Source organism: Zingiber officinale, chromosome 10A, assembly GCF_018446385.1.
Source record: "Zingiber officinale cultivar Zhangliang chromosome 10A, Zo_v1.1, whole genome shotgun sequence".
NCBI lineage: Eukaryota > Viridiplantae > Streptophyta > Magnoliopsida > Zingiberales > Zingiberaceae > Zingiber > Zingiber officinale.
Genome location: NC_056004.1, coordinates 14,824,566 through 14,896,654, shown reverse-complemented (window position 1 = coordinate 14,896,654; position 72,089 = coordinate 14,824,566).

Genomic DNA, 72,089 nt, shown 5'->3' with positions numbered 1-72,089 from the left:
TTCGGATCATGCTTGCTATTGCAGCATACCACGATTATGAGATCTGGCAGATGGATGTCAAAACTTCATTTCTGAATGGAAACTTGCTCGAGGATGTGTACATGACACAACCTGAGGGTTTTGAAGATCCATAGCATACTGGCAGAGTATGCAAGCTTCATAAGTCCATTTATGGACAAAAACAAGTTTCTCAGAGATGGAATCTTCGATTCGATGATGCAATCAAATAGTTTAGTTTCATCAAGAATGAAGATGAGCCCTGTGTCTACAAGAAGGTTGTTGGGATCACAGTTGTCTTCCTTGTGTTGTATGTGGTTGACATACTACTCATTGGAAATGACATCCATTTATTGCAGTCTTTAAAGACTTGGCTGGAGAATTGTTTCTCAATAAAGGACTTAGGTTAAGCAGCCTGTATTCTAGGCATAAAGATCTATAGAGATTGATCTAAGAGATTGCTTGGCCTAAATCAGAGTACATATATTGACAAGGTATTACTACGGTTTGCCATGCAGAATTCCAAGAAAGGATTTCTGCCGATGTCACATAGTGTGAGTCTTTTGAAGACTCAAAGTCCCTCTTCTAGAGAGGAGAGAGACTGCATGGATAAGATCGCTTATGCCTCAGCCATAGGATCTATCATGTACGCCATGCTATGTACTCGTCCTGATGTTCCGTATGCTTTGAGCATGACGAAAAGATACCAGTCAGATCCAAGTGAAAGTCACTGGATAGCGGTCAAGAATATTCTTAAGTACTTGCGAAGGACTAAAGAATATTTCTTGATATTTGGTGGCGAGAGCGAGCTAGCTGTAAAAGGTTACAGTGATGCTAGCTTCCAAACTGACCAGGATGATTATAGATCGCAGTCTGGGTTTGTGTTTTGCTTGAATGGTGGTGCTGTGAGCTGGAAGAGTTCGAAGCAGGACACAGTTGTTGATTCTACAACAGAGGCCAAGTATATTGCTGCATCAGAAGCAGCAAAGGAGACAGTTTGGATCAGGAAGTTCATTACTGAGCTTGGGGTGGCTCCTAGCATAGCTGATCCTATAGAACTCTATTGTGACAATAATGGAGCAATTGCACAGGCTAAGGAACCTCGCTCACACTAGTGGACCAAACACAAACTACGGCGTTTCGATCTCATTCAAGAGATCATCGATAGAGGAGATGTGAAGATTTGTAGAGTACCCACAGAGGCTAACATCGCTGATCCCTTGACCAAGGCATTGCCACAGAGAAAGCATGATGGTCACACTAGGTCATTGGGCCTTAGAGCCTACACTGATTGGCACTAGTGCTAGTGGGAGATTGTTCGTCAAAGCCCTAGAGCCAATCATATGATGATTGTAGTATAGACTCGATGTATCATATTTCTATATATTTATAAAGGTATTTCTTTATGGTTATTATACTTACTTGTATTGGTGCCAAATAACTAAGTATAATAGCGTCCTTGAGTAGAAGGTTCTTATCTATATCAATCGATTGGTTGAATTGATAGTGAGATGATATAGAGAACACTATCCTTAATCATTCCTAGTCAAGTATTAACATTTAAGGACAATGTTATTGCGATGAGACTAGCATGTAGGTCAAGTCGATGACTTGATCTCATAAGTCATGGATATAGAGATATCAAGTTGACACATGGGTATGCATTGGAGAATCTATACTGAATGACCCGCTATGAGAAAGTATCATGGATCGTTATATGAGTGTCATATACTTTCTCATGTGACTCTTAGTATAACTATGAGTCCTTGGAACTGAAGTCACCATAGTTCCCTACATAAGGAGTTGCAAACTTTGGCTTCGTCAAATGTCACCCGTAACTGGGTGGACTATAAAGGCGATTACTGGGTATGTAACAAATTATGCGGAGGGATGTGAGTGATGTAGATGGGATCTATCCCTCCTATATGACGGGAGAGACATCATGATTCTTGATAGAGTGAGACCACTAAGTGCATGACCATGCCCAAATGAGTCAATATGGGATATTGAGCTCATTTGATTAGAGTGAGTCTACTTGGAGTTTAAGATATAAATTGATTAGAGGATGACACGGTCTATGCCTCATTTAATCAATTTAGATGTCAAGGATAGAAGGACATTGTGACTTATTGTGAGAGTCACAATTAGTAGTCACAAAGGTAATGTTGGATCTCAACATTCTTGTAACTTGGGTAGTAATGATGTGTTGCTAGATACCGCTCATTACTTATGTTTCTAAATGGGTTTAGGAACATTGCCAGCGTTACAAGAACCTATAGGGTCACACACAAAGGGTAATTAGATGGAGAATAGGTTCATATGATGGACTAAGAGGATTAGGTTCATCTGATGAATCAAATTGGATTAAGGGTAATCCAAATTAAACTAATTGAGTGAGACTCAATTTGATTCATGTGTCCAATGAGTCTAATTTAGATTATGATTCATTGAGTCAATTTAATTCTATGAATAGAGATTCATTAAATCAAAATTGACTTGAATCAAAGGTTGGATTTGATCAACCATGGGAGATAAGAGGTCAAGTTTGACTTGACTTGAGAGGGAAGATGAAGGGTCAAGTTTGACTTGACCATTTGCCACCTCATTGATGACATGGCATGGGGCCAGCCAATGATGGTGTTCCACATCATCAAGGGTAGTACAAGTGTGTGCCACCTCATGAGGAAAACCAAGAGCCATGACTCTTGGTATTCCATGAGTGGCCGACCACTTAAAGATGAGAGGAGTTACAAGTGTGAAAGTAATTTTTGTGTGCTCATTCAAGTGATCTTCTTCCTCCTCTCTTCTTCCCTCTCCCTCTCCCTCTCATCCTTGCCATGACTTCTAAGGGTGCTAGCACACTCTTAGTTGTTTTCTTCATCTCTTGCTTGTGTGGATACTTCTAGAGGTGTGTCCGCTTGAACACACTCGAGATCCGAAGAACCTTAGACGAGCGGGATTTTGCGAAGGGCTTCGCTTCCAAGGTATATCCCTTGTCATGTAGATCTAAAGTAGATCTAGAGTAGAAAAACTAAGTACATGAAAATTTTATCTTCGCACGGATCCAATGGCTAAAAACATCAGGGTTTCCGCAACGTAAAAAGCGGTTTTTGCGGCTCGAAAGTTCCAACAATGGTTGAACTGTTGGTTAATCCTAAGAAAATGTACCGGTTCCACTGTACAAAATTTTTTGTACAAGTGTCGAACCTTTCCTTAAATAACGTATTGTGTTCTTTAGAAGTTAAATTAGGAATCGTAGATGGAACTTAACATCATTGATTCCAAATTTAACTTATATGTTATTAATGGTTTAGATTTGAATCGCAAGCGGAACTTAACACTATTGATTCAAATCTACCTAAGTTATTAATTCCATAAATATTAATTTCTAAAATTGGCTTCCAGGATTGCATGGCGAGGCACATGGCCTTCTTGGATATGGGAGCAACCACCACCGCCTAGGCAAAGCCTTTTAAGGAAAGCTAATATTTATTTCCTTAAATAACTTTAGGTTAACCAAAAGGAACAATCGAATCATAAATTCGAAAAAAAAGAAAACACAAACTCGAAAAATAAATTCGATAAACTAGATATAATTGCCTCTTGTATTTAGAATTCTTACAAAGAAAATAACTAGTATGATGCGGAAGAAAATTACTAGTTATACCTTCTCTTTGTAAGCTAATGACCTCGAGATCTTCTGTTGTATTCCTCGCCTCGCCTTGGACGTTGTGTGGGCGACGATCCTCCAAGATGAACACCACCCAAAAGCCTCCTCCTCTTCTTCTAAAATCCGGCTACCACCACCACCAAGGAGAAGAGAGCAAAGGGAAAGGGAGAAGGGAGAGGGCCGGCCACCAAGAGATCTCCAAGCAAGAGAATAAGAGTTGTTATCTCATGAAGCCCCTCACCCCTTCTTTTATATTACTTGCCCAAGGCAAATAAGGAAAAATCTTTTACAAAAAATAAAATCATCCAAGAGTTTTTCCTTTTCCCTTTTTATTTTTCCTTTTCTTTCCTCTTGATTGAATCTATCACCAATCAATGGTTGTGATCAATTCTATTTGGTTTAGGATTGTGTTTTGGCCGGCCCCTTGCTTGGGCACCAAGCAAGGTGGCCGACCACCATATTTAGGAAAGAAAAATAATTTTTATAAAATTTTACAAGAAGAAAAAACTCTTATAAAATTTTACATGCTCTCTTTCCTAAAGTTAAAAAAGGAAAGTTCTAAAAATTAAAACCATGCTTTAAAATTTAAAACTTCTCTAACAAAATTTTCTTTTTTTAATATGATGATAGAAAATTTTAATTTTTAAAACTTATCTCCCTTTTTTCTTAAACCATGAGGATGGTTAAAAAAGGAAAGTTTTAAAACTTTTAAAACACTCTATTAAAACATGTGGCCAAATTCAAATAAGGAAAAATTTTAAAATTCAAATTTCTCTTTTAAAACTTATAGTTTTCTACAAAGAGAAGATTTAAAAATTCAAAACAACCCTCCTATTTGAATTATTCTTGGCCGACCCCTACAAGCTTGCTCACCAGGCAATAGGGTCGGCCCCTACAAGTGGATGTGGCTGGCCATTGCTTGGTCACCAAGCAATGGTCCGACCCCCTTCTTGGACACCAAGAAGAGCCTTACATTTGGATGAACTTGAGGCTATAATGAGGCTACGACAGGGACCTAGAGGAGAAATTGGTTTTGGCCTTCTGATGAGCTTGAGTATCCCGTGCTCGCCCCGAACACACAACTTAAGTTCATCGATAACAACTCATTCCACTAGAGAGTTATTACCGCACTACCGCACCAATCCCAAATTACATTATGTGCTCCTTCTTATCATGAATGTGTTAGTCTCCTTATGTTTAAGATAACAAATGTCCACTAATTAAGTAAGTTACTGACAACTCACTTAATTAATATATAGCTCCAAGAGTAGTACCACTCAACTTCATTGTCATGTCAGACTAAGTCCACCTGCAGGGTTTAACATGGCAATCCTTATGAGCTTCTCATGGGGACATTCTCAACCTAGATGACTAGGACACAGATTCCTTCTATAATCAACAACACGCACTATAAATAATATCATTTCCCAACTTATTGGGCATATTGATTTATCGAGCTAAACCTCACCCTTTGATAAGTCAAAGAAATGAATATTAAATATATGTGCTTGTTATTATATTAGGATTAAGAGCACACACTTCCATAATAACTAAGGTCTAGTTCTTTTACTAAGTCAGTAGAAAAAGAACTTACCTAAATGGTCCTACTCAATACACTTAAAGTGTATCAGTGTAATTTATTAGTCAAGATAAACTAATACTTAATTACACTATGACTATTCTGATGGTTTGTTCCTTTCCATCTTAGTCATGAGCAACTGTTTATAATTTATAGAGAACCGACAACATGATCTTCAAAGTGTGACACCACACTCCAGTTTATCTTCTATATAAATTAATCGAACAATTACATTTAACAAATAAATCCAGATATTGACCAATGTGATTCTTTTATTTCAAAAATAAATGTTTATAAAAGCTAGGCTTTTAGTATACACTCCAACAATCTCCCACTTATACTAAAAGTCTAAGCTGCCATATCTGTTCTCATACTTCTGATTCCCATCCCCTCCACATGCTAATCAAAAGCTTTCGCCGGAAGGGCCTTAGTGAAAGGATCTGCCAGGTTATCAGCTGATGTAATCTTGACGACGACAACTTCTCCTCGCTTGACGATGTCTCGTATCAGGTGGTACTTGCGCTCTATATGTTTACTTGCTTTATGAGCTCATGGTTCCTTCGAGTTTGCAACTGCACCGCTATTATCACAATAAATTGTGATGATCTTGGGCAAACCAGGAATCACATCTAAGTCCATTAGAAAGTTCCTGAGCCATACAGCTTCTTTGGCTACCTCAGAGGCTGCCACATACTCAGCTTCCATGGTTGAGTCCAAGACGCATTTCTACTTAACACTCCTCCATGCAATGGCTCCACCTCCTAGAGTAAACACATAGCCTGATGTAGACTAACTATTATCCCTATCTGATTGGAAGTCCGAATCCGTATAACCCATAGGGAGCAAATCGTCTGCTTGGTAGACTAACATATAATCTCTAGTCCTTCTCAGGTACTTTAATATATGCTTCACAGCAGTCCAATGTCCTTGTCCAGGGTTACTCTGATATCTGCTAACCATGCCCACGGTAAAACAGATATCAGGTCTCGTACACAGCATTGCATACATAAGGCTTCCTACAGCCGAAGCATAAGGAACTGCCTTCATGTCCTCTATCTCCTTTGATGTGTTCGGAGACATCTTTTTAGATAAGGCTACTCCATGCCTAAAAGGTAAGAAACCTTTCTTGGAGTTTTGCAGGCAAAAACGAGCAAGGATTGTATCTATATATAAAGTTTGGGATAAGCACAACATTCTTTTCTTGCGATCCCTTATAACTTTGATCCCAAGAATGTGTGCACATTCTCCTAAATCTTTCATATCAAATTGTTTGGACAACCATACCCTTACGTCCGATAATACCTTGACATTGTTGCCAATTAACAAAATATCATCTACGTATAGTACAAGAAATACCACCACGTTTACATTAACTTCTTGTATACACAAGACTCATCCGGACACTGAATAAATCCATATGATTGGATTACTTCATTAAACTGGATGTTCCAAGATCTTGAAGCTTGCTTTAGTCCATAAATGGACCGATTGAGCTTGCACACTAGATGTTCTTTGCCTTTTTCAATAAATCCCTCTGGTTGCTTCAAATGGATGTTTTTTTCAAGACTTCCATTAAGGAATGTTGTCTTGACATCTATTTGCAAAATCTCATAATCCATATGAGCGGCAATGGATAAGAGTATCCGGATGGACTTTAGCATGGCTACCGGCGAAAAAGTCTCCTTATAGTCGATTCCCTCTTTCTGAGTATACCCTTTCGCAACAAGCCTTGCTTTGAAGGTTTCTACCTTCTCATCTATCCCTCTTTTCCTTTAGTAGATCCACTTACATCCAATGGCATTTACACCATCAAGTGGTTCTACAAGCTCGTTGTTAGTTAGAGCCCAAGAGCCAATCATTTGATGATTGTTGTATGGACTCATTGTATCATATTCTTATATATAAAGGCATTTGGTTTTTTGGTTATTATGCTTACTTGTATTGGTGTCAAATAAACTAAGTATAATAGTGACCTTGAGTAGAGGGTTCTTACCTATATCAATCGGTTAGTTGAACCGATAGTGAGATGATATAGGGAACACTACTCTTAATCATTCCTAGTCGAGTATTAACATTCAAGGACAATGTTAATGCGACGAGACTAGCATGTAGGTCAACTCGATGACTTGATCTCACAAGTCATGGATATAGAGATATCAAGTTGACACATAGGTATGCATTGGAGAATGTATACTGAATGACCCGCCACGAGAAAGTATCATGTATCGTTATATGAGTGTCATATACTTTCTCATGTGGCTATTAGTATGACTACTAGTCCTTGGACCTGAAGTCACCATGGATCCCTACAAAAGGAGTTACGTACTTTGGCATCGTCAAACGTTACCCGTAACTGGGTGGACTATAAAGGTGATTACTGTGTATGTAACGAATTATGCAGAGGGATGTGAGTGATCTGGATGAGATCTATCCCTCCTATATGATGGGAGCGACATCGATATTCTTGATAGAGTGAGACCACGAAGTGCATGACCATGCCCAAATGAGTCAATATGAGATATTGAGCTCATTTGATCGAGTGAGTCTACTTGGAGTTCAAGATTTGGATTGATTAGAGGATGACATAGTCTATGCCTCACATTGATCAATCTAGATGTCTAGGATAGAAGGACACTTGTCATATATTGTGATGAGTCACAATTAGTAGTCACAAGGTGATGTTGGATCTCAACATTCTTATAACTTGGGTAGTAATGATGTGTTGCTAGATACCGCTCATTACTTATGCTTCTAAATGGGTTTAGGAGCATTGCCAACGTTAAAAGTGTTGGGTTCTTCGGGCCGCGAAAACCGCTTTTTCGCGTCGCGGAAACCCCGAGTCACCCAAAGCCATGGATCTCGTGCAAAGATTCGTAAATAAAATTATCGAAAAACCTTTTTCTTGTACGAGTTTGTAAAAACTTTAGATCTACACTAAAGTTAAGATCATTACCCTTGTAGCGAAGCCCTTCGCGTTCCCGCTTGTCCAAGATGTCGCCGGATCTCTAGTTGTCAAAGTAGACAACCTCTATATGTATCCACACGGACACAAGTAGAAGGAGATGACCAAAACACAAGGTGTGCTAGCACCAATGGAGTGTTCGGCCAAGGAATGGGAGAAGGAGAAGAGAGAGCACCCAAGGGAGAAGAAGAGTGAATGAAAAACAATAAGAGGAAATTCAAACAACCCCTTAGCCATCAAGTGGCCGGCCACTCTAGGAGGTGTAACCCCCACATTAATTCCAACTAATGTGGAGACCATTAAGAGTTGTAACCCCCATGAGGTGGCACTCTAGGATGATGTGGATCAACACTATTGGTCCACATCTTGCCACCTCACTAAATGACATGGCAACAAGTGTAACCTCCTCATTTAATGTGGGTCGACCACATTAAATGCTATGGAGGCTTGTAACCTCCATGAGGTGGCACACATTGATGATGTGGAGCAATCCTATTGGTCCACATCTTGCCAACTCACTAGTGATGTGGCAAAAAGTCAAGTCAAACATGACTTTTTCTCTTCCTCTCAAATCAAGTCAAACTTGATCAAATCTCTCTCATGGTTGATCTAATCCAACCATATGATTCAAGCCAACTTAATATAATGAATCTAATTCATTAAATTAAGTTGATTTAATGAGTCATAATCTAAATTAGACTCATTGAATACATGAATCAACTTGAGTCCAACTCAATTAGCCCAATTTGGATTACTCTTAATCCAATATGATTCATCAAATGAATCTAATCCTCTTAGTTCATCATATGAACCAAATCTCCATCTAATTGTCCTTAGTGTGTGACCCTATAGGTTCTTGTAATGTTGGCAATGCCCTAAACCCATTTAGGAGCATAAGTAATGAGCGGTATCTAGCAACACATCATTACTACCCAAGTTACAAGAATGTCGAGATCCGACATCACCTTGTGACTACCAATTGTGACTCCTCACAAAATATGTCATTGTCCTTCTATCCTAGACATCTAGATTGATCAATATGAGGCATAGACCGTGTCATCCTCTAATTAATCTAAATCTTGAACTCCAAGTAGACTCACTCGATCAAATGAGCTCAACATCTAATGTTGTCTCATTTGGGCATGGCCATGCACTTCGTGGTCTAACTCTATCAAGAATATTGATGTCGCTCACGTCATATGGGAGGAATAGATCCCATCTACATCACTCACATCCCTCTGCATAATTTGTTACATACCCAGTAATCGCCTGTATAGTCCACCCTTTTACGGGTGACGTTTGACAAAACCAAAGTACATAACTCCTTATGTAGGGATCCATGGTGACTTCAGGTCTAAGGACTAATAGTCATACTAATAGCCACATGAGAAAGTATATGACACTCATATAACGATCCATGATACTTTCTCATGGCGGGTCATTCAGTATACATTCTCCAATGTATACCCATGTGCCAGCTTGATATCTCTATATCCATGACTTGTGAGATCAAGTCATCGAGCTGACCTACATGTTAGTCTTATTGCATTAACATTGTCCCTGAATGTTAATACTCGATTAGGAATGATTTAGAGTAGTGTTCCCTATATCATCTCACTATCGATTCAACTAATCGATTGATATAGGTATGAACCTTCTACTCAAGGACGCTATTATACTTAGTCTATTTGGCACTAATACAAATAAGTATAATAACAAAACAAATGCCTTTATTAATATACAAGAATATGATATACATGAGTCCATACAATCATCAAATGATTGGCTCTAGGGCTCTAAATAACAATCTCCCACTAGCACTAGTGCCAATCAGTATAGTCTCTAAGGCCTAATGACCTAGTGTGGCCATCATGCTTTCTCTGTGCCAAAGCCTTGGTCAAGGGATCTGCGATGTTAGCCTCTGTAGGTACTCTGCAAATCTCCACATCTTCTCTATCGATAATCTCTCGAATGAGATGGAAACGTTGTAGAACTGCTGTGAACTATGCCAGCTCATAGCACTACCATTCAAGCAAAACACGAACCTCGACTGTGATATTTAATCATCCTGATCGGTCTGGAAGCTGGCATCTCTGTAACCCTTTACAGTTAGCTCATCATTGCCTCCATATATCAATAAATATTCTTTAGTCCTTCTTAAGTACTTAAGAATATTCTTGACCGCTATCCAGTGACTTTCACCTGGATCTGACTGGTATCTGCTCGTCATGCTCAAAGCATACGAGACGTCAGGTCGAGTACATAGCATGGCGTACATGATCGATCCTATGGCTGAGGCATAATGGATCTGATCCATGCGGTCTCTCTGCTCTCTAGAAGAGGGACCTTGAGTCTTCGAAAGACTCACGCCATGGGACATCGGCAGAAATCTCTTCTTGGAGTTCTGCATGGCAAACCGAAGGAGTACCTTGTCAATGTATGTACTCTGACTTAGGCCAAGCAATCTCTTAGATCTATCTCTATAGATCTGTATCCCTAGAATACGGGATGCCTCGCCTAAGTCTTTCATTGAGAAGCAACTCCCTAGCCAGGTCTTGACAGACTGAAGCATAGGGATGTCCTTCCCAATGAGTAGTATGTCATCCACATACAATATGAGGAAGACAACTATGTTTTCTACAACCTTCTTGTAGACACAAGGCTCAACTTCGTTCTTGATGAAACCAAACTATTTGATCACATCATCGAATCGAAGATTCCAGCTCCGAGAATGGCCTCTAGCCATTTCTCGGAATCTGGTCTCATCACAGCTTCCTGATAGGTGGTGGGCTCATCCTCTATGAACACAATGTCATCATGGTCAGACAAGAGAAATGAGTATCTCTCAGGCTGACGATGTACCCTATCCGACCTGCGAAGAGGTATGTCTACTTGAACTGGTTGTTGTTCCTCAACTCTTTGTGGAACAACATCATCCACAACACTTTGTGGTTCCAGTTCAATTTTCATCGAGGCATTAGTGCTATTGTTCGCATCTTGAACTTCTTCAAGATCGAACGCGCTCCCACTAGTCTTTCTAGAAACAAAGTCCCTTTCTAGAAAGACCCCTGTCTTTGCCACAACTACCTTGTGCTAACTGGGAATGTAGAAGTAATATCCCATAGTTTCCTTAGGATATCCGATGAAATAGCACTTGTCGGATTTGGGTCCTAATTTGTCTGAGACTTGACGTCGTACGTAAGCCTCACAACCCCAAATCCTCATGAAAGACACCTGGGCATCTCTCCCAGTCCATATCCTATATGGTGTCTTTATCACGGCCTTGGATGGAACTCGGTTGAGAATGAAAGCTGCCGTGTCTAGAGCATATCCCCATAGATATGTCGGAAGATCTGTGTGACTCATCATAGATCGTACCATATCTAATAAGGTACGATTCCTCCTTTCGGACACACCATTCCACTGTGGTGTTCCAGGAGGAGTGAGTTGGGATAGAATCCCACACTCAGCTAAATAGTCACGAAACTCATGGCTTAAGTATTCACCACCTCGATCTGATCGAAGTATTTTAATACTCTTGCCAAGTTGGTTCTGTACTTCATTCTTAAATTCTTTGAACTTTTCAAAGGATTCGGACTTATGTGTCATCAAGTATACATAACCGTATCTACTGAAGTCATCAGTAAACGTGATGAAGTATCTATAACCGCCTTTAGCAGCGACATTGAAAGGGCCACATACATCATTATGTATGAGTCCTAACAAATCAGTCACTCTTTCACTGTGCCCACTAAAGGGAGTCTTGGTCATCTTGCCTCGTAGGCATGACTCACATATCTCATATGATTCAAAATCAAATGAGTCCAACAAAACATCCTTATGGAGCTGGGATAAGCGCTTGTTATTTATATGACCTAAGCGACAGTGTCAGAGATAAGTTTTGTTCATGTCATTTGACTTGAACCTCTTGGTACTAATGTTATAGATAGGGCTCTCAAGGTCTAGAATATAGAGTCCGTTTATTAGTGGTGCACTACAATAGAACATATCTTTTAAATAAACAGAACAACATTTGTCTTTTATTATAAAAGAGTATCCTTTCTTGTCTAAACAAGAAACTGAAACTATGTTCTTAGTAAGAGCAGGCACATAACAACAATCATCTAAATCTAGTACAAGCCCAGAGGGCAGAGATAGCTGATAAATTCCTACAGCAACAGCAGCAACCCGTGCTCCATTGCCTACTCGTAGGTCCACCTCGCCCTTTGCCAATGCTCTGCTATTTCTCAGCGCCTGCACATCAGTACAAATGTGAGAAGCACATCCAGTATCTAATATCCATGATGTAGAAATAGATAGATTGACTTCTATAACATATATACCTGAAGTGGAAGTCTCACTTCGCTTCTTCTTAAGATCCTCCAAGTATACCTTGCAGTTCCTCTTCCAGTGCCCGGTCTGACCGCAGTGGAAGCAGGTAGCATCCTTGGCGACCCCTCCTTTCGGCTTCAGTGCCTTGCCTTTGCCCTTGGTTTGAGACTTTCCCTTACCTTTGGGCTTGCCCTTGCCCTTGTGCTTCTGGACCATTAGAATGGGCTTAACCTTCTTAAGGTTAATCTCAGCAGTTCGTAACATACTAAGTAGCTCGGGCAGTGGCTTGTCAATCTCGTTCATGTTATAGTTGAGAACGAATTGACTATAGCTATCCGGCAAGGACTGCAAGATCAAGTCAGTGGCCAGCTCTTGGCCAAGTGGGAACCCCAGTCTTTGTAGGTTCTCTATGTACCCAATCATCTTGAGTACATAAGGACCTACAGGAGCCCCGTCTGACATCTTGCACTGAAACAGTGCCTTAGAGATCTCAAATCTCTCATGCCTCGCTTGTCCTTGATATAGTTGGCGAAGATGCTCAACCATATCGTAAGCGCCCATTAACTCATGTTGCTTCTGAAGCTCAGAGTTCATGGCCGCGAGCATTAGACAAGACACATCGTCTTGATGCTTCTTGTAAGCATCTTTGTCTGCTCGCAGGGCATTGGCGGGAGGAGCCTCCGGAATGGCTGCTCCAGAACGTTACGTTCTTGGGTGAGAACTATTCTCAAGTTCTTGTACCAGTCCAGGAAATTCGCTCCGTTGAGCTTGTCCTTCTCAAGGACAGATCGCAGGGAGAAGGAATTCGTGTTCGACGTCATGGTTATCTACAATAGAAAATTTGCAGAAATAAATATCATATTATTTTAAAATCATTCAATTAGGCCTTTAACTAAATGATGCTCCCACTGAATACTATAATTCTTGTGGGACAAGATCCACATCATACTAACCCTTGAGTTAGCTTTGGCTAATACGCCCAAGGCTTAGTATGATTGGTAGGTAACGATTACCAATTACATCTCTATGCAACTCTTGTTTATAGGATCAAGATCCATATTTATATTAAAACTCGAGTTAGCTTTGGCTAATACGCCCGAGAGTTAATATAAACGTGATTTTGTCCTACCTTTCCAACTATTGGAAGAATGCCTATAGTTGACTCGATCCAACCGAGTAACTAGGAATACTCAATCTAATTGAGTTTGTATTCACCCATGCGTTGATAGGCGGGACCAAGATTGTCCCTCCGTACCCTACTAAGATAATATGTATTGCTCTGCTTTGGCAGATTCAACAATACATGTGATCGAGGTAGTGATAGGTATCACGGCACGGTTAGGCATTTAGAGTTGGTTCGATCTAGATCTAATCTAATCGAGAAGGATGCATCTTGTGCACGACTTAAATCTAATCTAATCGCAAGGGTGCATCATGTGCACGACTTAGATCTAATCTAATCGTTAAGGCACTAATTAATTAATTAATTATTAAACATGGATCAGATACATAACAATTAATTAATTAATCTATTTGTGATTTAGTCATGGCCCTACTACGATCTTCTCAAGCCAATGAGAAGATCGAATGGTCAACCTAGGGTCAACAGCTTCTCCAAGCTCCTCCCTTTGACCACCTTGTGTTGCTCGTGCCCGCCTCGGAACTCCGTCTCGTGTGGACCCTCCACCGCTCTAATTTGTACAGTACAATTTGAAACTTGAGTTACATTCGAGTCTAAATATAATTTACAACCAAAATAAGAGAAAGGCACGACGCGCAGGCCGTGGAAAAAATAAAAATACAGCACACACAATCATATGATGGCACGCAGGCCGTATTATGAATTACAACACAAATCCAATCTTATTGGGTATTTTGGGCCATGACTATCACAAATTAATATATAATTCAAAATTATATATTTTTCATAATTTTTCATAATTTTTCTGTAATTTTAAAAATAATTTTTACAATTTTTATGAGTAAAATTTCCCGGCGGTCCCGTTTAGCGGTTTCGGGCGCAATCGCGGAACGGATCCCCTTGCGGGGCCCAGGGGCAGCGCCCCTATCCGCGATCTAACCATCGCGAGGGTTCCTTTGCGATCCAACAGCGCCTAAACCCGCTGTCCCAAAACGATTTGGGTCGAGACATTGCCGTTTCGGAAAAATCTTCCCGGCGGGTTCGTTTTTAGCGATTTCAGGTGTAATCGCGGAGCAAATTCCCTTGCGGGGTTAGGGGCAATGCCCCTACCCACGATCTAACCATCGTGAGTTGCTCCTTTGCAATCTAATGGCACCCGACCCCACTGTCCCAAACGGATTTGGGGCAAAACGAAACCGTTTAAAAGAAAACTTTCCGGTAGCCGAAGCCTACAAGTGCCGAGACACTTGTGCTTCGCTTCAACGGAAAAATTACTCACAAAAACTCTAAAAATTCAATTTTTATAGAAAATCACAGAAGGTATATTTTTCATAAAAATACAAACGAACTCGTACAAGTCTTTGCACGTGGCTCTGATACCACTGATGGGTTCTTCGGGCCGCGAAAACCGCTTTTTCGCGTCGCAGAAACCCCGAGTCACTCAAAGCCATGGATCTCGTGCAAAGATTCGTAAACAAAATTATCGAAAAACCTTTTTCTTGTACGAGTTTGTAAAAACTTTAGATCTACACTAAAGTTAAGATCATTACCCTTGTAGTGAAGCCCTTCGCGTTCCCGCTTGTCCAAGATGTCGCCGGATCTCTAGTTGTCAAATTAGACAACCTCTATATGTATCCACACTGACACAAGTAGAAGGAGATGACCAAAACACAAGGTGTGCTAGCACCAATGGAGTGTTCGGCCAAGGAATGGGAGAAGGAGAAGAGAGAGAACCCAAGGGAGAAGAAGAGTGAATGAAAAACAATAAGAGGAAATTCAAACAACCCCTTAGCCATCAAGTGGCCGGCCACTCTAGGAGGTGTAACCCCCACACTAATTCCAATTAATGTGGAGACCATTAAGAGTTGTAACCCCCATGAGGTGGCACTCTAGGATGATGTGGATCAACACTATTGGTCCACATCTTGCCACCTCACTAAATGACATGGCAACAAGTGTAACCTCCTCAATTAATGTGGGCCGGCCACATTAAATGCTATTGAGGTTTGTAACCTCCATGAGGTGGCACACATTGATGATGTGGAGCAATCCTATTGGTCCACATCTTGCCAACTCACTAGTGATGTGGCAAAAAGTCAAGTCAAACATGACTTTTTTCTCTTCCTCTCAAATCAAGTCAAACTTGATCAAATCTCTCTCATGGTTGATCTAATCCAACCATATGATTCAAGCCAACTTAATATAATGAATCTAATTCATTAAATTAAGTTGATTTAATGAGTCATAATCTAAATTAGACTCATTGAATACATGAATCAACTTGAGTCCAACTCAATTAGCCCAATTTGGATTACTCTTAATCCAATATGATTCATCAAATGAATCTAATCCTCTTAGTTCATCATATGAACCAAATCTCCATCTAATTGTCCTTAGTGTGTGACCCTATAGGTTCTTGTAATGTTGGCAATGCCCTAAACCCATTTAGGAGCATAAGTAATGAGCGGTATCTAGCAACACATCATTACTACCCAAGTTACAAGAATGTCGAGATCCGACATCACCTTGTGACTACCAATTGTGACTCCTCACAAAATATGTCATTGTCCTTCTATCCTAGACATCTAGATTGATCAATATGAGGCATAGACCGTGTCATCCTCTAATCAATCTAAATCTTGAACTCCAAGTAGACTCACTCGATCAAATGAGCTCAATATCTAATGTTGACTCATTTGGGCATGACCATGCACTTCGTGGTCTAACTCTATCAAGAATATTGATGTCGCTCCCGTCATATGGGAGGGATAGATCCCATCTACATCACTCACATCCCTCTGCATAATTTGTTACATACCCAGAAATCGCCTTTATAGTCCACCCTGTTACGGGTGACGTTTGACGAAACCAAAGTACATAACTCCTTATGTAGGGATCCATGGTGACTTCAGGTCTAAGGACTAATAGTCATACTAATAGCCACATGAGAAAGTATATGACACTCATATAATGATCCATGATACTTTCTCATGGCGGGTCATTCAGTATACATTCTCCAATGTATACCCATGTGTTAGCTTGATATCTCTATATCCATGACTTGTGAGATCAAGTCATCGAGCTGACTTACATGCTAGTCTTATTGCATTAACATTGTCCCTGAATGTTAATACTCGACTAGGAATGACTTAGAGTAGTGTTCCCTATATCATCTCACTATCGATTCAACTAATCGATTGATATAGGTATGAACCTTCTACTTAAGGACGCTATTATACTTAGTCTATTTGGCACTAATACAAATAAGTATAATAACGAAACAAATGCCTTTATTAATATACAAGAATATGATATACATGAGTCCATACAATCATCAAATGATTGGCTCTAGGGCTCTAACTAACAATCTCCCACTAGCACTAGTGCCAATCAGTATAGGCTCTAAGGCCTAATAACCTAGTGTGACCATCATGCTTTCTCTGTGCCAAAGCCTTGGTCAAGGGATCTGCGATGTTAGCCTCTGTAGGTACTCTGCAAATCTCCACATCTCCTCTATCGATAATCTCTCGAATGAGATGGAAACGTTGTAGAACTGGTGTGAACTATGCCAGCTCATAGCACTACCATTCAAGCAAAACACGAACCTCGACAGTGATATTTAATCATCCTGATCGGTCTAGAAGCTGGCATCTCTGTAACCCTTTACAGTTAGCTCATCATTGCCTCCATATATCAATAAATATTCTTTAGTCCTTCTTAAGTACTTAAGAATATTCTTGACCGCTATCCAGTGACTTTCACCTGGATCTGACTGGTATCTGCTCGTCATGCTCAAAGCATACGAGACGTCAGGTCGAGTACATAGCATGGCGTACATGATCGATCCTATGGCTGAGGCATAAGGGATCTGATCCATGCGGTCTCTCTGCTCTCTAGAAGAGGGACCTTGAGTCTTCGAAAGACTCACGCCATGGGACATCGGCAGAAATCTCTTCTTGGAGTTCTGGAGTACCTTGTCAATGTATGTACTCTGACTTAGGACAAGCAATCTCTTAGATCTATCTCTATAGATCTGTATCCCTAGAATACGGGATGCCTCGCCTAAGTCTTTCATTGAGAAGCAACTCCCTAGCCAGGTCTTGACAGACTGAAGCATAGGGATGTCCTTCCCAATTTGTAATATGTCATCCACATACAATATGAGGAAGACAACTGTGTTTTCTACAACCTTCTTGTAGACACAAGGCTCATCTTCGTTCTTGATGAAACCAAACTGTTTGATCGCATCATCGAATCGAAGATTCTAGCTCCGAGAATGGCCTCTAGCCATTTCTCAGAATCTGGTCTCATCACAGCTTCCTGATAGGTGGTGGGCTCATCCTCTATGAACACAATGACATCATGATCAGACAAGAGAAATGAGTATCTCTCAGGCTGACGATGTACCCTATCCGACCTGCGAAGAGGTATGTCTACTTGAACTGGTTGTTGTTCCTCAACTCTTTGTGGAACAACATCATCCACAACACTTTGTGGTTCCAGTTCAATTTTCATCGAGGCATTAGTGCTATTGTTCGCATCTTGAACTTCTTCAAGATCGAACGCGCTCCCACTAGTCTTTCTAGAAACAAAGTCCCTTTCTAGAAAGACCCCTGTCTTTGCCACAACTACCTTGTGCTAACTGGGAATGTAGAAGTAATATCCCTTAGTTTCCTTAGGATATCCGATGAAATAGCACTTGTCGGATTTGGGTCCTAATTTGTCTGAGACTTGACGTCGTACGTAAGCCTCACAACCCCAAATCCTCATGAAAGACACCTGGGCATCTCCATATCCTATATGGTGTCTTTATCACGGCCTTGGATGGAACTCGGTTGAGAATGAAAGCTGCCGTGTCTAGAGCATATCCCCATAGATATGTCGGAAGATCTGTGTGACTCACCATAGATCGTACCATATCTAATAAGGTACGATTCCTCCTTTCGGACACACCATTCCACTGTGGTGTTCCAGGAGGAGTGAGTTGGGATAGAATCCCACACTCAGCTAAATAGTCACGAAACTCATGGCTTAAGTATTCACCACCTCGATCTGATCGAAGTATTTTAATACTCTTGCCAAGTTGGTTCTGTACTTCATTCTTAAATTCTTTGAACTTTTCAAAGGATTCGGACTTATGTGTCATCAAGTATACATAACCGTATCTACTGAAGTCATCAGTAAACGTGATGAAGTATCTATAACCGCCTTTAGCAGCGACATTGAAAGGGCCACATACATCATTATGTATGAGTCCTAACAAATCAGTCACTCTTTCACTGTGCCCACTAAAGGGAGTCTTGGTCATCTTGCCTCGTAGGCATGACTCGCATATCTCATATGATTCAAAACAAATGAGTCCAACAAAACATCCTTATGGAGCTGGGATAAGCGCTTGTTATTTATATGACCTAAGCGACAGTGTCAGAGATAAGTTTGGTTCATGTCATTTGACTTGAACCTCTTGGTACTAATGTTATAGATAGGGCTCTCAAGGTCTAGAATATAGAGTCCGTTTATTAGTGGTGCACTACAATAGAACATATCTTTTAAATAAACAGAACAACATTTGTCCTTTATTATAAAAGAGTATCCTTTCTTGTCTAAACAAGAAACTGAAACTATGTTCTTAGTAAGAGCAGGCACATAACAACAATCACCTAAATCTAGTACAAGCCCAGAGGGCAGAGATAGCTGATAAGTTCCTACAGCAACAGCAGCAACCCGTGCTCCATTGCCTACTCGTAGGTCCACCTCGCCCTTTGCCAATGCTCTGCTATTTCTCAGCGCCTGCACATCAGTACAAATGTGAGAAGCACATCCAGTATCTAATATCCATGATGTAGAAATAGATAGATTGACTTCTATAACATATATACCTGAAGTGGAAGTCTCACTTCGCTTCTTATTAACTTACAGTTACTCTTCCAGTGCCCGGTCTGACCGCAGTGGAAGCAGGTAGCATCCTTGGCGACCCCTCCTTTAGGCTTCAGTGCCTTGCCTTTGCCCTTGGTTTGAGACTTTCCCTTACCTTTGGGCTTGCCCTTGTGCTTCTGGACCATCATAATGGGCTTAACGTTCTTAAGGTTAATCTAAGCAGTTCGTAACATACTAAGTAGCTCGGGCAGTGGCTTGTCAATCTCGTTCATGTTATAGTTGAGAACGAATTGACTATAGCTGTAAGATCAAGTCAGTGGCGACTCTTGGCCAAGTGGGAACCCAGTCTTTGTAGGTTCTCTATGTACCCAATCATTTTGATTACATAAGGACCTACAGGAGCCCCGTCTGACATCTTGCACTGAAACAGTGCCTTAGAGATCTCAAATCTCTCATGCCTCGCTTGTCCCTGCTCAACCATATCGTAAGCGCCCATCAACTCATGTTGCTTCTGAAGCTCTGAGTTCATGGTCGCGAGCATTAGACAGGACACATCTAATGTGTCGTCTTGATGCTTCTTGTAAGCATCTTTGTCGGCTCGTGGGGCATTGGCAGGAGGAGCCTCCGGAATGGGCTGCTCCAGAACGTACAGCTTACGCTCCTGGGTGAGAACTATTCTCAAGTTCCTGTACCAGTCCAGGAAATTCGCTCCGTTGAGCTTGTCCTTCTCAAGGACAGATCGCAGGGAGAAGGAATTCGTGTTCGACGTCATGGTTATCTACAACAGAAAATTTGCAGAAATAAATATCATATTCTTTAAAAATCATTTAATTAGGCCTTTAACTAAATGATGCTCCCACTGAATACTATAATTCTTGTGGGACAAGATCCACATCATACTAACCCTTGAGTTAGCTTTGGCTAATACGCCCAAGGCTTAGTATGATCGGTAGGTAACGATTACCAATTACATCTCTATGCAACTCTTGTTTATAGGATCAAGATCCATATTTATATTAAAACTCGAGTTAGCTTTGGCTAATACGCCCGAGAGTTAAAATAAACGTGATTTTGTCCTACCTTTCCAACTATTGGAAGAATGCCTATAGTTGACTCGATCCAACCGAGTAACTAGGAATTCTCAATCTAATTGAGTTTGTATTCACCCATGCGTTGATAGGACCAAGATTGTCCTCCTCCCTACCAAGATAATATGTATTCCTGCCTTGTAATCAATACATGTGATCGGTAGTGAGTAGGTATCACACACGTTAGGCATTTAGAGTTGGTTCGATCTAGATCTAATCTAATCGAGAAGGATGCATCTTGTGCGACTTAGATCTAATCTAATCGCAAGGGTGCATCATGTGCACGACTTAGATCTAATCTAATCGTAAGGCACTAATTAATTAATTAATTATTAAACATGCATCAGATACATAACAATTAATTAATTAATCTATTTGTGATTTAGTCATGGCCCTACTACGATCTTCTCAAGCCAATGAGAAGATCGAATGGTCAACCTAGGGTCAACAGCTTCTCCAAGCTCCTCCTTTGACCACCTTGTGTTGCTCGTGCCCGCTCGGAACTCCGTCTCGTGTGGACCCTCCACCACTCTAATTTGTGCATGCAATGCGATTACAAGTCTAGGTCAAATTTCATTACAGAAATAATATGAACCCACGTTCATTGGGCGGGCTAATCTCAAATTTATATAATTCAAAATTATATATTTTCATAATTTTTTAAATAATTTTACAATTTTATGAGTAAATTTCTGCATCGCATCGCTGAGTGTTCCTTTGCGATCCAACAGCACCTAAACCCGCTGTCCCAAAATGATTTGGGTCAGACATTAGGGTAAAAATCTTCCCTTTCGGGTTCGTATTTGTGCAATCTGAACATGAGCAAATGTTGGGGCAATGCCTCCCAACCATCGTGAGTTGCTCCTGCGATCTAATGGCACCGACCCACTGTCCCAAACGGATTTGGAAAATGAAACGTTAAAACTTTCCAGAGGTCGGCCTACAGCTTCAGACACTGCTGTGCTTCGCTTCAACGGAAAAATTACTCATAAAAACTCTAAAAACTCAATTTTTACAGAAAATCACAGAAGGTATATTTTTCATAAAAATACAAACGAACTCGTACAAGTCTTTGCACGATGCTCTGATACCACTGATGGGTTCTTCGGGCCGCGAAAACCGCTTTTTCGCGTCGCGGAAACCCCGAGTCACTCAAAGCCATGGATCTCGTGCAAAGATTCATAAACAAAATTATCGAAAAACCTTTTTCTTGTACGAGTTTGTAAAAACTTTAGATCTACACTAAAGTTAAGATCATTACCCTTGTAGCGAAGCCCTTCACGTTCCCGCTTGTCCAAGATGTCGCCGGATCTCTAGTTGTCAAATTAGACAACCTCTATATGTATCCACACGGACACAAGTAGAAGGAGATGACCAAAACACAAGGTGTGCTAGCACCAATGGAGTGTTCAGCCAAGGAATGGGAGAAGGAGAAGAGAGAGAACCCAAGGGAGAAGAAGAGTGAATGAAAAACAATAAGAGGAAATTCAAACAACCCCTTAGCCATCAAGTGGCCGGCCACACTAATTCCAATTAATGTGGAGACCATTAAGAGTTGTAACCCCCATGAGGTGGCACTCTAGGATGATGTGGATCAACACTATTGGTCCACATCTTGCCACCTCACTAAATGACATGGCAACAAGTGTAACCTCCTCATTTAATGTGGGCCGGCCACATTAAATGCTATGGAGGCTTGTAACCTCCATGAGGTGGCACACATTGATGATGTGGAGCAATCCTATTGGTCCACATCTTGCCAACTCACTAGTGATGTAGCAAAAAGTCAAGTCAAACATGACTTTTTCTCTTCCTCTCAAATCAAGTCAAACTTGATCAAATCTCTCTCATGGTTGAATCCAACCATATGATTCAAGCCAACTTAATATAATGAATCTAATTCATTAAATTAAGTTGATTTAATGAGTCATAATCTAAATTAGACTCATTGAATACATGAATCAACTTGAGTCCAACTCAATTAGCCCAATTTGGATTACTCTTAATCCAATATGATTCATCAAATGAATCTAATCCTCTTAGTTCATCATATGAACCAAATCTCCATCTAATTGTCCTTAGTGTGTGACCCTATAGGTTCTTGTAATGTTGGCAATGCCCTAAACCCATTTAGGAGCATAAGTAATGAGCGGTATCTAGCAACACATCATTACTACCCAAGTTACAAGAATGTCGAGATCCGACATCACCTTGTGACTACCAATTGTGACTCCTCACAAAATATGTCATTGTCCTTCTATCCTAGACATCTAGATTGATCAATATGAGGCATAGACCGTGTCATCCTCTAATCAATCTAAATCTTGAACTCCAAGTAGACTCACTCGATCAAATGAGCTCAACATCTAATGTTGACTCATTTGGGCATGGTCATGCACTTCGTGGTCTAACTCTATCAAGAATATTGATGTCGCTCACGTCATATGGGAGGGATAGATCCCATCTACATCACACACATCCCTCTGCATAATTTGTTACATACCCAGTAATCACCTTTATAGTCCACCCTGTTACGGGTGACGTTTGACGAAACCAAAGTACATAACTCCTTATGTAGGGATCCATGGTGACTTCAGGTCTAAGGACTAATAGTCATACTAATAGCCACATGAGAAAGTATATGACACCCATATAACGATCCATGATACTTTCTCATGGCGGGTCATTCAGTATACATTCTCCAATGTATACCCATGTGTCAGCTTGATATCTCTATATCCATGACTTGTGAGATTAAGTCATCGAGCTGACCTACATGCTAGTCTTATTGCATTAACATTGTCTCTGAATGTTAATACTCGACTAGGAATGATTTAGAGTAGTGTTCCCTATATCATCTCACTATCGATTCAACTAACCGATTGATATAGGTATGAACTTTCTACTCAAGGACGCTATTATACTTAGTCTATTTGACACTAATACAAATAAGTATAATAACCAAACAAATGCCTTTATCAATATACAAGAATATGATATACATGAGTCCATACAATCATCAAATGATTGGCTCTAGGTCTCTAACTAACAAAAATAACCTATAGGGTCACACATAAAGGATAATTAGTTGGAAATTAGGTTCATATGATGAACCAAGAGGATTAGATTCATGTGATGAATCAAATTGGATTAAGAGTCATCCTAATTGGGCTAATTGAGTTGGACTCAATTTTATTCATGTGTTCAATGAGTCTAATTTAGATTATGACTCATTGAATCAATTTAATTAAATGAATTAAATTCATTATATTAAATTGACTTGAATCAAATGGTTGGATTTGATCAACCATGGGAGTAATAATGTCAAGTTTGACTTGACTTGAGAGGAAGAGGAAAAGTCAAGTTTGACTTGACTATTTACCACCTCATTTGTGAGTTGGCATTAAGTAGCCAATAATGGTGTTACACATCATCATGTTTAGCACATGTGTGGGCCACCTCATGGAGGTTACAAATCTCCTCTTTAATGGCAACATTAAATGAGAATGGAGGTTACAACTCCATTGAGTGACCGGCCACTTATTGTGAGGAATGAAAATTGATTTTTCATTCAAGCCAATTGATTCCTTCTTCTTCCTCACCTCTCTTCTTGCTCTCCCTCTCCTCCTCTTTGCCGTGACTGATCTAAGGTGCTAGCACACCTTTGTTTGGTCTTCTCCACCTAGTTTGTTCGTGTGGATACTTCTAGAGGATCTTACGCTTGATGATCTCGAGATCCGGGTAACCGTTGGACGAGCGGGATTGCGAAGGGCATCGCATCGAGGGTAAATTTTTGTGTATAAACTTCGCACCGATCCGGTGGCATGGGAGATTCGGGGTTTTCGCAACGCGAAAAAGCAGTTTTTGCGGCCCGAAAATCCCAACAGTGGTATCAGAGCCACGTGCGAAGTCTTGTACGAGTTTAATTTGTATTTTTAAGAAAAATATCAGTTCTATAACTTTCTGTAATTTTATGGTTTTTATGATTTTTATGGGTATTTTTCTCGTAGAAGCGAAGCACAAGTATTTAGACACTTGTAGGATTCGACTACCGAGAAGATTTTTCCAAAAACAGCAAGGTTTCGCCCCAAATCTTTTTGGAACAGCGGACTAAGGCACTGTAGGATCGCTTAGGGACACTCGTGATGGTTATATCGTGGGTAGGGGGGCTGCCCCTGACCCCGCAAGGGGATTCGTTCCGCGATTGCGCCCGAAAACCCGCTAAACGGAACCGCCGAGAATTTTACTCATAAAAATTGTAAAAATTGTAGTAAAAATTACAGAAAATTATAGAAAATACATAATTTAGAATTATGTATTATTTTATGATAGTCATGGCCCAAAAAGACCCAAATTGGATTTGAAAATTGTGTTGTAATTCATATTACGGCCTGCGCACCGTCATTTGTGTTGTGTGTGCTGTATACTTGATACGCGACCTGCGTGTCGTGCCTTTCTCCATTTATTCTTGTTGTAAATTAGTGTAGACTTGAATGTAACTCGATTTTCAAAATTGTAATGTATAAAATTGGAGCCGTGGAAGGTCCACTCGAGACGGAGTTACGAGGAGGGTGCGAGCAACACAAGGTGGTCAAAGGGAGAAGCTTGGAGAAGTTGTTGACCCTAGGTTGACCATCCGATCTTCTCATTGGCTTGAGAAGATTGTAGTAGGGCCATGATTAATCATAAATAATTTAATTAATTGCTTGTGTGTGTATGTGTGATGCATGCTAGTAATGTAGTTAATTAGCGTCTTAACTATTAGATTAGATCTAAATCGTGTACAAGATGCACCCTACGATTAGATTAGATCTTAATCGCGTCAACTCTAAAATGCCTACCATGTCGTGATACCTATCACTACCTCAATCACATGTGTTGTTGAATCTGCCAAAGCAGAGCAACACATATTATCTTGGTAGGGTACGGAGGGACAATCTTGGTCCCGCCTATCAACGCATGGGTGAGTAGAGACTCAATTTGATTTAGTGCAACTAGTTAAATCGAGTTTAACTGTAGGCATTCTTCCAACGGTTGGAAAGATAGGTCATAAATCACATTTATATTAATTCTTGGGTGTATTAGCCAAAGCTAACTCAAGTTTTAATATAACTGCGGATAATGATCCTATAAACAAGAGTTGCAAAGAGATGTAATTGGTAAATCGTTACCTACCGATCATACTAAATCTTAGGCGTATTAGCCAAACCTAACTCAAGGCATAGTATGATGTGGATCTTGTCCCACTTGAATTATAGAATTCAGTGGGAGCATCATTTAGTTAAAGGACTAATTAAATGATTAAAAAAAATGTGATATTTACTTTCTGCTTTAATTTCTGTTGTAGATTACCATGACGTCAAACACGAACACCTTCTCTCTACATTCTGTCCTTGACAAGGACAACACTACAACAAAAACTGCAAACGACAACGGATATTATCCGTTGTCGTAGGGTCAAAAAACCGTTGTAATTGAGGGTGTTGGAGAATGTATTGCCCTACGACAACGGTTTTGAAACCGTTGTCTTTGTAGACATTTGACAACGGTTTTTATCCGTTGTTGTTTATATGCTCAAAATTTGGCTACGAAGGATACGACAACGTTTTAAAACCGTTGTGGTAGATAATTTCAACAACAGAAATAAACCGTTGTAGTAGACTTTTTTAACAACAGATATAAACTGTTGTGGTAGATAATGTTTGACTCGTTTTATTTTTTTACAACAGTTTTAATATATTTTACAACAGATAAAACCGTTGTCTTTTTTCACTTTTTACAAAAAAATTTCGTTGTGATTTACCTAGTTTTTACAACATTTTTAACTGTTGTCTTTAATGTTCATTAATACCAAACAACTAATCTTATTTTAATATAAGCAAACCACCAATACAAAACTAAATATTTACTAGATTAAATCCAAAATAAACATCCATATATAATTCATCTTGTAGCCACATATATTACAAAAATATACAAAATGAGTTGTTACTCATCATAATACACATGTTTTCCATTACTGTTCTCTATATACATTAAACCACATGTTTTCCATTTGTTGTTCTCCATATGACTTTTAATTTACAAATTAGCAAGGCAAGCTACATCCTAACAAAGCTCACTCCTTGCATAAAAAATGTCAAGCCTCACGAATTGGCCGAGTTACGTACCTGCAAGAGGAAAATTAAAGAAAACTTATCAATTTCAGTTTAGATTTATTCATATAAATCTACATAAAATACAAGCAATATAACCAACTTATAGTCTAAGAAATAAAACTTATGCAATACAAACTTATGCAATACAAGAAATTTCAGGATTTCACATAGCTCTAATATAAAGCAATTCCATGACGACACTCAATTCCAGAATTCCAAAATTCTGATTTAGATTTATTCATATAAATCTACATAAAATACAAGCAATATAACCAACTTATAGTCTTAGAATTTAACTTATGCAATACAAACTTATGCAATACAAGCAATTCCAGGATAAAAGAAACAAATCAACTATTCAAATGTTTATTTAGGATGCAGACTGGCACCATATTCAACTACACAAGCAAGTCTATTCATGTCAGAGATTGTGATCATACTCATGTTGAACACTATATCAAGTCTAAGTAACATAGACATGGAACAGTTGCAGCACTGGCACCATATTCAACTACACAAGCATTATCATACTAGAGATTTGAATGAACATTAGTTATCAAATTTCGTAAACAGTAAGCAGTAGAGTACTAGCCTTGTATGTTAAACTTGTTGAATGTACAATATCTCATAAGAAAGTTTACCTTTAATGCTATCACAATAATCACATCAGAGAGAATACACAAATCAATGAACTTATCCATAGTGAGTCTTAGCTCTTCAAGAACCTGAAAAATAAGGATGAGGATAAATATAGTAATTCAATTAGCAATAAGCAGAATAATTCCATCACAAAGATTTTTTTGGAACTAGGATCCATTAAATGACGGAGAAATTCTAGCACACTAAAGTGTCCCAATAAAAGTATTTGTTATGCACAAGCAATGACCTCAATTGTTGTGTTAAGATCGTTAGTTGCATCTTCCCTCTTTGAATATCTAAAGAATAAAATAAGCTTAAAGATTATCATTATCTTGCAAAAAAAAAAAAGGAGGGGAACAATGACAAAAATGTAAAGACTAGCTTTTTGGCAAGTTCTTGTTTCTTCAGCTCTGGAGATTGACCGTCAAATACATATCTGGCATCAAAAAAATGATAATAAAATATTGTGGCTGAATGAGAAATAAAATGATATTTAGACATGCAAATGGACTTACATTGGCTCGATACATGCTTCTAATAATCTGATAGTTCGATTGAACATCCCTTGCAAATGACTTATTGGCCATACAAAATGTCAAGAGTTAGAAGAAGAAATAAAGAAGTCCAAGTCAAGCATAAATTTTTCTCAAAATTAGAGCACTTTAACATTTATCATCAACAACAAGATGGAATAGAAGTGTAAGATCACCTTGTAACTTCGCCAGTCTGGTTAGTAAGAGTGTTCATGCCAGTTCTTCCGACAACGATCTGACAACTTTCACTAACCAAACAAGACCAATTTTCTTTGTCTACAAGTCGGTTGAGAAAGAAACGACTTTAAACTCATTGTTTTCACAAGCTCTACTATAAATTGTGTTCATCATACAAGCTTTCTTCTAGAAGCGCAGGAGATGGATATGGCAAACAAACTAATTAAATTGTTCTAGCCCATGGCAATGACAGACTAAACCATTAGAAGTTTGTAGGATTATCAGTTGCTTCACTCAAACCAATTCTAACTCTCAGGCAACAGTATTCAACTATATTCCTCGATGATAAATATGGCTAACACAGTTCCCAAGAAAAAACATTTTCCAGATTCATACAAAGTCAACTCACATGAATAGAGTCTAATTGCAAATTACCATCATGGCATACACAAGGACTATAGAACATAAACCAAAAAAGAAAACTAGTTTACCTGAGCATCGTACAATAACTAGAGTAGCAAATACAACAGAGATGCCAAAGATGGAGTCAGAGAATCCCCTACACAGTTAAGTTAGTACACTTCAATTACAAGACCTTGAAGGGAATAACAATAACTACACACTGGGGAATTTCATCAAACAATTTTACATGCCTACCTCTCTAGCCCAAGCAAAGTAGCCACAGCAGTAACGACCTAGAAAAATCCAAGCATAATTGATTAAAATTCCATAGTTCAACCTCACAAATTGCAAAATAAGGGGAAAATAGAGAAGCGACGGCCTAAAAAAAAAAGAAACGCTTCTGACAGAGGAATGAGTAGACGGCATGCCTCCCGACCGAACTACCGCCCTGAAGTCATGTAGTGTGTTTATCGATTACATGGAAACTAGCCAGCATTGTAAATTGTGAAGTCCGGAGTACTGAAATCCTCTAATTCTTCTGGCGTAGGACGGATGCACTTGCGATCCTTCCAATTATTTCATGCAAAAGAGAGTTTTTCTTCTTCTAGTTTACATGTTTTCCCTTGACATTAAGGAGAGAAAGAGGAGATAGTTAGCTCACTAACACTAATATATGCATATGTATGATCCAGCGTGCTACTAACACAACTATGATTCACTACTGGAGATCAACAGAACCAACGCAAAGATGACTTATCTGGATAACTGTCGAACTGTAGAGTTGAAGAGCATCTGTAGCATTCTTATTAGTAGTATTTTTCACTTACATGTTGTGCATGAACAGGGAATGATAGGCCCTTGCAGAGACAATTTGAACTTTGATTCGATGCTCGGGATCCCAGTTGAGGAATTGGTCATTCACAAATACCTTGTATCATTCAGATGGCATATTAGGATCTATGAGGAATTACATCAAACACTTGATGTGCATGTGTACCTTATCCAAAGAGGTGAGGTGTTAATAGATCAAACTTCAAATAACTTCCTCCCTCAGATGAAGATGAAATAGTTACTTATGGAATTACAAAATTAACCAAAAAGCAGAACTGAAACCCCAAAACTAGACAACAGAACGACAGCAAAACAATTTAAAGGAAAACTGAATTCAACCAGAAGTAAAATAGTTGTAGATTTTGAAAACTCATCATGGCATCCTCTATCTGCCCTTTTGTATCCGGTTACTTCCTTTGAGAACTTACAAGGGAAATCAGTAAAACATATTTTTTGTATCACCAAACTTCACAACACGATATTTCATATCTACATTCATGTATGTACCAACAATATGGTATAGGGCCAAAATGCACATACCTGATGAAGTACGATTGGTTTGTTGGCGAAATCAACCAATGGCTTTGGGAAACTTAGTGTCAAAGGATGGAGGCGAGTGCCAAATCCCCCAACAAGGATGAGTGCTTTCATGGTGTATAATTGCTTTACTTCTATAAATCAGGTGGAAGATCTGAAGACCAAGCAACAAACCAAATTTGTTAAGCCTTGTATATATGATGAATCTTAAGTTAATCACAGAGAACGCAAAACTAAGTTCGCCAGATCTGTCACAAGAAAAGAAGACAAAAGCTAAAGACTTTCAGCATTTAGCATTAAAATCTAATTCTGGAACTCCATAAATCACCCGGAAAAGATCAAGAACTCACTGCAATTCAAAGCGATAGCCAGCGAGAAAAGAACAAATGAAATACAATAGAAGAAGAGGTTCGGGATCTCACCAAAAAAAGATATTTTTTATTTCGGGATTCGACGAGATTCCCAGACAAAAAGAGCCGATCCTGCCCGTGAGAAAGAGGAGAAGAGGAAGATCACAATGATCTTCGAAGCCCACCTATGACCACCAAAGAAGATCAACGACAAAATCGTTCTTTTTCTCCTAGCATAAAACAAGAGTAAATGCAAAAATCTCTCAGAAACAGAATCTTGACATGGAATCGGGGAAGCGAAACCTAAAGTGATCATCTTCGAAGCGCCAACCAATCTTGAAGAAGCTTCCTCCTCCGCTCCCCTACGAAACTCCACACAAACCGCGCTGCCTTCACCAGCGGCGCGCTGTCGTCGTGGCAGATCCCGTTCTCCGGTTTCTCCCTCCCGTGCGTCTGGATCTTCGGCAGCCCATTGGAGAACGTCGCCGCTCACCAGGAAATGAGAAGGTGCACAACGTCGTATGAGGAGAGGGAAAGATAAATGGCTTAGGTTTAGGAACGCGAAAACACGGCGCCGAAAAGAAAACAGCGAGGGAAAGGAAAACAACGAAGGGGGGAAATGACCAAATTCAACTACAATGGTTTTTTGAAAACTGTTGTCGTAGCCGCTAAAAACGCGGATAAAGACAATGGTTTATAAAATCATTGTAAAAAGTGTTGTCGTTTTAACAAAAAGTCGCTCAATGACAACAGTTTTGCTAAAACCGTTGTCTTTTATATTTAATGGGGAGCTCAAAGACAACCGTTTTGGCAAAAACCGTTGTCTTTGAGCAAATACGCAACGCTTTCTCTTAAAACCGTTGTCGTAGGGGTGTTGTCGTTTGCAGTTTTTGTTGTAGTGCAAGCTCAACGGAGCAAATTTCGGTGATGCGGGAGAATTTGAGAATAGTTCTCACCAGAACGGCATATTCTAGAAGAGCGACCATCTTCGAGCTCCTCCCGCCAATGCCTTGAGCGACAGACAAAAGCTTACAAGAAGCATCATGGACGTATCCATGTCTAATGCTGACCATGAAGGCTCGGCTTCAACAAGTTAATGGGTGCTTATTAGATGGAACATCTTCGCCAACTATATCAAGGACAAGCGCAAGGCGAGAGAGATTTGAGATCTCAAGGCACTATTTCGGTGCAAGATGTCGGATGGGGCTCAGTAGAATGTACTCAAAATGATTGGTTACATAGAAAACCTACGGAGAGGTTGGGATTCGCCACAAGGCGGCACACGACCGATCTTGCAATCCTCGCCGGATAGTATAGTCAATTCGTTCTAAACTAACATGAACGAAATTGACAAGCCACCGCCCGGCCGCTTAGCATGTTAAGACCGAAATCAGAAAGTTAGTCCCACTGCGATGGTTCAGAACACAAGGGCAAGGGCAAGCCCAAAGGCAAAGTCCCGGCCGCCAAGGGTAAAGGCAAGACAAAGCCTAAAGGAGGTCGCGAGGATGCTATTTGTCCACGCGTAGACGCTTGAGGAACAGGTGTACAGGAAGATATTAAGAAAAAGTGAAGTGAGACTTCAACTCTTGGTATATATATAAGCAAGTCAATCTATCTATTTCTTCATCGGAAGATATGTGCTTCTCACATTTGTACTATCTGAATGAAATAGCGAGCATTGGCGAAGGCGAGGTGGACCGTAGACAATGGAGCATGGGTTGTTTGTTTGCTGGAGAAACTGTTATCATCAATCTCTCTATTTCTTCAGGGATTGTATTAGAATTAGATGAATGCTTCTCAATTTGTTATTAACTAAGAACATAATTTCAGTTTTGGACAAGAAAGGTTTCTTTATAATAGCACGGACAAATGTTGTTCATTTTTAAAAGATATGTTCTATTAAGTGCACCTCCGATCATTCTACATCGCTGGACCTTGAAAGCCCTTATAACATAACATAAATACCAGAGGTTCAAGTCGGTTGAACCAACCTATCTCGACACAACGTGTCGCTTATCGTATATAAATGACAAGTGCTTATCAACCCATAAGGATGGTTTAGCCCCATTTGATTGATGAACGGATTCGACATAGGCATGAGTTCTCAGGTTCGTCAGCACCAAGACTCCTTTGCTACAAGAAAGAGCTCTTGACTTGATAGACTTATTAGTGATGTATGTGGCCTTTCAATGTCATTGCTAGAGTTATGGTCTATAGGTACTTCATCACATTTCTGACCCGATATAGTTATGTGTACTTGATGACATAAGTGAGGCCTGAACTTTCACGAAAAGTTCAAATAATTTCACGAATGACACGAAAATCTCAGCAAGAGTATAAGATACCGATCGCATCGGGAAAATACCTTAGCATGAGTTTCGTGACTATCTGGTGAGTGTGGGATTCTATCCCAACTCACTGGGCTCATTACGGTGTATCCGAAAGGAGGCATCTATTAGATATAGTACGGTCTATGATGAGTCACAGATCTTCCATTTCTTGGGGCTATGCCGGAACACAGTATTAACACAAGGTTCCATCCAAGGCCGTGATAAATATAGGATAGGATCGAGAGATGCCGGTGTCTTTATGATTTGGGGTTGTGAGTCTTCGTGGCGTCAAGTCTCGACAAATTAGGATCCAAATCCGACAAGTGTTACTTTATTAGATATCCCAAGGAAACTAAGGGATATTACTTCATTCCCATGCGCATAAGGTAGTTGTGGCAAGGCGAGTCTTTCTAAGGGACTATGTTTCTAGAAAGACTAGTGATGTCACGTTCAATCTGAAAGAAATTCAAGATGTGGACCATAAACGAAGCCTCGATGGAAGTTGAACTAGAACCACAAAGTGTTGTGGAGAATGTTGTTCCACAAAGAGTTGAGGAACAACAACCAATTCAAAGACATACCTCTTGGCGGTCGAATAAGGTGCGTCTGTCACTGAGAGATACTCATTTCTCTTGTTTGACCATGATGACATTGTGCTCATAGAGAATGAGCCTACCACTTATCGGACGTGATGAGACCATATTTCACGAATGGCTAGAGGCCATTAGATCGAGATGGAATCCATGTACAACCAAGTATGGACTTTGGTTGATCCACACGAAGGGTAAAACCCATAGGGTGTAAGTGGGTCTTTAATGACATGGATGGACTTATCTATAAGGGTCGCTTGGTAGCTAAAGATTTATAAACATCGTTGACTATGATGAAACCTTTCTCCAATAGCGATTTAAGTCCATTCGGATCATGCTTGCTTGACATACCATGACTATGAGATATGACGAGATGGATGTCAAAAGCTGCGTTGAATGAAACCTACTTGAGGATGTGTACATTGAGGTTTTGTAGATCCACAAGATCTTGCTGCGGTATGCAAGCTGGATAGGTTTATGGACTAAAGCAAGCTTTAGAGCTGGAATCTTTGATTCGATGATGCAATCAAGCAGTTTGGTTTCATCAGAATGAAGATGAACCTTGTGTCTACAAAGAAGTTTGTAGGGACATAGTTGTCTTCCTCATATTGTATGTGACATACTACTCATTGGGAAAGACATCCCTTTGCTTTGCTGTCCAAGACTTGGCTAGGGACATGTTTCTCGATGAAGGACTTAGTGAAGCATCTCGCATTCTAGGGATACGATCTATAGAGATAGATCTAAGATTGCTTGGCCTATGTCGAGTACATATATTGACAAGATACTCCTTGGTTTGCCATGCAGAACTCCAAGAAGGATTGCCGATGTCACATGGCGTGAGTCTTCGAAGACTCAAGGTCCCTCTTCTAGAGAGGAGAGAGTTGCATGGATCAGATCCCTATGACTCACCATAGGATCTATCATGCACGCCATGCTATGTACTGGGCACGATGTCTCGTATGCTTTGAGCATGACGACGTGATACTAGTCGAATCTAGTTGAAAGTCACTAGATAGTGGTCAAGAATATTCTTAAGTACTTAAGAAGAACTAAGGAATATTTCTTGATATATGGAGAGCGATGAGCTAGGCGTAAAGGGTTATAGATGCAGACCGGGATGATTATCGATCCCGATCGGGTTTGTATTTTGCATAAATGGTAGTGTTGTGAGTGGAAGAGTTGGACGAGTGGTGATTCTCGACAGAGGCAGTGATCATTCGGTCGGCAAGCGGGAGTTTGATCCAAGTTCATCAGAACTTGGGTGGTTCCTATTATCGACCCTATTGAGCTCTATTGTGACAACAATGGATATGAAGCTAAGGAACCTTGCTCATAGCGACCAAACACATACTATGGCGCATCTCATTCGATTATCGAGAGAGGAGATGTGAAGATTAGTACAGTGAGGCTAACATTGCAGTCCCTTGACCAAGGTTTTGTACGGCATGAGTCACACTAGGTCATCATTGAGCCTACCTGTTTGGCACTAGTGCTAGTGGAAGATTGTTAGTTCCCTAGAGCCCATCATTTGATGATTGTTGTATGGACTCATTGTATCGATTCTTATATATAAAGGCATTTGGTTTTGGTTATTATGCTTACTTGTATTGGTGTCAAATAAACTAAGTATAATAGTGTCCTAGAGGGTTCTTACCTATATCAATCGAGCGATAGTGAGATGATATAGGAACTACTCTTAATCATTCCTAGTCGAGTATTAACATTAGGGACAATGTTAATGAGACTAACATGTAGGTCAACTCGATGACTTGATCTCACAAGTCATGGATATAGAATATCAAGTTGACACATGGGTATGCATTGAAAATGTATACTTGCGACATGAGAAAGTATCATGGATCGTTATATGAGTGTCATACTTTCTCATGTGGCTATTATATGACTACTAGTCCTTGGACTGAAGTCACCATGGATCCCTCATAAGAGTTACGTGCTTTGGCTCGCGTCACGCACCGTAATCGTGGACTATAAAGGCTACTATGGGTATGTAACGATTAATTATGAGGAGGGATGTGAGTGATGTAGATGGGATATATCCCTCTTATATGACGGAAGCTAAATCGATATTCTTGATAGAGTGAGACCACGAAGTGCATCGCCATGCCCAAATGAGTCAATATGAGATATTGAGCTCATTTGATCGAGTGAGTCTACTTGGAGTTTAAGATTTAGATTGATTAGAGGATTACACGGTCTATGCCTCACATTGATCAATCTAGATGTCTAGGATAGAAGGACACTTGTCATATATTGTGAGGAGTCACAATTAGTAGTCACATGGTGATGTTGGATCTCAACATTCTTATAACTTGGGTAGTAATGATGTGTTGCTAGATACCGCTCATTACTTATGCTTCTAAATGGGTTTAGGAGCATTGCCAACGTTATAAGAACCTATAGGGTAACACACAAAGGACAATTAGATGGAGATTAGGTTCATATGATGAACCAAGAGGATTAGATTCATGTGATGAATCAAATTGGATTAAGAGTAATCATAATTGGGCTAATTGAGTTGGACTCAATTTTATTCATGTGTTCAATGAGTCTAATTTAGATTATGACTCATTGAATCAATTTAATTAAATGAATTAGATTCATTATATTAAATTGGCTTGAATCAAATGGTTGGATTTGATCAACCATGGGAGTAATAATGTCAAGTTTGACTTGACTTAAGAGGAAGATGATGTTACACATCATCAAGTTTAGCACATGTGTGTGCCACCTCATGGAGGTTACAAATCTCCTCTTTAATGGACACATTAAATGAGAATGCAGGTTACAACTCCATTGAGTGGCCGGCCACTTATTGTGAGGAATGAAAATTGATTTTTCATTCAAGCCAATTGATTCCTTCTTCTTCCTCACCTCTCTTCTTGCTCTCCCTCTCCTCCTCTTTACCGTGACTAATCTAAGGTGCTTGCACATTTTTGTTTGGTCTTCTCCACCTGGTTTGTTCGTGTGGATACTTCTAGAGGATCGTACGCTTGACGATCACAAGATCCGGCTAACCGTTGGACGAGCGGGATTACGAAGGGCATCGCATCGAGGGTAAATTCCTTCTCTAGTGTAGAGCTAGGCTTTAGTAAACTCGTACTCGAAATTTTTGTTTATAAACTTCACACGGATCCGGTGGCATGGGAGGTTCGGGTTTTACACCATTTGGTGGCCCAAAAACCTCCCTGACCTTATTAGAATACATAGATTATTTCGAATTCATTGCCTTTGCCAAGATATCTGCATCTATATCTTTGAGTGTTTCATCATGTTCGGGATCAGGTTCATTTTTACCTGGGATCAAGTCCGAAGACTCTCCCAAAAACATGAATCTCTCAGGTTGCCTTACAACCCTCTCACTACGACTAGACACCATCTATGGTTGTGTATCATGTGTGACACGTGTTGTAGTCTCTTGTGGTACTTCATCTTGTACTGTTGGTATTAAAGTAGATGTGTCCTCTCTTATTTCTTCTAGAACTATTTCACTCATGGGCTTATGGTTCATTACATAATCTTCTTCTAAAAATCGAGCATTGGTGCTAACAATGATCTTCTGATTTTTAAGATTATAAAATAAACCACCTTTCGTTCCTTTAGGATATCCCACAAATAGACCAACTTCTGTATGTGATTCCAACTTGTCAGTATCTCCCTTCAGCACATGTGCTGGACTACCCCATATCCGTATATAATTCAGACTAGGTGTACGCCCATTCCATAATTTCATGGGAGTAGAAGGAACTGTTTTAGAAGGAACTGTTTTAGAAGGTACCATATTCAGAATGTACACTACTGTTTCCGAAGCATATCCCCAAAATGAATTTGGTAATTCTGAATAACTCTTCATTGATCTAACCATTTCCATAAGAGTTCTATTCCTTCGTTCTGCCACACCATTCTGTTGGGGTGTACCAGGTGTGGACAATTGAGATTGAATCCCGACTTTTGATAAGTAATTCCTAAACTCTCCAAAGAGGTATTCGCCACCACGGTCAAACCGTAGTGTCTTGATACTTTTACCAAGACGTTTCTCCACATCAGCCCTATATTCTTGGAACTTGTCAAGCATCTGCAGAATTTAGGCGCATAAAATGTATCCGATTGAATAATCGCCTATAAAGGAGACAGTATTCTAACCACCTCTTGCCTAGATAGACATAGGACCACATAAATCAGAATGAACCGTTCTAACGCATCTATGGCTCTATTGTTCTGTTCGGGTCATGGGCCGCCTTTTTCGCGCGCCAACCCCGAGTCACCAAAGCCATGGATCTCGCAAAGATTAGAAACAAAACTTTGAAAAACCTTTTCTTGTACGAGTTTGAACTTTAGATCTACTAAAGTTTAGATCATTACCTCAGGCGAAGCCCTTCGGCTCGTTCCGCTTCGTCCAGTGCGGATCTCTAGACCGTCAAGTGTACGGTCCTCTAGAAGTATCCACACGAACAACCCTTGATGGAGAAGACCAAACAAAGGTGTGCTAGCACCTTGTCTTGTTCGGCCAAGAGAGGAGGAGAGGGAGAAGAAAGAGCTCTAGAGGAAGAAGATGACTTAATCACACTTGAATGAAAAAAAAAAAAATTTCATTCCCCACTCAAGTGGCCGGCCACATCTTGGAGGTGTAACTCCCCACATTAATTCCAATTAATGTGGAGACCATTAAGAGTTGTAACCCCCATGAGGTGGCAATCTAGGATGATGTGGATCAACACTATTGGTCCACATCTTGCCACCTCACTAAATGACCTGGCAACAAGTGTAACCTCCTCATTTAATGTGGGCCAGCCACATTAAATGCTATGGAGGCTTGTAACCTCCATGAGGTGGCACACATTGATGATGTGGAGCAATCCTATTGGTCCACATCTTGCCAACTCACTAGTGATGTGGCAAAAAGTCAAGTCAAACATGACTTTTTCTCTTCCTCTTAAATCAAGTCAAACTTGATCAAATCTCTCACATGGTTGATCTAATCCAACCATATGATTCAAGCCAACTTAATATAATGAATCTAATTCATTAAATTAAATTGATTTAATGAGTCATAATCTAAATTAGACTCATTAAATACATGAATCAACTTGAGTCCAACTCAATTAGCCCAATTTGGATTACTCTTAATCCAATATGATTCATCAAATGAATCTAATCCTCTTGGTTCATCATATGAACCAAATCTCCATCTAATTGTCCTTAGTGTGTGACCCTAAAGGTTCTTGTATCGTTGGCAATGCCCTAAACTCATTTAGGAGCATAAGTAATGAGCGGTATCTAGCAACACATCATTACTACCCAAGTTACAAGAATGTCGAGATCCGACATCACCTTGTGACTACCAATTGTGACTCCTCACAAAATATATGACATTGTCCTTCTATCCTAGACATCTAGATTGATCAATGTGAGGCATAGACCGTGTCATCCTCTAATCAATCTAAATCTTGAACTCCAAGTAGACTCACTCGATCAAATGAGCTCAACATCTAATGTTGACTCATTTGGGCATGGTCATGCACTTAGTGGTCTCACTCTATCAAGAATACCGATGTCGCTCCCGTCATATGGGAGGGATAGATCCCATCTACATCACTCACATCCCTCTGCATAATTCGTTACATACCTAGTAATCGCCTTTATAGTCCACCCAGTTACGGGTGACGTTTGACGAAACTAAAGTACATAACTCCTTATGTAGGGATCCATGGTGACTTCAGGTCCAAGGACTAATAGTCATACTAATAGCCATATGAGAAAGTATATGACATTCATATAACGATCCATGATACTTTCTCATGGCGGGTCATTCAGTATACATTCTCCAATGTATACCCATGTGTCAGCTTGATATCTCTATATCCATGACTTGTGAGATCAAGTCATCGAACTGACCTACATGCTAGTCTTATTACATTAACATTGTCCCTGAATGTTAATACTCGACTAGGAATGATTTAGAGTAGTGTCCCTATATCATCTCACTATCGATTCAACCAATCGATTGATATAGGTATGAACCTTCTACTCAAGGACGCTATTATACTTAGTCTATTTGGCACTAATACAAATAAGTATAATAACCAAACAAATGCCTTTATTAATATACAAGAATATGATATACATGAGTCCATACAATCATCAAAAATGATTGGCTCTAGGGCTCTACTAACTACTCTGCACTAGTGTCAATCAGTAAAGGCTCTAAGGCCTAAAGAACTAGTGTGACCGTCATGCTTCCTCTGTGCCAAAGCCTTGGTCAAGGGATCTGCGATGTTAGCCTCTGTAGGTACTCTGCAAATCTTCACATCTCCTCTATCGATAATCTCTCTTGGTGTGAGCGAGGTTCCTTCGCCTGTGCTATAGATCCATTGTTGTCACAATAAAGCTCAACTGGGTCAGCGATGCTAGGAACCACCCCAAGTTCAGTGATGAACTTGCGGATGCAAACTGCCTCCTTTGCTGCCTCTGATGCAGCAATATACTCGGTTCTGCTTCGAACTCTTCCAGCTCACAGCACCACCATTTAAGCAAAACACGAACCCTGACTGCGATCGGTAATCATCCTGATCGGTCTGGAAGCTGGCATCACTGTAACCCTTTACAGTTAGCTCATCATTGCCTCCATATATCAAGAAATATTCTTTAGTCCTTCGTAAGTACTTAAGAATATTTTAGACCGCTATCCAGTGACTTTCACCTGGATCTAACTGGTATCTGCTCGTCATGCTCAAAGCATACGAGACATCAGGTCGAGTACATAGCATGGCGTACATGATTGATCCTATGGCTGAGGCATAAGGGATCTGATCCATGCGGTCTCTCTCCTCTTTAGAAGAGGGACCTTGAGTCTTCGAAAGACTCACGCCATGTGACATCGGCAGAAATCCCTTCTTGGAGTTCTGCATGGCAAACCGAAGGAGTACCTTGTCAATGTATGTACTCTCACTTAGGCCAAGCAATTTCTTAGATCTATCTCTATAGATCTGAATCCCTAGAATGCGGGACGCCTCACCTAAGTCCTTCATTGAGAAGTAACTCCCTAGCCAGGTCTTGACAGACTGAAGCATAGGGATGTCCTTCCCAATGAGTAGTATGCCATCCACATACAATATGAGGAAGACAACTATATCCCCTACAACCTTCTTGTAGACACAAGGCTCATCTTCATTCTTGATGAAACCAAACTGTTTGATTGCATCATCGAATCGAAGATTCCAGCTCCGAGAAGCTTGCTTTAGTCCATAAATGGACCTATGCAGCTTGCATACTCTGCTAGTATGCTGTGGATCTACAAAACCCTCAGGTTGTGTCATGTACACATCCTCGAGTAGGTTTCCATTCAGAAACGCGGTTTTGACATCTATCTGCCATATCTCATAGTCATGGTAGGCTGCAATAGCAAGCATGATCCGAATAGACTTAAACATCGCTACTGGAGAAAAAGTTTCATCATAGTCAATACCATGAATTTGCTTGAAACCTTTAGCTACCAAGCGACCCTTATAGATAAGTCCATCCATGTCAGTCTTTCTCTTAAAGACCCACTTACACCCAATGGGTTTTACCCCTTCAGGTGGATCAACCAAAGTCCATACTTGGTTGGTGTACATGGAATCCATTTCGGATCTCATGGCTTCTAGCCATTTCTCGGAATCTGGTCTCATCACAGCTTCCTGATAGGTGGTAGGCTCATCCTCTATGAGCACAACGTCATCATGGTCAGACAAGAGAAATGAGTATCTATCAGACCTACGAAGAGGTATGTCTACTTGAACTGGTTGTTGTTCCTCAACTCTTTGTGGAACAACATCATTCACAACACTTTGTGGTTCCATCAACTTCCATCGAGGCATCAGTGTTGTTCGCATCTTGAACTTCTTCAAGATCGAGCGCTCTCACTAGTCTTTCTAGAAACAAAGTCCCTTTCTAGAAAGACCCCGATCTTTACTTTGTGCTGATTGGGAATGTAGAAGTAATATCCCTTAGTTTCCTTGGGATATCGGATGAAATAGCACTTGTCGGATTTGGGTCATAATTTGTCCGAGACTTGACGTACGTAAGCCTCACAACCCCAAATCCTCATGAAAGACACCTGGGCATCTCTCCCATCCATATCCTATATGGTGTCTTTATCACGCCTTGGATGGAACTCGGTTGAGAATGAAAGCTTGGTGTCTAGAGCATATCCCCATAGATATGTCGGAAGATCTGTGACTCATCATAGATCGTACCATATCTAATAGGTACGATTCCTCCTTTCGGATACACCATTCCACCGTGGTGTTCCAGAGGAGTGAGTTGGGATAGAATCCCACACTCGGTAGTCACGAAACTCATGGCTAAGGTATTCTCCACCTCGATCAGATCGAAGTATCTTAATACTCTTGCCAAGCTGGTTCTGTACTTCATTCTTGAATTCTTTGAACTTTTCAAAGGATTCAGACTTATGTGTCATCAAGTACACATAACCATATCTACTGAAGTCATCAGTAAATGTGATGAAGTATCTATAACCGCCTCTAGCAGCAACATTGAAAGGGCCACATACATCACTATGTATGAGTCCTAACAAATCAGTTGCTCTCTCGCTATGCCCACTAAAGGGGGTCTTAGTCATCTTGCCTCGTAGGCATGACTCGCATATCTCATATGATTCAAAATCAAATGAGTCGAGCAAACCATCCTTATGGAGCTGGGATAAGCGCTTGTCATTTATATGACCTAAGCGACAGTGCCAGAGATAAGTGTGGTTCATATCATTCGATTTAAACCTTTTGGTACTAACGTTATAGATAGGGCTCTCAAGGTCTAGAATATAGAGTCCGTTCATCAGAGGTGCACTACAATAGAACATATCGTTTAAATAGACAGAACAACATTTGTTCTTTATTATAAATAAAAATCCTTTCTTGTCCAAACAAGAAACTGATATAATGTTCTTAGTCAATGCAGGCACATAACAACAATCGTCTAACTCTAGTACAAGCCCAGAGGGAAGGGATGGATGATAAGTTCCTACAGCAATAGCAGCAACTCGTGCTCCATTGCCTACTCACTACAACAAAAATCACTTTTCGCAGCGCGCTATTAACAGCGTATATTAAAAGCATGCCGTTAATAGTATTATTAACGGCGTGCATGTTGATGTGCGCTGTTAATAGTATGAACTTTGAAATAAAAAACGTATTAACAGCGCGCATTAAAAGCACGCCGTTAATAATATATTATTAACGGCATGCATGTTAATGTATGCTGCGAATAATTAATAATAATAACAGCGTGCAAAAGTAGCATGCTGTTAATGTTAATATGATAAGTTATTATTAACCGTGTAAGAAATAGTAATATAATCAATTTTATATTTTTTTTACCTTGCGTAATATTAATTCCACTTTCTCATAATTATTTTTTCCTTTTATTCTTTAATTTTCGATTCCCAAACTCTTTGCATATCCCGCGCCGCACGCCCGCCAAACTTCCTCCCGAAAGAGGTTTCTCCTGCCGTCCCTCCTCATCGAGACCTTCTCTCCCACACCATCGAAGCCTTCTCTCCCACACTATCGATACCTCGCCGCCTCCTCATCTCGGTAGCCAGCGATTCTACCGCTTCCTCATCTCTACAGCGCCTCCTCATCTCCGCATCCACTATAAGATATCGTAAAATTTAAAATAATAAATATTATTGGACGAAAGATCTTATTGAATTTTTCAGGGATTTTAGAAATTTTTGGGGATTTGAACGTAGTCCGTATGATCCATTTTGAAGGGATGAATTCGGGGTAGAGTGAAGGTATGTTTGGAATACCCAAATCAAGGAGGGAGTTGATTAATTTCATTTAATCTAAATTCCCTAAGTATATACTCTTGACCTAGGTTTAATTGCCGAACCCTTTCCCTTCTTCCCGATTTCTTCCCCCTTCGCCCGCGAGCTCTCTTCGTACCGAGCCTCATCGGCGATCAGCTATGTTGCTCTTCGCCTCTCGGTGGCGCCGGCATAGAGCACACCGGAGATTCGAGGAGGAAAGTTACCGGAGATAGGACGTTGGATCTCGAAGGGTACCAATCATCTCCGGCAGAGTAGGCATCCTGGTGGTTGTTTCTTGCGAGCGATCGAGGTGATCCGGCGGAGCTAGGGCACGGCAGCGGGGGAATTGGTTCGCATCTCTCTCGGTAGATTGAGCTCTCTCAGTTCTCCTCCTCCATCTGTTCACCGGAGATTGACTCGTATCTCCACTCTTGCTGGATCGAAGTGGGCGACAGCATTGGAGGCGACCGATCAAAGTAAGCTTCATTCAAATTGTGTGATTTCAAAGATCTTGCCCTTTGTGATGTTCTTCTTGATCCGGACTTAAGGGGATTCACCGGATCAAGGTATTGGTGGATTTCCCTGCCGTCGATCACTACGTCTCCACTTCTTGCGGTGTTGGAGGTCTCGGTGAAGAAGTGAGGGTTTGTTGAGGTGAGTTTGTACTGTGGATTAGGTTTTCTGCAACTCCTTTCTGTATATTTCATTTTTGGATTGATACTTAGAAGAGTTGGTGTATGGTTGACTATTGTAGTTTCCGGACAGTGGAGTGTAGCATGTTAGGTACTGGAATTGGCTACCCTATCTCAAGGTGAGTGTATTTCAGTGATGCACTTCGATTCTTAGTAGTATGTTACACAATTAGGTTTTATGGGTTGTAGGGTTTTCTTCTTACTTAGATATATTAGCAAATATTGTTGAATCCATGTTGATATTAGATTAGGGATTTGGGATTGGAAACTATGGATATGGGTGAGAATTTAAAGGTGAATTATGTTGGAGTTTGTGATTGATCGTGGTTTGATGATTTGGTTGATAGGTTGACTGGATGATTATTGAATTGAGAGGTATTGTTAATGTTGGATAAAATTGAATTATGTGCTAAAACCTAATTTTAATAATTTTTTTATTCTTCTCATTTATTTAGAAGCATCATGTGTAACTTCATGTGCAATAATTTTCCTATGTTTCTGATTTATTTTTATTTTGCTTCATGAGATGCTATAGATGAGACCACTTATATCACTTAATTTGTTTTCAGTATTTTATATTTTAATCAAATTCGAAAAATTCTTAATTACATTGTATTTTCATGCATTAATCTTAGCAAAAAAATATTTGTTAATTTGCATATATGCTTGCGTAGTTGTAATTGCATTATTTATCAATTGTGTCAATATTACTTTAACATGACAGTAAATACAATATTGAAATTTAATGTTTTCTTAGTTTAAAAAATAATGATGTAGGAATCAGTTTTTATATTTAAGTTTTTGTATTGATTAAGTAATGTTTTGTTTATACAAATGTTAGGAATATTTTGGGAAAGAAAATTAAGCTCAGGGTAGAGTGCGTGGCATGGGCTTTGGAGTTATGCCATCGAAAGTTGGAGCTTCTGTGCAAATAAGTGGAACTGTTCAACAACTTCAAACTATAGTACAGAACGTTCAACAACAAATGGAAGATATGAGACAACAAAATCAACTAGAAATGCAAGAAATGAGAAACATGTTTTTACAAAGTATGAGGCAACAAAATCATCAAGAACAGGTTAGTAAGTAAATAATATATATACAATAAGTTTGGTATATAAACTTAATTGTTTTCGAATTATCATGATGATATTACTTAACACAATTGTGTTGTTAAATTAGATTGCAAGTTGTGGCATTTGTAGTGGTGTTGGGAATGAATTTGGCAGCAACAGTGATATCAATATTGGTGCCAACAAAAGTGGTGATTTTGGTCATATTTCTCAGGTAATTAAAATTATGTATTTTTTTAACCATAAATTTATTATAATTGCTAGACATGATTGAATTAATAACCTTGTATTGTTTATTTATAGTCAAATTTGAAGAATGTGAGTCATGGAGATATCCCTATTAATGCTAAATGTAAGCTACTTCATTGGTGTGTTGATGAACTAGTTGTTGCTGAAGGTCGAATTGCATCCACAGATCCAAATAGAAAAGTGCATCACGTCATTCTTGGTGGATCATGTTGGAAAGTTTGGGTTGACAAGGTTTTGGTAGAAAAAGTGGACCTAATTCGACCAAATGATGAAATGCAATTTCTGGATGATACAATAGGAAGTACGGTCGCATGATTATCTAAATTTATAGTACTTGTCTGATTGATACATATTCTACTTGTTTGTGATGATTGGATTTTAATTGAAGTTTGTAATAGCTACTCTTGGATCTTAAAACTATTTTTTGGTATAATGAAATGACTTTTATTAATTGTGTGTGGATTGGATTTGTATTTAATTTATTGTGAAATGTTTATTGATTGTTTTAGCATAATGAAATTATTTTGTTTTATATTCATTAGACTATCCGCGGCGCGCATTGCGTACTGTAGAAAATAGTATCCGAAGCGCACAATGCATGCCGTGGAAATTACTATCCGCGGAATGCATTGCGTGCCGCGGATATTATCGCGGATATTATTTTTTATTCGCGGAAAATACAATCCACAGCGCGCAATGCATGCTGCGGATAGTCTTTTTCGCGACGCGCAATGCGCGCCGTGGATAGTATTTTCTGCAGCGCGCAATGCGCGCCGCGAATAATATAGGACTTTCAACAGCTTTCAACTGCGTAGCATGCAATGTGCGCTGCAGAAAGTGAATTTGCGCGCTGCGAAAAGTGATTTTTGTTGTAGTGACTCGTAGGTCTATCTCACCCTTCGTCAATGCTCTGCTATTTCTCAGCGCTTGTACATTAGTACAAGTGTGCGAAGCACATCCGGTATCTAATACCCACGATGAAGAAATAGAGAGGTTGACTTCTATAACATGTATACCTGAAGTAGAAATCTTATTTCTCTTCTTCTTAAGATCTTCCAGGTATTCTTTGGAGTTCCTCTTCCAGTGCCTTGCTTGTCCTTGATATAGGTGACAAAGATGTTCAACCATATCGTAAGCACCCATCAACTCATGTTGCTTCTGAAGCTCAGAGTTCATGGTCGCGAGCATAAGACAGGACACATCTAATGCGTCGTCTTGATGCTTCTTGTAAGCATCTCGGTCTGCTCGCGTGGCAGTGGTAGGAGGAGCCTCCGGAATGGGCTGCTCTAGAACGTACAGTTTACATTCTTGGGTGAGAACTATTCTCAGGTTCCTGTACCAGTCCAGGAAATTTGCTCCGTTGAGCTTGTCCTTCTTAAGGACAGAACACAGGGAGAAAAAGTTCGTATTCGACGTCATGGTTATCTACAACAGAAAATTTGCAGAAATAAATATCATATTCTTTTAAAATCATTTAATTAGGTCTTTAATTAAATGATGCTCCCACTGAATTCTATAATTCTTGTGGGACAAGATCCACATCATACTAACCCTTGAGTTAGCTTTGGCTAATACGCCCAAGGCTTAGTATGATCGGTAGGTAACGATTACCAATTACATCTCTATGCAACTCTTGTATATAGAATCAATATCCGCATTTATATTAAAACTCGAGTTAGTTTTGGCTAATACGCCCGAGAGTTAATATAGATGTGATTTTGACCTATTCTTTTCCAACCGTTGGAATAATGCCTATAGTTGACTCGATCCAACCGAGTAACTAGAAATATTCAATCTAATTGAGTTTGTATTCACCCATGCGTTGATAGGCGGGACCAAGATTGTCCCTCCGTACCCTACCAAGATAATATGTATTGCTCTGCTTTGGCAGATTCAACAATACATGTGATCGAGGTAGTGATAGGTATCACGGCACGGTTAGGCATTTAGAGTTGGTTCGATCTAGATCTAATCTAATCGAGAAGGATGCATTTTGTGCATGACTTAGATCTAATCTAATCGCAAGGGTGCATCATGTGCACGACTTAGATCTAATCTAATCGTTAAGGCACTAATTAATTAATTAATTATTAAACATGCATCAAATACATAACAATTAATTAATTAATCTATTTGTGATTTAGTCATGGCTCTACTACGATCTTCTCAAGCCAATGAGAAGATCGAATGGTCAACCTAGGGTCAACAGCTTCTCCCTTTGACCACCTTGTGTTGCTCGTGCCCGCCTCGGAACTCCGTCTCGTGTGGACCCTCCACCGCTCCAATTTGTACATTACAATTTGAAACTCGAGTTACATTCGAGTCTAAATCTAATTTACAACCAGAATAAGAGAAAGGAACGACGCGCAGGCCATGGAAAAAAAATAAAATACAGCACACACACGTAGGCCGTATTATGAATTACAACAAAAATCCAATCTTATTGGGTATTTTGGGCCATGACTATCAAAAATTTATATATAATTCAGAATTATATATTTTTCATAATTTTTCTGTAATTTTAAAATAATTTTTACAATTTTTACGAGTAAAATTTCCCGGCGGTCCCGTTTAGCGATTTCAATCGAGCGGATCCCCTGCGGGCCCAGGGCAGCGCCCCCGCGATCTAACCATCGCGAGGGTTCCTTTGCGATCCAACAGCGCCTAAACCCGCTGTCCCAAAACGATTTGGGTCGAGACATTGCCGTTTCGGAAAAATCTTCCCGGCGGGTTCGTTTTTAGCGATTTCGGGTGCAATCGCGGAGCAAATTCCCTTGCGGGGTTAGGGGCGATGCCCCTACCCACGATCTAACCATCGTGAGTTTCTCCTTTGAGATCTAATGGCACCCGACCCCGCTGTCCCAAACGGATTTGGGGCAAAACGAAGCCGTTTAAAAGAAAACTTTCAGGTAGCTTGTGCTTCGCTTCACAGAAAATCACAGAAGTTATATTTTTCATAAAAATATAAACGAACTCGTACAAGTCTTTGCACGTGGCTCTGATACCACTGTTGGGTTCGTCGGGCCGCGAAAACCGCTTTTTCGCGTCGCGGAAACCCCGAGTCACCCAAAGCCATGGATCTCGTGCAAAGATTCGTAAACAAAACTTTTCGAAAAACTTTTTCTTGTACGAGTTTGTAAAAACTTTAGATCTACACTAAAGTTAAGATCATTACCCTTGTAGCGAAGCCCTTCGCGTTCCCGCTCGTCCAAGGTGCCGGATCTCTAGACCGTCAAGTGTACGGTCCTCTAGAAGTATCCACACGAACAATCCTTGATGGAGAAGACCAAACAAAGGTGTGCTAGCACCTTGTCTTGTTCGGCCAAGAGAGGAGGAGAGGGAGAAGCAAGAGCTCTAGAGGAAGAAGATGACTTAATCACACTTGAATGAAAAAATGAATTTTTCATTCCCCACTCAAGTGGCCGGCCACATCTTGGAGGTGTAACTCCCCACATTAATTCCAATTAATGTGGAGACCATTAAGAGTTGTAACCCCCATGAGGTGGCACTCTAGGATGATGTGGATCAACACTATTGGTCCACATCTTGCCACCTCACTAAATGACATGGCAACAAGTGTAACCTCCTCATTTAATGTGGGCCAGCCACATTAAATAACCTCCATGAGGTGGCACACATTGATGATGTGGAGCAATCCTATTGGTCCACATCTTGCCAACTCACTAGTGATGTGGCAAAAAGTCAAGTCAAACATGACTTTTTCTCTTCCTCTCAAATCAAGTCAAACTTGATCAAATCTCTCTCATGGTTGATCTAATCCAACCATATGATTCAAGCCAACTTAATATAATGAATCTAATTCATTAAATTAAATTGATTTAATGAGTCATAATCTAAATTAGACTCATTAAATACATGAATCAACTTGAGTCCAACTCAATTAGCCCAATTTGGATTACTCTTAATCCAATATGATTCATCAAATGAATCAAATCCTCTTGGTTCATCATATGAACCAAATCTCCATCTAATTGTCCTTAGTGTGTGACCCTATAGGTTCTTGTAACGTTGGCAATGCCCTAAACCCATTTAGGAGCATAAGTAATGAGCGGTATCTAGCAACACATCATTACTACCCAAGTTACAAGAATGTCGAGATCCGACATCACCTTGTGACTACCAATTGTGACTCCTCACAAAATATATGACATTGTGCTTCTATCCTAGACATCTAGATTGATCAATGTGAGGCATAGACCGTGTCATCCTCTAATCAATCTAAATCTTGAACTCCAAGTAGACTCACTCGATCAAATGAGCTCAACATCTAATGTTGACTCATTTGGGCATGGTCATGCACTTAGTGGTCTCACTCTATCAAGAATACCGATGTCGCTCCCGTCATATGGGAGGGATAGATCCCATCTACATCACTCACATCCCTCTGCATAATTCGTTACATACCCAGTAATCGCCTTTATAGTCCACCCAGTTACGGGTGACGTTTGACGAAACTAAAGTACATAACTCCTTATGTAGGGATCCATGGTGACTTCAGGTCCAAGGACTAATAGTCATACTAATAGCCACATGAGAAAGTATATGACACTCATATAACCATCCATGATACTTTCTCATGGTGGGTCATTCAGTATACATTCTCCAATGTATACCAATGTGTCAGCTTGATATCTCTATATCCATGACTTGTGAGATCAAGTCATCGAACTGACCTACATGCTAGTCTTATTGCATTAACATTGTCCCTGAATGTTAATACTCGACTAGGAATGATTTAGAGTAGTGTTCCCTATATCATCTCACTATCGATTCAACCAATCGATTGATATAGGTATGAACCTTCTACTCAAGGACGCTATTATACTTAGTCTATTTGGCACTAATACAAATAAGTATAATAACCAAACAAATGCCTTTATTAATATACAAGAATATGATATACATGAGTCCATACAATCATCAAAAATGATTGGCTCTAGGGCTCTAACTAACATCTATACCCCTTGGCCTTAAAAGGTCTCTTGGTCATTTTACCTTCCAAGCAGGATTCACATGTTGGAAAGTTTTCCAACTCTAATGAATCCAAGAGTCCATCGGCTACGAGCCTTTGAATCCTACTTAAGTTAATATGTCCAAGTCTTAGATGCCATAGATATGTTTGGTTCATTTCTGAAGGTTCTTTTCTCTTATTAGAGTAAGAAGATGTGTTATTAATTTCCATATTTTGCTTTATGGGAGAAATTAGATTTAAAGTGTATAAATTGTCAACCAATGCACCAGAACAGATAATCACCTTATTTCTCTTTATAACGACATTGTTACTAAAGGAAACAGAATATCCATCCAAATACAGTTTAGAAACTGAATTTAAATTCTTTCTAAAACTGGGTACATAAAGACAATTTCTTAAAATCAAATTTCTATTCCTATCAAATGATAAGTAGACGTCTCCCACTGCAACAGCCGCCACCTTAGTAGCATTGCCCATGTAGACAGTTATATCTCCATCAAATAGTCGACGGGTTTCCTGGAACCCCTGCAAAGAATTGCAGACATGATTAGTGGCTCCCGTATCTACACACCAGGTGCTGGTAGATAATGTTGGTGCGGGAAGCATCCGACGATCGAACCTTAGTTTTGATAATGGCAAAGGATTTAAAGTTAAGTTAGTTTGTGATCTAACATGTTTGAATGAGTGTTTCAGGAAAGTCCTAGCTGCGGTTAGGCAAAGGAAAAATCCTAAGGGGTGGTAACCTTAGGTCCTAGGGGGCGGTAACCCTAGGTGGAGGAAAACCCTAAGGGGCGGTAACCTTAGGTCCTAGGGGGCGGTAACCCTAGGTGGAGGAAAACCCTAAGGGGCGGTAACCTTAGGTCCTAGGGGGAGGTAACCCTAGGTGGAGAAAAACCCTAGGGGGCGGTAACCCTAGGTCCTAGGGGGTGGTAACCCTAGGCGGAAAGTCCAGTCGGTCTGGAGGATCATACTGGCATCAGGTAAATCTCCTGATTGGAGTAGGTGAGGACGCGTTCCCCGTAGAGGGAACAGTAGGAGTCGGGTCGACCTAGGGTTTCTGGCTGGAAATCCGAAGTCAGACTCGGACAGCTAGAAGACTGTCAGTTATTTCTCTTATGATTTCTCAGACTCTAACACTGTCTTGCAGGGTATATACTTGCTCGACTAACCTTGTTTTGCAGGAGATCAGTTCCTGGAAAAAGGGTGGTCCGGGCGCCCGGGACCAACTTTTATCCCCTGCCGCGACTTCGCCACGTGGAGCAACCTGGATGGCTGGCCACGTCACACTCCAAGCTCCCGGAAAGGACCCAGGCGCCTGGAACATCATATAAAATGAGGGTTGAGGGTGCAGCCAAAGAATAACAACCTTCTAAGCAATCTCTTTGTGACAAGCTGCTAACGACTCGATCCAGAAAGTGCTACAACGACACCCCGACAACCCGGAGCTTCAAATTTAGTCTTTTGTTGTCGGTATAATCTTTTTACTGCTTTGAATTGTAATTAGTCTTTAATATTTTTAACGAACTTATAGTTGTTGCCCACCGGAAGCGATCAAGGATCGCGGGCCTTCGAGTAGGAGTCGTCCAAGGCTCCTAACGAAGTAAATCCTTCGTGTCCAATTTATTTACTTTCCGCTGCGTTATTTCTGAACAAGCCTTTAAGTTTCAAAAAAAGAAATAGCCACGAGCGCTATTCACCCCCCCTCTAGCTCTTTCGATCCATCAATTGGTATCAGAGCGTGGTCGCTTTGAACTGGTGCAACCACCATTCAAGCATTTTTTGTGACTTTGTCGTTTGTATAGGTTAAAAATATAACCTTACGCCTTTCGTTTTTTCCCTCCAAAACTATTTTTGAAAAATTAATTTTCATCTTTTCACCATTGGTTGGAATTAACAAAATATTGCATTTTCAAAAATTTGTGGTAATATTTTTTTATATTATTTTAATAATATTTTAATAATATTTTATTATTTTTTTTAATTTCTGAATTACTATCTTTATTTCTCTCCCGCACTACTAATCCAAGACTAAGTCTTGGAACAAGTTTTATTGTGTTTATTTTGCGAGATTGTCTTTCTAAAATGGCCCATCAAGAAGGCTACAACACTGCTCGCCCACCACTCTTCTCCGGAGATGATTTCGGAGATTGGAAGGGTCGGATGGAGGCGTATCTCCAGACTCTCTTTGAAGTCTAGATGATCTTCAAAACCGGGCTTCAACTGCCAACTGACGGTGCCGGCAAGCCACTACCGTACAAGAACTAGGACGCGAACCTTATCAAAAAGGTAGAAGCAAATGCAAAAGCAACGTATACACTTCAGTGTGGCTTAACGAATAAGAAACTGAACCGCATCGGCCCCTTCCCAAGTGCAAAAGAGTTGTGGCAAAAGTTGATGGAACTATACGAAGGCACTTCCGACGCTCAAGTAAGTAAGCATAATTTAATAAATGATTTATTTGAATTAGATGAGCAGAATAATACTACTTCGGCCGAGGAAGGTATTACGATGGTTGCAGGTACAAGTAAGACCGAGGAAAAGATATGGTCCGAGTCTTCAGATGAATCCGGGTCCGACGAGGAAGAATCGACTAGCTTCCTCGCTCTACCAGTACAAGAAATCGTGGCAGAAACTGAGTCTGAGTATGAGTCAGAAACCGAGAGTGAATCCGAGACTGAGTCTGATCGAAGCCACGAATCCGCATTCGTTTCCGAAGGATCAAAACCCACTGTAAGTTCACTACTCGTAGAATTTCAATTAGATAACTTGCATAAATTATTACCTTACTTAGTAAAAAAGTTGGCTAAATCCAACGTCCGGGTTAAGTCGCTCCAAAAGGAGGTAACAGCCCTTAAGGAAGCGACTAACTCGAGCTCTTTAACTGAGTCAGTTCAAATAGGAAGTTCAACTCAAGTCCAACAACTTGAGGAAGAAAATTCCAATTTGAAAGCTCAAATTAAAGAACTTAAGGACACGTTGGAACGGTTCACCTTGGGCTCCAAGAATCTGGATCTGATTCTTGGAAAACAGCGAGCCGTTTACAACAAAACTGGACTTGGATTTAAAACCAAAACAAAATACAAATCGTATTTATCGCTAGTTAATAGAAGTAATAGAAAAATTGTCCAAGAATGGGTGCCAAAATCCAACTTGGTTAATCAAGTTGGAACTGGTCACTATTGGGTCCCCAAGGACCAAGTCTACTACCTTGATAGACCATATCGAGGCTATGATCCAAGGGGAGCTAATAGAAAAATAATATTAAGAACATAATTAAAATTAATATTCAAATTAAATTTAAAATTAAATTCAAAATTCAAAATTCAATTAAAAAATTTTGAAATTAAATTAAATTAGAAATTAATTCAAAATTAAAAGTAAATTTCAACTTAAGTTAAATAGATGGAGGATCCAGACTCGCTGGCACCCCCAACTGAACTACCCGACAGGGGAACTGAACCTAATCTACCCGTAATTGGTAAAACAAGAGTAGATTACCCGGCAGGGTAATTAAGGTTAGATCAAAACGGGCTAGGTTTAACTTAACCCACAGTACTGGTGAAGTTTTTGGATTATAGTACGTTAGGGAAGCTTGGGCATCGCATGTCTAGGAAGATATGGCTTCGACCTGGTGCATTTGGCCAAGTGGAACTGACCGAAGCTACCCTTAAATGGATCCTAACTAGTTAGACCAAGGTTTAGTATTAAGCTCAATGGGTAGGACAATTTGGAAACCTCGAAGGCATGATTACTTTAATGAGTTCCTTGTGACTCACCATAGCCCAGAAGTTTATCCAAAGAATGCTTACTTGTTGAACCCAAAGCTAAACCTGAATCTAACACAAAAGTTAAACCAAGACCCTAAAATTCAACCATAGTTCATCTCACAACAATTATAGGGTTCCCTGATTGAAAATTTAGATCGGGTGAGATGACTAGGAAATTAAAATTAAAATTGACTTAAATCAGAGTTAATTCAACTAAATAATTTCAAAATTATTTCAAAAATCTTTTAAACTTAATTTCAAAATTATTTCAAAAATCTTTTAAACTTAATTTCAAAATTATATCAAAAATCTTTTAAACTTAATTTCAAAATTATTTCAAAAATCTTTTAAACTTAATTTCAAAATTATTTCAAAAATCTTTTAAACTCAATTTCTAAACTTAATTTAAAAAATCTTTTAAACTCAATTTCAAAATTATTTCAAAAAAAAATCTTTTAAACTTAATTTCAAAATTATTTCAAAAATCTTTTAAACTCAATTTCTATATTAATTTCAAAATTATTTCAAAAATCTTTTAAACTCAATTTCTAAATTAATTTCAAAATTATTTCAAAAATATATTAAACTAAATTTCAAAATTATTTCAAAAATCTTTTAAACTTAATTTCAAAATTAATTCAAAAATCTTTTAAACTCAATTTCAAACTTAATTTCAAAATTATTTCAAAAAATCTTTTAAAAATAATTTTAAAATTATTTCAAAAATATTTTAAACTTAATTTCAAAATTATTTCAAAAATCTTTTAAACTTAATTTCAAAATTATTTCAAAAATCTTTTAAACTAAATTTCAAAATTATTTCAAAAATCTTTTAAACTCAATTTCAAAATTATTTCAAAAAATCTTTTAAACTTTTCAAAATCATTTCAAAAACTTTAAAACTTCAATTCAAAAATTATTTGAAAAATATTTTCAAAATCATTTCAAAATCTTTTAAAACTTCATTTCAAAATTTATTTGAAAAATCTTTTTAAAATCAGTTCAAAATCTTTAAAACTTCATTTCAAAATTATTTAAAAAATCCTTTTAAAATCAGTTCAAAATCTTTAAAACTTCATTTCAAAATTTATTTGAAAAATCTTTTTAAAATCAGTTCAAAATCTTTAACACTTCATTTCAAAATTATTTGAAAAATCTTTTCAAAAGCTTTTAAAATTATTTGAAAAATCTTTTCAAAATCATTTGAAAAATCCCTTGAAAAATTAATTTCAAAATTATTTCAAAAATTATTTGAAAAATCATTTGAAATATCATCTGAAAAATTTCAAAACCCTTTTCAGAAGTTATTAAATTCTTTGAAATTCTAAACTCTATGAATTCTTAAATCTTCAAAATAATGGTCACCTATTTGGAATTCTAACTGATATTTTCAATGTTGTAAATTAAAGTAAACTCCATCTCACACTCAACATGCTTGTTAATCTAGAATGAGTGAGATGGAAAATTAGGAAAATAATTTTTTAACCTCTCATACCTAGACTTCTGAACCCAAAGAATTTATTAAGGCATTAATTAAGGGGAAGTGATTTTGAGTTAGTTCTAAAATTAGGTTATATTCAAAATAAAAATTTGAATTGTATTCAAAATTAAAAACTACTTTTGACCTGACCTTTAAAAATAAGCCCTTATGTAAAACCCCCCTTTAAGCTAAGTACCTAATCAAATCCTCTTTAACTAAATTACACTCTAGACTTAGCTATCTGGCAAGATGTTCTCTAGAGGCAATATTAAAGTTTAAGCATGCTTGTACTTAAGGGATCTAATACTTGATCAAAACAAATCTTTACTCATGCTTGGACTTTAGGGCTCTGATACCTTACTAAAATAAAATGACAAGCTATTAAAAAAAAATAAGGTTATCGCTTCTCCTTTGCCTTAAGTATTCTTGAAATTAATTTCAAAGCAGCTTTTTCAAAAACTTTCTCCAAATTTTAAACTTTCAAGTGTCCTCTATTTTGAAAATCTTTTTTAAATCTTGTTAGAAAGATTATTTAAGATGAAACTTTTTCGAAAATTCGTTAAGTTAAATTTTTTTTAAAAGTTTGAAAACTTTTAAAATTGAAAATCTTCCTTGGAAATTTTCTTTAAAACCTCAATATTTTTTTCAGAAAATTTTTGAAGCTGAAAATTTTGTTTGAAAATTTCTGAAGTTGAAAATTTTGTTTGAAAATTTCTGAAGTTAAATTTTTGTTTGAAAATTTTTCTGTGAAAATTTTGGAAACTCCTCAAAAGACACTAAGTTAAAAAGAGTTCCTCTTTGCAAATCTCTTCAAGCAAAATCAATTGCTAAAATTTTGAAAAATATTGCTATTCTAAGGTGTTGCATTTCACTTGCTCCTTGCCTAAGTTAAAATGTTTTCTGCTAAATTCTGTCTTGAAAAATTAAGTTTTTCAAAACTATCTCATTTTTGATATTTGGCAAAGGGGGAGAGTAGAGAAATTCAAATTCAAAGAAAGAAATAAAAATAAAAATAGAAATTCAAATTCAAAGAAAATATTTTAAAGGGAGCTTGTATTATGGGAGAGCAATGTTTATGCTTATCTTGCTATCACGCTTATCTTGTGTCTTGTGCTTATACATAACAACATATTTCTTTTACTTAACATTGAATTTCGGTTGCCATTATCAAAAAGGGGGAGATTGTTGGTGCGGGAAGCATCCGACGATCGAACCTTAGTTTTGATAATGGAAAAGGATTCAAAGTTAAGTTAGTGTGTAATCTAACATGTTTGAATGAGTGTTTCAGGAAAGTCCTAGCTGCGGTTAGGCAAAGGGAAAATCCTAAGGGGTGGTAACCTTAGGTCCTAGGGGGCGGTAACCCTAGGTGAGGGAAAACCCTAAGGGGTGGTAACCTTAGGTCCTAAGGGGCGGTAACCCTAGGTGGAGGAAAACCCTAAGGGGCGGTAACCTTAGGTCCTAGGGGGAGGTAACCCTAGGTGGAGAAAAACCCTAGGGGGCGGTAACCCTAGGTCTTAGGGGGTGGTAACCCTAGGCGGAAAGTCCAGTCGGTCTGGAGGACCAGACTGGCATCAGGTAAATCTCCTGAGTGGAGTAGGTGAGGACGCGTTCCCCATAGAGGGAACAGTAGGCGTCGGGTCGACCTAGGGTTTTCGGCTGGAAATCTGAAGTCAGACTCGGACAGTTAGAAGACTGTCAGTTCTTTCTCTTATGATTTCTCAGACTCTAACACTGTCTTGCAGGGTATATACATGCTCGGACTAACCTTGTTTTGCAGGAGATTAGTTCCTGGAAAAAGGGTGGTCCGGGCGCCCGGGATGGATCCGTGCGCCCGGAACAGGTCCGGGCGCCCGGGACCAACTTTTATCCCCTGCCGCGACTTCGCCACGTGGAGCAACCTAGTTGGCTGGCCACGCCACACTCCAGGCGCCCGGAACATCATATAAAAGGAGGGTCGAGGGTGCAGCCAAAGAATAACAACCTTCTAAGCAATCTCCTTGTGACAAGCTGCTAACGACTCGATCCAGAAAGTGCTGCAACGACACCCCGACAACTCGGAGCTTCAGATTTAGTCTTTTGTTGCCGGTATAATCTTTTTACTGCTTTGAATTGTAATTAGTTTGTAATATTTTTAACCAACTTATAGTTGTTGCCCACCGGAAGCGATCAAGGATCGCGGGCCTTCGAGTAGGAGTCGTCCAAGGCTCTGAACGAAGTAAATCCTTCACGATTTCGAAAAACGAAATAGCCACGAGCGCTATTCACCCCCCCTCTAGCGCTTTCGATCCATCATATAACACCGCTAAACATGTTTCAACTACTAGAGTATGAGATATACCTTTATTGTTCTGATTCCTACGAGGACAGTCCGTCTTCCAATGTCCAGACAGCTTGCAGATGAAGCACTTGCACTTCGGCTTCTTCATTCCAGCTTTCTGTCCTATACCCTGAGGTTTATTCACCTTCTTTGCTGAAAAGACCTATTTCTTCTTCTTCTTGCCTTTCGACTTAGAAGTAGAACCATTTTCAGCATAGTGAATCTGAGAACTATGACGAAATATTCCTTCTGCTGCCTGTAGTTCTGTCAGAAGTTCTGCCAACGTATACTCTCTTTTGTTCATGTTATAGTTCAGGCGGAACTGCTCAAAACTTCTGGGTAGCGTTTGGAGAATTATATCGACCTGGGTTTCCCCATCAATTTCTCCTCCAAGGACTTGTATTTCATTCAGATAAGCAATCATTTTGAGGATATGGTCCCTTACGGGTGTCCCCTCAGACATGGTGGCTGTCATTAGCTTTCTCATTGCCTCTTGCCTAGCAGTCCGACTCTGATGCCCAAAGAGTTCTTTGAGATTGTTCATTATATCATAAGCTGTTGGTAAATCTTGATGCTGATGTTGCAATACATTTGACATTGATGCCAAAATGTAACACCGCGCCATCTCATTATCTTTTACCCATTTCTTATGATACTCAATCTCCTCTGGGGTAGAGTCACCGTCAGGTGTATCAGGGCATGCCTCAGTCAGTATAAACTTATAGCTTTCAGCAGTAAGAACTATGTCCAGGTTTTTTTCCAATCAATATAGTTGGGACCAGTAAGTTTGTTCTCTTTCAGTATAATGGCCAGTGGGTTGAAAGTTATCCTAAGAATCACAAAAATAAACTTTGGTCAAGACGTTAAATTTAGAATAATATTAATTCCTCAAACAATACTATTTTAAATTAACCAACACCTCAAATCACTGTGAATATTGCATGCTACGTTAGTTTGGACGTATACAAATTCAACATTTGTAAGAGGAGGGTGTAACCTATTAATTTTACTATCTTGTCATTCTAACTTTATGACAAATAAAATTAACAGTTGGTTTTACTTTGGTCACACAAGACAATAGCAGTGACTCCGTTGGGGAGGATACTATTGAATGTGTCTAAGTGTATACCATTACTTGATACTAACTCCATTAAATAGGATTGTGCCCCTTTAGTTGGAGAAGATCACACACTCCTAAATAATTTCCTATAATCATCCATAAAAGGAAGTTTGATCTAGTGATTCGCAACAAACCCATCCGTTGTGGAGGGAGGCACTCAGAGCCAACACGCAAGTTTGTTGCATCACTTACAAACTAGTAATGGAGACCATGGGATTTATTAAAATCCCTCTCCCACTTAGTTATTTAAAAATGAGAATTTTAACCTATGCTAGCATACATCACATGCACATAGACATCACAGTAAATAAAAGCAATAAATTTGGAAATTAATTTTTCAACTATTATGGTTTTTTCCTTTCACTGTCTTCAGTATACTCCAACCCTAGCTACTGCCATCTTTAGCCACCGCCATCGGGTCGAGTTGTCGTATCTATCTTGCCTCTTATTCCGCTGCGCCTCTGGAGCTCCATAAGTACCACGCCTCGCAAGAATCAGATCCGCGACAAAAATATAATTTTACATATATCGATCCTATATTCCACGTGGGAAAGTACATGTAATCTAGATCGAACAAAAAATAAAATTCTAAAAATAATACAGGTCCTGCTGTATTTGATACATACAATCATGCACACACAAAAATATTGCCCTTGACATGTCCAAGGGTCCAATCACACATAATATCTATATAAGCCATAATAGTTGGAGCCTGCAACCAAAGAGTTAACATATCCTACTATTATCCTGCCTAAATTATGTATGACATGTGCATAACCTATTTGAATTCTAAAAATACACAGAGGCAAACCTAGCTCTGATACCAATTATTGTTTATCTTAGGAAAACATACCGGTTCCACTGTACAAAATTTTTTGTACAAGTGTCGAACCTTTCCTTAAATAACCTATTGTGTTCTTTAGAAGTTAAATTAGGAATCGCAGACGGAACTTAACATCATTGATTCCAAATTTAACTTATCTGTTCTTAATGGTTTAGATTTGAATCGCAAGCGGAACTTAACACTATTGATTCAAATCTACCTAAGTTATTAATTCCATAAATATTAATTTCCAAAATTGGCTTTCAGGACTACATGGCGAGACACATGGCCTTCTTGGATATGGGAGCAACCACCACCGCCTAGGCAAAGCCTTTTAAGGAAAGCTAATATTTATTTCTTTAAATAACTTTAGGTTAAACAAAAGGAACAATTGAATCACAAATTCGAAAAAGAAGAAAACACAAACTCGAAAAATAAATTCGATAAACTAGATCTAATTGCCTCTTGTATTTAGAATTATTACAAAGAAAATAACTAGTATGATGCGGAAGAAAATTACTAGTTTTACCTTCTCTTTGTAAGCTAATGACCTCGAGATCTTCTGCCGTATTCCTCGCCTCGCCTTGGACGTCGTGTGGGCGACGATCCTCCAAGATGAACACCACCCAAAAGCCTCCTCCTCTTCTTCTAAAATCTGGCCACCACCACCACCAAGGAGAAGAGAGCAAAGGGAAAGGGAGAAGGGAGAGGGCCGACCACCAAGAGATCTCCAAGCAAGAGAATAAGAGTTGTTATCTCATGAAGCCCCCTCACCCCTTCTTTTATATTACTTGCCCAAGGCAAATAAGGAAAAACCTTTTACAAAAAATAAAATCATCCAAGATTTTTTCCTTTTTCCTTTTTATTTTTCCTTTTCTTTCTTATTGATTGAATCAATCATCAATCAATGGTTGTGATCAATCCTATTTGGTTTAGGATTGTGTTTTGGCCGACCCCTTACTTGGGCACCAAGCAAGGTGGCCGGCCACCATATTTAGAAATGAAAAATAATTTTTTATAAAATTTTGCAAGAAGAAAAAACTCTTATAAAATTTTACATGCTCTTTTTCCTATAGTTAAAAAAGGAAAGTTCTAAAAATTAAAACCATGTTTTAAAATTAAAAACTTCTCTAACAAAATTTCCTTTTTTTAATATGATGATAGAAAATTTTAATTTTTAAAACTTATCTCCCTTTTTTCTTAAACCATGAGGATGGTTAAAAAAAGAAAGTTTTAAAACTTTTAAAACTCTATTAAAACATGTGGCCAAATTCAAATAAGGAAAGTTTTTAAAATTAAAATCTCTCTTTTAAAACTTATAGTTTTCTACAAAGAGAAGATTTTAAAAATTCAAAACAACCCTCATATTTGAATTATTCTTGGCCGGCCCCTACAAGCTTGGTCACCAAGCAATAGGGCCGGCCCCTACAAGAGGATGTGGTCGGCCATTGCTTGGTCACCAAGCAATGGTCCAGACCCCTTTTTGGACACAAGAAGAGCCTTACATTTAGATGGACTTGAGGCTATAATGAGGCTATGACAGGGACCCAGAGGAGAAATTGGTTTTGGCCTTCTGATGAGCTTGAGTATCCCGTGCTCGCCCCAAACACACAACTCAAGTTCATCGATAACAACTCATTCCACTAGAGAGTTATTACCGCACTACCGCACCAATCCCAAATTACATTATGGGCTCCTTCTTATCATGAGTGTGTTAGTCTCCCTGTGTTTAAGATAACAAATGTCCACTAATTAAGTAAGTTACTGACAACTCACTTAATTAATATCTAGCTCCAAAAGTAGTACCACTCAACTTCATTGTAATGTCGGACTAAGTCCACCTGCAGGGTTTAACATGGAAATCCTTATGAGCTCCTCTTGTCTCAACCTAGATGACTAGGACACAGATTCCTTCTATAATCAACAACACACTCTATAAGTAATATCTTTTCCCAACTTATCGGGCATATTATTTTATCGAGCTAAACCTCACCCTTTGATAAGTCAAAGAAATGAATATTAAATATATGTGCTTGTTATTATATTAGGATTAAGAGCACACACTTCCATAATAACTAAGGTCTAGTTCTTTTACTAAGTCAGTACAAAAAGAATTTACCTAAATGGTCCTACTCAATACACTTAGAGTGTATCAGTATAATTTATTAGTTACCTAATACGTAATTACACTATGACTATTCTGATGGTTTGTTCCTTTCCATCTTAGTCATGAGCAACTATTTATAATTTATAGAGAACTGACAACATGATCTTCTAAGTGTGACACCACACTCCATGTTATCTTCTATATAAATTAATTGAACAATTACATTTAACAAATAAATACAGATATTGACCAATGTAATTCTTTTATTTCAAAAATAAATGTTTACAAAAGCTAGGCTTTTAGTATACACTCCAACATGAACATCATTGTCAACTATATCAAGGACAAGCAAGGCACGAGAGATTCGAGATCTCTAAGGCACTGTTTCAGTGCAAGATGCAAGATGAGACTCCCGTAGGACCATATGTACTCAAGATGATTGGGTACATAGAGAATCTACAGAGGTTGGGATTCCCACTTGGCCAAGAACTTGTTGGGTTTTTCGGGCCGTAAAAACCGTTTTTTGCGTTGCGGAACCCCCGAAATTCCCATGCCACCGGATCCGTGCGATGAAATAAAATTGCGTAAAAACTTTCACGTGTGATTTTTCTAAGCCTAGATCTACTTTAGATCTACAAGATAAGAATTTACCCTTGATGCGAAGCCCTTCGCTTAATCCCGCTTGTCCAAGGTTCGTCGCCGGATCTCGAGAGTATCAAAGTAGATACTCCTCTATATGTATCCACACGAACAACTCGATGGAGAGAACCTCTAAGGATGTGCTAGCAACCATAGAAGATCAGTAATGGTGGAGGAGAGGGAGAGAAGAAAAGAGCTTGAGGAATAAGAAGGAGTTACTCACCAAGCACACAAATGCACTAACTCCCTCATCTAAAGTGGCGGGCAACTTTAAGAGAGATTGTAACCTCCATGGGATGCCAAGAGTCACAACTCTTGGTAACACCCATGAGGTGACATCCCACTTAAGCAACCATGATGATGTGAAGCATCATCATTGGCCCACTCTTTGCCAACTCTCCAATAAGGTGGCAAATGGTCAAGTCAAACTTGACTCTTCATCTTCATCTTAAGTCAAGTCAAACTTGACCACTTCTCTCCTATGGTTGATCAAATCTAACCATTTGTTCAAGTCAAATTTAATTTAATGAATCTCTATTTATTGAATTAAATTAATTCAATTAGTCTAAGTCTAAATTAGACTCATTTAACACATTAACCAAATTGAGTCCAACTCAAGTAGCTCAATTTGGATTACTCTTAATCCAATTTGGTTCATCACATGAACCTAATCCTTTAGGTTCATCAAATGACCCTAATCTCCATCTAATTGCCCTTTGCGTGTGAGCCTATAGGTTCTTATAACGTTGGCAATGCTCCTAAACCCAATTAGAAACATAAGTAATGAGCGGTATCTAGCAACACATCATTACTACCCAAGTTATAAGAATGTTGAGATCCAACATCACCTTGTGACTACTAATTGTGACTCATCACAATATATGACACTGTCCTTCTATAGACATCTAGATTGATCAATATGAGGCATAGACCGTGTCATCCTCTAATTAATCTAAATCTTGAACTCCAAGTAGACTCACTCAATCAAATGAGCTCAATATCTCATATTGACTCATTTGGCCATGGCCATGCACTTAGTGGTATCACTCTATCAAGAATATCGATGTCACTCCCGTCATATAGGAGGGATAGATCCCATCTACATCACTCACATCCCTCCGCATAATTTGTTACATACCCAGTAATCGCCTTTATAGTCCACCCAGTTAAGGGTGACGTTTGACGAAGCCAAAGTACGTAACTCCTTATGTAGGGAACCATGGTGACTTCATGTCCAAGGACTAGTAGTCATACTAATAGCCACATGAGAAAATATATGACACTCATATAACGATTCATGATACTTTCTCATGGTGGGTCATTCAGTATACATTCTCCAATGCATACCCATGTGTCAACTTAATATCTCCATATCCATGACTTGTGAGATCAAGTCATCGAGTTGACCTACATGCTTGTCGCGTCGCATTAACATTGTCCCTGAATGTTAATACTTGACTAGGAATGATTAAGAGTAGTGTTCCCTATATCATCTCACTATCGATTCAACCAATCGATTGATATAGGTAAGAACCTTCTACTCAAGGACGCTATTATACTTAGTTATTTGGCACCAATACAAGTAAGTATAATAACCAAAAACAAATGCCTTTATTTATATACAAGAATATGATACAACGAGTCCATACTACAATCATCAAATGATTGCCTATAGGGCTCTAACTAACAATCTCTCACTAGCACTAGTGCCAATCAGTGTAGGCTCTAAGGCCTAATGACCTAGTGTGACCATCATGCTTTCTCTGTGCCAAAGCCTTGGTCAAGGTATGTGCGACTGCAAATCTTCACATCTCCTCTCTCGATAATCTCTCGAATGAGATGGAAGCACCGTAGTATGTGTTTGGTCCGCTGGTGTGAGCGAGGTTCCTTAGCCTGTGTTATTGCTCCATTGTTGTCACAATAGAGCTCTATGGGATCAGCTATGCTAGGAACCACCCCGTGCTCAGTAATGAAATTGCGGATCCAAACTGCCTCCTTTGCTGCTTCTGATGCAGCAGTATACTCGGCCTCTGTTGTAGAATCAGCTATTGTGTCCAGCTTCGAACTCTTCCAGCTCACAGCACCACCATTTATGTAAAACACGAACCCTGACTGCGATCGATAATCATCCTGGTCGGTCTAGAAGCTAGCATCATTGTAACCCTTTACAGCTAGCTCATCATCGCCTCCATATATCAAGAAATATTTATTAGTCCTTCTCAAGTACTTAAGAATATTCTTTACTGCTATCCAATGACTTTCACCTGGATCTGACTGGTATCTGCTCGTCATGCTTAAAGTATACGAAACATCAGGACGAGTACATAGCATGGCGTACATGATAGATCCTATGGCTGAGGCATATGGGATCTGATTCATGAGGTCTCTCTCCTCTCTAAAAGAGGGACCTTGAGTCTTCGAAAGACTCACACCATGTGACATCGGCAGAAATCCCTTCTTGGAGTTCTACATGGCAAACCGAAATAATACCTTGTCAATGTATGTACTCTGAATTATGTCAAGCCATCTTTTAGATCTATCTCTATAGATCTGTATGCCTAGAATGCGGGTGGCATCACCTAAGTCCATCATTGAGATACAAGTCCCTAGCCAAGTCTTGACAGACTACAGCAAAGGGATGTCTTTCCCTATGAGTAGTATGTCATCCACATACAATACATGGAAGACAACTGTGTTTCCTACAACCTTCTTGTAGACACAAGGCTCGTCTTCATTCTTGATGAAACCAAACTGTTTGATTGCATCATCAAATCGAAGATTCTAGCTCCGAGAAGCTTGCTTTAGTCCATAAATGGACCTATGCAGCTTGCATACTCTGTCAGTATGTTGTGGATCTACCAAACCCTCAGGTTGTGTCATGTACACATCCTCGAGAAAGTTTCCATTCAGAAACATGGTTTTGACATCCATCAGTCATATCTCATAGTCATGGTATGCTGCAATAGCAAGCATGATCCGAATGGACTTAAACATCGCTACTGGAGAAAAGGTTTCATCATAGTCTATACCATGAATTTGATTGAAACCTTTAGCTACCAAACGACCTTTATAGGTATGTATAAGTCCATCCATGACAGTCTTTCTCTTAAAGACCCACTTACACCCAATGGGTTTTACCCCTTCAGGTGGATCAACCAAAGTCCATACTTGGTTAGTGTACATGGATTCCATCTCGAATCTCATGGCCTCAAGCCATTTCTCAGAATCTGGTCTCATCACAGCTTCCTAATAGGAGGTAGGTTCATCCTCAATGAGCACAATGTCATCATTATCAGACAAGAGAAATGAGTATCTCTCAGGCTGACGACGTACCCTATCAGATCTGCGAAGAGGTAGGTCTACTTGAACTGGTTGTGGTTCCTCAACTCCTTGTGGAACAACATCATCCACAATACTTTGTGGTTCCAGTTCAACTTCCATCGAGGCTTCAGTGCTATTGTTCACATCTTGAACTTCTTCAAGATCCAACGAACTCCCATTAGTCTTTCTAGAAACAAAATCCCTTTCTATAAATACCTAGTCTTAGCCACAACTATCTTGTGTTGACTGGGAATGTAGAAGTAATATCCCTTCGTTTCCTTGGGATATCCAATGAAATATCACTTGTCAGATTTGGGTCCCAATTTGTCCGAGACTTGACATCGAACGTAAGCCTCACATCCCCAAATCCTCATAAAAGACACCTGGGCATCTCTCCCACTCCATATCCTATATGGTGTCTTTATTACAGCCATAGATGGAACTCGGATGAGAATGAAGGCTGCTGTGTCTAGAGCATTGCCTCAAAGATACATAGGAAGATCTGTGTGACTCATCATAGATCATACCATATCTAATATGGTATGATTCCTCCTTTCGGATACACCATTCCACTGTGGTGTTCCAGGAGGAGTAAGTTGGGATAGGATCACACAGTCAGCTAGATAGTCACGAAACTCATGGCTAAGGTATTCTCCACCTCGATCTGATCGAAGTATCTTAATACTCTTGCCAAGCTGGTTTTGTACTTCATTCTTGAATTCTTTGAACTTTTCAAAGGATTCTGACTTATGTGTCATCAGGTACACAAAACCATATCTACTGAAGTCATCAGTAAATGTAATGAAGTATCTATAACCACCTCCTGAAGTGACATTGAAAGGGCCACATACATCACTATGTATAAGACCTAACAAGTCAGTCGCTCTCTCACTGTGTCCAATAAAGGGAGTCTTGGTCATCTTGCCTTGAAGGCATGACTCGCATGTCTTATATGATTCAAAATCAAATGAGTCCAGGAAACCATAATTATGGAGCTGGGATAAGCGTTTGTCATTTATATAACCTAAGCGACAGTGCCAGATATAGGTTTGGTTCATGTCATTTGACTTGAACCTCTTGGTACTTATGTTATAGATAAGGTTTTCAAGGTTCAGAATATAGAGCCCGTTCATCAGAGGTGCACAACAATAGAACATATCATTTAAATAAACTAAACAGCATTTATTCTTTATTATAAATGAAAAACCTTTCTTGTCCAAACAAGAAACTAAAATTATGTTCTTAGTCAAGGCAGACACATAACAACATTCATCTAATTCTAGTACAATCCTAGAGGGTAGAGATAGATAGTAAGTTCCTACAGGAACAGCAGCAACCCGTGCTCCATTGCCTACTCGTAGGTCTATCTCATTCTTTGTCAATGCTCTGCTATTTCTCAGTGCTTGTACATTAGTACAAATGTGTGAAGCACATCCGGTATCTAATACCCACGATGAAGAAATAGAGAGGTTGACTTCTATAACATGTATACCTGAAGTAGAAATCTTATTTCTCTTCTTCTTAAGATCTTTCAGGTATCCTGTGCAGTTGCTCTTCTAGTGTCCTGCTTGTCTTTGATACAGTTGACGAAGATGTTCAACCATATCATAAGCACCCATCAACTCGTGTTGCTTCTGAACCTCAGAGTTCATGGTTGCGAGCATGAGACAAGACACATCTAATGCGTCATCTTGATGCTTCTTGTAAGCATCTCGGTCAGCTCGCGTGGCAGTGGTAGGAGGTGCCTCCGGAATGGGCTGCTTCAAAACGTACAGTTTACGTTCTTGTATGAGAATAATTCTCAGATTCCTGTACCAGTCCAGGAAATTAGCTCCGTTGAGCTTGTCCTTATCAAGGACAGAACGCAGGGAGAAGGAGTTCGTGTTCGACGACATGGTAATCTACAACAAAAAAATGCAGAAAATAAATATCATATCTTATTAATCATTTAATTAAGCCTTTAACTAAATGATGCTCCCACTGAATTCTATAATTAATGTGGGACAAGATCCACATCATACTATGCCCTGAGTTAGCTTTGGCTAAATCGCCCAAGACTTAGTATGATCGGTAGGTAACTAATTACCAATTACATCTCTATGCAACTCTTGTTTATAGGATCAAGATCCGCATTTATATTAAAACTCGAGTTAGCTTTGGCTAATATGCCCAAGAGTTAATATAAACGTGATTTTGTCCTATCTTCCAACTATTGGATAAATGCCTACAGTTAAACATGATTTAAGTAGTTATACTCATCTAATTGAGTTTTACTCACCCATGCGTTGATAGGCGGGACCAAGATTGTCCCTCCGTATCCTACCAAGATAATATGTGTTGCTCTACTTTGGCAGATTCAACAACAACATGTGATCGAGGTAGTGAGAGGTATCACGGCATGGTAGGCATTATGAGTTGACATGATTGAGATCTAATCTAATCGACGAGGTGTATCATATACGCGATTTAGATCTAATCTAATCGTTAGGGTGCATCATGTACGCGATTTAGATCTAATATAATCGTTAAGGTGCTAATTAATTACTATTCTAGCATGCATCACATATACACACACACAAGCAATTAATTAAATATTTTGTGATTAGTCAAGGCCCTACTACGATCTTCTCAAGCCAATGAGAAGATCGGATGGTCAACCTAAGGTCAACAACTTCTCAAGCTCCTTCCTTTGACCACCTTGTGTTGCTCGCGCCCTCCTTATAACTCCGTCTCGAGTGGACCTTCCACCGCCTTGATTTTGTACATTACAAAGAGTGAAACTCGAGTTACATTCGAGTCTAAACTATTTACAACAAGAATAAATAAATAGAAAGGCACGACGCGCAGGTCGCGTATCAAATATATAACACGCACAATCACATGATGACACGCAGGCCGTATTATGAATTACAACACACAATATAAAATCACATTGGGTATTTTGGGCCATGACTATCACAAAATAATACATAATTCTAAATTATGTAATTTCTATAAATTTTTGTAATTTTTCTTACAATTTTTTACAATTTTTATGAGTAAAAATTCCCGGCGGTCCCGTTTAGCGATTTTCGGACGCAATCACGGAACGAATCCCCTTGCGGGGTCAGGGGCAGCACCCCTACCCACGATATAACTATCGCGAGTGTTCCTAAGCGATCCTACAGTGCCTTAGTCCGCTGTCCCAAAATGATTTGGGGCGAAACCTTGCCGTATCGGAAATATTTTCTCGGTAGTCGAAGCCTACAAGTGTCTAAACACTTGTGCTTCACTTCTACGAGAAAAATAACCATAAAAATACCAAAAATCATAAATTCACAGAAAGTTACAGATCTGTAATTTTCATAAAAATACAAAATAAAACTCATACTCGCTTCGCACGTGGCTCTGATACCATTGTTGGATTTTTCGGGCTGCAAAAACTGCTTTTTGCGTTGCGGAAACCCCGAAATTCCCATGCCACCGGATCCTAGCGAAGAAATAAAATTGCGTAAAAAATTTCACGTAGAGTTTTCTAAGCTTAGATCTACTTTAGATCTACAAGATAAGAATTTACCCTTGATGCGAAGCCCTTCGCTTAATCCCGCTCATCCAAGGTTCGTCGCCAGATCTCGAGAGTATCAAAGTAGATACTCCTCTATGTGTATCCACACGAACAACTCGATGGAGAGAACCTCTAAGGATGTGCTAGCAACCTTAGAAGATCAGTAATGGTGGAGGAGAGGGAGAGAAGAGAAGAGCTTGAGGAAGAAGAAGGAGTTACTCACCAAGCACAAAAATGCACTAACTCTCTCATCTAAAGTGGCCGACCACTTTAAGAGAGATTGTAACCTCCATGGGATGCCAAGAGTCACAACTCTTGGTAACTCACATGAGGTAGCATCCCACTTAAGCATCCATGATGATTTGGAGCATCATCATTGGCCCACTCTTTGCCAACTCACCAATGAGGTGGCAAATGGTCAAGTCAAACTTGACTCTTCATCTTCCTCTCAAGTCAAGTCAAACTTGACCACTTCTCTCCCATGGTTGATCAAATCTAACCATTTGTTCAAGTCAAATTTAATTTAATGAATCTCTATTTATTGAATTAAATTAATTCAATGAGTCTAAGTCCAAATTAGACTCATTTAACACATGAACCAAATTGAGTCCAACTCAATTAGCTCAATTTGGATTACTCTTAATCCAATTTGGTTCATCACATGAACCTAATCCTTTAGGTTCATCAAATGAACCTAATCTCCATCTAATTGCCCTTTGTGTGTGAGCCTATAGGTTCTTATAACGTTGGCAATGCTCCTAACCCAATTAGAAACATAAGTAATGAGCGGTATCTAGCAACACATCATTACTACCCAAGTTATAAGAATGTTGAGATCCAACATCACCTTGTGACTACTAATTGTGACTCCTCACAATATATGACATTGTCCTTCTATTCTAGACATCTAGATTGATCAATATGAGGCATAGACCGTGTCATCCTCTAATTAATCTAAATCTTGAACTCCAAGTAGACTCACTCAATCAAATGAGCTCAATATCTCATATTGACTCATTTGTCCATGGACATGCACTTAGTGGTATCACTCTATCAAGAATATCGATGTCACTCCCGTCATATAGGAGGGATAGATCCCATCTACATCACTCACATCCCATCCGCATAATTTGTTACATACCCAGTAATTGCCTTTATAGTCCACCCAGTTACGGGTGACGTTTGACGAAGCCAAAGTACGTAACTCTTATGTAGGGAACCATGGTGACTTCAGGTCCAAGAACTAGTAGTCATACTAATAGCCACACGAGAAAGTATATGACACTCATATAACGATCCATGATATTTTCTCATGGCGGGTCATTCAGTATACATTCTCCAATGCATACCTATGTGTCAACATGATATCTCCATATCCATGACTTGTGAGATCAAGTCATTGAGTTGACCTACATGCTAGTCTTATTGCATTAACATTGTCCCTGAATGTTAATACTTGACTATGAATGATTAAGAGTAGTGTTCCCTATATCATCTCACTATCGATTCAACCAATCGATTAATATAGGTAAGAACCTTCTACTCAAGGACGCTATTATACTTAGTTATTTTCCATCAATACAAGTATAATAACCAAAAACAAATGCCTTTATTTATATACAAGAATATGATACAACTAGTCCATACTACAATCATCAAATGATTGGCTCTAGGGCTCTAACTAACAAAACTGGCCACTGACTTGATCTTGCTATCCTTGCCAGAAAGCTACAGTCAATTTGTCATAAATTACAACATGAACGAAATTGATAAGCCACTGCCTGAGCTGCTAAGCATGTTGCGAACTGCTGAGCTCAACCTTAAGAAGGTAAAGCCCAACTCCATTTTGATGGGGCAAAAGCATAAAGGCAAGGGCATGCCTAAAAGTAAGGGAAAGTCCTAAGCCAAGGGCAAAGACAAGGTAATGAAACCTAAAGGAGGGGTTTCCAAGGATGCTACCTGCTTCCACTGCTGTCAGACCGGGCATTGGAAGAGGAACTGCAAAGGATACCTGGAAGATCTTAAAAAGAAGAGAAATGAGATTTCTACTTAAGGTATATATGTTATAGAAGTCAATCTATCTATTTCTTCATCGTGGTTATTAGATACCAAATGTACTTCTCACATTTGTATTAATGTGAAGGCGCTGAAAAATAGCAGGGCATTGACGAAGGGCGAGGTGGACCTACGAGTAGGCAATGGAGCATGGGTTGCTGCTGTTGCTGTAGGAATTTACTTTCTATCTCTGCCCTCTGGGCTTGTACTAGAATTAGATGGATGTTGTTATGTGCCTACTCTCACAAAGAACATTATTTCAGTTTCTTGTTTAGACAAGAAAGGCTTTTCTTTTGTAATAAAGAACAAATGTTGTTCTGTTTATTTACAAGATATGTTCTATTGTAGTGCACCTCTGATGAACGGACTCTATATTCTAGACTTAGAGACCCCCATCTATAACATAAGTACCAAAAGGTTCAAGTTAAATGAAATGAATCGAACCTATCTCTGTATTGTCGCTTAGGTCATATAAATGAGAATCGCTTATCCCAGCTCCATAAAGATTGTTTGCTGGACTTATTTGATTTTGAATCATATGAGACGTGCAAGTCATGCCTACTGGGCAAGATGATCAAGACTCCCTTTAGTGGACACAGCGAAAGAGAAACTGGCTTGTTAGGACTTATACATAGTGATGTATGTGGCCCTTTCAATGTCACTGCCAGAGGTGGTTATAGGTACTTCATTACATTTACTGATGACTTCAGTAGATATGGTTATGTGTATCTGATGACACATAAGTCACAATCTTTTGAAAAGTTCAAAGAATTCAAGAATGAAGTACAAAACCAGCTAGGCAAGAGTATTAAAATACATCGATCAGATCGAGGTGGTGAATACCTTAGCCATGAGTTTCGTGACTATTTAGCTGAGTGTGGGGTTCT